General features: G+C 43.2%; 2 protein-coding genes across 4 annotated transcripts; both read left to right on the forward strand.

Moving 5' to 3' along the window:
* Window positions 1–505: 505 nt before the first annotated feature.
* On the forward strand, window positions 506–43017 carry LOC149450734 (nuclear body protein SP140-like protein). 3 transcript variants are annotated; one of them, XM_089691588.1, is made up of 13 exons: window positions 506–712; window positions 10530–10681; window positions 11483–11636; window positions 14418–14587; window positions 16924–17077; window positions 17276–17457; window positions 17777–17927; window positions 18452–18565; window positions 19214–19321; window positions 24131–24244; window positions 27815–27957; window positions 35664–35697; window positions 38616–43017. In XM_089691588.1, the coding sequence occupies exons 2-13, from the start codon at window positions 10568–10570 to the stop codon at window positions 38630–38632; spliced, it is 1455 nt and encodes a 484-aa protein (XP_089547714.1). In that variant the 5' UTR covers window positions 506–712; window positions 10530–10567; the 3' UTR covers window positions 38633–43017. The 3 variants fall into 3 exon arrangements, with proteins under 3 accessions (XP_089547714.1, XP_089547712.1, XP_089547713.1); XM_089691586.1 differs by lacking the exon at window positions 38616–43017 and having other exon boundaries at window positions 35664–38606; XM_089691587.1 differs by lacking the exon at window positions 38616–43017 and having other exon boundaries at window positions 506–677; window positions 35664–38606.
* Window positions 43018–50269: 7252 nt separating this feature from the next.
* Window positions 50270–69121, forward strand: GRPEL1 (GrpE like 1, mitochondrial). Its single transcript, XM_089691589.1, has 4 exons — window positions 50270–50428; window positions 56712–56862; window positions 64168–64249; window positions 68456–69121. The coding sequence occupies exons 1-4, from the start codon at window positions 50355–50357 to the stop codon at window positions 68800–68802; spliced, it is 654 nt and encodes a 217-aa protein (XP_089547715.1). The 5' UTR covers window positions 50270–50354; the 3' UTR covers window positions 68803–69121.
* The last annotated feature ends 2968 nt before the right edge of the window (window positions 69122–72089 follow it).

Genomic DNA, 72089 nt, shown 5'->3' on the forward strand with positions numbered 1-72089 from the left:
ACTGTATTAAAGGGTCGCAGCATTAGGAAGGATGAGAACCACTGATGTAAGGGTTAACACCACTTTAATTTCACACATTTGGGAGCATTTTTTATTTATGGATCTGAAGGAAGCTACAATAGTTTCAACTACTGGTGTGTAAACATACACTACATACAGATCTGTAACACAAAATCCAAAAATCTGCGTCTGAGGACATACATATATATTCTGGTATTTAAAAAAAAAACAGCAGGACACTTTGTTGCTTAAAAAAACCCAAATCTAAAAGCAGGTGTCATTTACATTTACGCAGAAACGTTTGCTCAGTAAACATCAGTCACATGTTTACGGCCAAGTGAATGCCTTATATAGACATTTGAGGAGGGGGGGAGGGGTTTGACTCCTGAAGACAGAGACCCCCTCCCATTGACAGCTGCATGTTCCCTATTGAAGTAGACAAAGTGAAAGCAACCATGAACATTCATTTCCGGAGGTCACAGAACTAAGTTATACTTCCTCTTAAAGGCACAGTCCATGCTGGAGGGCACAGCGACTAGGATTCTTGTTTCTTGCTGTCGTAGAATGAATCACCCACAGAAAACCTTGGGGATGTGAGCTTCCTGACATTCTTTCTAGGAATATTTCTATAGCCCATTTCTTCCTTCTTATTACAGACGCCAGGAACAAAACACGAGGTCGGTCTGAAGTCTGTACGTCTAACCAGAGACTGGTAAATATTTACTTACGCTGCAAAAATGTTCTAACCCATATGGGAAGCAGTACATTGACGCTCCTAGTAATCTTACAATAACAATCCATAACTCGCATTAATGTTTTGGATACATTGGAGAGGGTTTAGAACACCCATCAGGTTTTTATTACTGTCTGTGCCCCCCGTTAGGGTGCTTCCCCCTCTGGTGGCACTAGTTTTGCTGATGTCGGTGACAACCAGGGATTTCCTTGTTTAAACGAATTTCCTCTCACTTTCTGTTCTGGCTATGGGATAGAAAGTCAAGGGAAATCTCCCCGAAATCCAAAATTAAAAAAAAAGTTTTGCCTTTCATTCTACTTTAAAATTAAACTCCAGAAGAAACTGCTTTGTTCATTTAAATAGAGTGAAGAGGGTTTAGAACACCCATCAGGTTTTTACTGCTGTCTGTGCCCCTCGTTAGGGAGATTCCCCCTCTCTATTTGTCATGCTTACTGTTATCACCAAAAGTAAAAGAAAATTCCAAACATTACCTCCTACCTCCACTCCTAACTCAAACGCATTGACTCCTGCTGTTTTCCTCCTGGGTAAATGCACCTCTCCTACCTCCACTCCTAACTCAAAATCGCTTTCACTCCTGTTATATTCAGAACAAATGGTGTATTTATATTTGTGTGTATGCTGAGCAGTCCTCACCTTCAGTTGCACCCAGTTTACGACTGTAGCCTGGTTCCTATGAGACATCCCCCAACATTCATGTGAGCCTTATCAGCTTCTAATTGGGGTGGAGTTGAATGCTCATTTGAGCATCTCCCTATAAATTCAGATCAGCTCATGGGGGGAGATCTCTGATGGGGGGCACAGTCTCTGATGGGGGTGCTGCTTCTGACGGAGTGCGGCTTCGAAAGAGTGTGAAGCAGTTAAACACAGCAGTTCGAAAGAGTGTGAAGCAGTTAAACACAGCAGTTCGAAAGAGTGCGAAGCAGTTAAACACAGCAGTTCGAAAGAGTGCGAAGCAGTTAAACACAGCAGTTGAACTAAAGCAGGAGAAAGACACAACAACAGCAAGAAACTCTACTGCATGCTGGACAGACTGCAAGCAAACACCCTGAGAAACATCTCTTACATGCCTGACTCCCACTCTGTGTACCTTTATATAATACATTCCTCCTCTTCATACTACTATCTTCTGTTCCCAAATCTAATTTCTTTACCCCTCTGCTCCACCCCAAAACTTGCACATCTCCCCCTCATTGCTATCATCTCCCTACTACTGCTCTCATCACCCCCCACAATGCCTCTTCTACTCCTTCTCATTTTCCTCTCCTCCATTCCCAAAACCCATTCACTATATCCCTCTGCTCCTCCTAAACATTTGTATATTGTGTCCTCACTGCTTCCTTCGCCCCTCTATGGCACCCACCACCTCCTCCTATTATTCCACTCTCCCACTGACCCGAACACCTCCACTAGGAGTTTTTCACGCTCCTGCACATCCCGCTCCCATGCCACCTTTCTCACCCTTCTCCTCCTCCTAGCCGCGGGAGACATCTCCCCGAATCCTGGCCCTCCACCTCCTCCCTCACCCGCACAACACCCTCCCGCCTCCATGTCCTACCGCAACCTAGTATCTGTCCCCCTGCTCCCTAAAATCTCCCCCCCGTTTTCATGTGCACTCCTGAACGCCCGATCGGTGTGCAACAAGCTTACCGCCATCCACGACCTCTTTGTTTCCCGCTCCCTCAACCTCCTGGCGATCACGGAAACCTGGATCCAGCCCACTGACTCTACCTCCCCTGCTGCACTCTCCTATGGAGGTCTCACCTGGACCCACTCACCCAGACCTAACGGTCGTAAAGGTGGTGGGGTTGGTCTGCTCCTGTCACCGCAGAGCACCTTCCGAGTCCTCCCAAACCCCCCCTCCCTATCCTTCTCCTCCTTCGAGGCCCACTGTGTCCGACTATTCTCCCCAACCCCCCTGAAGATTGCTGTGATATACCGGCCTCCTGGATCCATACCCCGCTTCCTGGAAGACTTCTCCTCCTGGCTACCCTTCTTCCTCTCCTCTGAGCTACCCACCATCATTCTTGGGGATTTCAACATCCCTGTCAACCTTGACAACCCGGACACATCCCGTCTCCTCCACTTAACCTCCTCCTTTGCACTTGCACAGTGCATACAATCCACCACCCACTCCGACGGGAATATCCTTGATCTTGTCTTCTCCAACCGCTGCGCTCCCCACAACCTCACTAACACCCCCTTCCCTCTCTCTGACCACAACCTGATCACCTTCTCTATCTCCTCGTCCTCCAACGCCTACCCCTCCAAATGCCACACTACTACCAGCCGTAACCTCCGCAACCTTAACCCTGCCCCCCTCCACTCTGCAGCTGATCAACTCCACGACCGCATCCTCCCCCTGTCCTGCTCCGACTTGGCTATGACTGCCTACAACAACGCGCTGTCAGCAGCCCTTGACTCACTAGCGCCTTTAACCACACGCAACATCAGACTCCGACTGCTCCAGCCCTGGCAGACTGATCACACCAAAACCCTCAAACGACGCAGTCGTGCCCTGGAGCGACTATGGCGCAAAACAAAATCCCAACAAGCTTTCACCTGCTACAAATCTGCCTTCCGCACCTACACCTCCTCCCTCCACGCAGCCAAACAAGCCTACTTCCTGACCCTCATCAAGGCCCTCTCCTCCAATCCTCGCCGACTCTTCTCCACCTTCAACTCTCTACTCTCTCCACCCCCACCTCCACCCAGCACCTCACTCACCGCCCTTGAGATTGCCAATCACTTCAAAAACAAGATTGACACAATTCGCAAGGACATTGCCGCAACTCACACGCCCTCTCAACCCGTCCCCTCTCACACAGCTACCCCCTCATCCCCCCTCCCCCTCGACATTACCCGCAGGGACTTCGTCACTGCTCAAACTCCCTCCAACCCCGTTCCCCCTCACTCAGCTACCCCCTCATCACCCCTCTCCCACGGCCCCACCACTGCTCTGACCTCCACTCCCACCCCACCCTACATTCCTCATACTGAAGCTCCCCCAACACTCCACACCTTTGACCTTACTACCATCGAGGAAGTCTCCAAGATCCTCTCTGATGCCCGCCTCACCACCTGTCCCCTCGACCCTATCCCCTCACAATTCCTACGACCTCCCTCCCCCTCCATCCTACGCTCCCTCACCCACATCTTTAATCTCTCCCTCTCCTCCGGCACTTTCCCCTCCCCACTGAAGCATGCACACATCACCCCCATACTTAAAAAGCCCTCCCTGGACCCCATTGACCCGAACAACCTCAGACCCATCTCCCTGCTCCCACTTACATCTAAACTCCTCGAGCGTCTCGTCTACACCCGCCTATGCTCTCACCTCAACGACAACAACCTCCTCGATCCCCTACAGTCTGGCTTCCGCCCCCTACACTCCACCGAAACCGCCTTACTCAAACTCTCCAACGACCTTCTAACCGCCAAAGCTAATGGCCACTATTCAGTGCTCCTACTCCTTGACCTCTCTGCGGCCTTCGACACAGTTGACCACCCCCTCCTCCTCAAAATACTACACTCCCTCGGCCTCAGAGATTCTGCTCTCTCCTGGCTCTCATCCTACCTGTCACAACGCTCTTTCAGCGTTACCTATAATGCTACCACCTCCCCCTCACTCCCCCTCTCTGTTGGGGTCCCTCAAGGCTCTGTCCTTGGGCCCCTTCTCTTCTCCATCTACACCTCCTCCCTTGGCCAACTCATACACTCTCACGGCTTCAACTACCACCTCTATGCCGACGACACACAAATCTATCTCTCAACCCCCCCACCTCACCCCCTCGGTCTCTGCCCAAATCACACACCTACTGAGCGACATATCAGACTGGATGTCGCTCCACTTCCTTAAACTGAATCTCTCCAAAACCGAGCTCCTTGTCTTCCCCCCAGCCCGAACCCCACCCCCCACTGACTTCTACATCACATCCAACAACGCCAATATCAAACCCGCTCTGCAGGCCAGAGTACTTGGTGTCATTCTGGACTCCAACCTATCCTTCCAGCCCCAAGTCCAATCTTTAACAAACTCGTGCAGACTCCACCTCCGCAACATCGCCAAAATCCGCACGTTCCTAACCCCAGAAACCACTAAACAGCTCATCCACTCCCTCATCATATCACGACTCGACTACTGCAACTCCCTCCTCACTGGCCTGCCTCGCCGCTGGCTATCCCCGCTTCAGTCGATCCTGAATACGGCTGCCAGACTCATTCACCTTTCCAACCGCTCCATTTCCGCCACCCCCCTCTGCCAATCCCTCCACTGGCTTCCGATTGCGCAACGGATCAAATTTAAAATCCTAACACTGACGTACAAAGCTGTCCACCATACTGCCCCGAACTACATCACTGACCTAATATCCAAGTACCGCCCAGCACGCACACTCCGCTCCTCACAAGACCTCCTTCTCTCTAGTTCCCTGGTCTCCTCCTCCCATGCCCGCCTCCAGGACTTCTCCAGGGTGTCACCCATCCTCTGGAACTCCCTTCCCCAACCCATCAGATTATCACCTACTCTCCTCTCCTTTAGGCGCACCCTGAAAACCCATCTCTTCAGGGAAGCCTACCTCACCCCCTGCTAACTTGCTGACCTCCTCCACTCTTCCTACCACTCCATCCCCAACAGCTATCTCCTCCTGTACCACTGCCCCATCCCTTCTAGATTGTAAGCTCGAAAGAGCAGGGCCCTCGATCCCCTCATGTTTTGCATTGTATTGGTATTGTTCTGTCACATGTTCTGTCCCCCTTTGTAATGTACAGCGCTGAGTGAACTATTGGCGCTTTATAAATACTGTATAATAATAATAATTATGTTGTCACCAGAACTGAAATAGAAGGGAAAACTTTCAATGGTGACACTAGTTCTGCTGATGTGGGTGACAACCAGGTATTTCCTCATTTAAATGGATTTCCTCTCACTTCCTGTTCTGGCTATGGGACAGAAAGTCAAGGGAAATCTCCCCGAAATCCAAAATAAAAAAAAAAGTTTTGCCTTTCATTCTACTTTAAAATGAAACTCCAAAAGAAACTGTTTTGTTCATTTAAATAGAGTGAAGAGGGTTTAGAACACCCATCAGGTTTTTATTGCTGTCTGTGCCCCCCATTAGGGAGATTCCCCCTCTCTATTTGTCGTGCTTACTGTTATCAGCGAAAGTAAAAGAAAATTCCAAACATTATGTTGTCACCAGAACTGAAATAGAAGGGAAAACTTTCAATGGTGACACTAGTTCTGCTGAGGTGGGTGACAACCAGGTATTTCCTCATTTAAATGGATTTCCTCTCGCTTCCTGTTCTGGCTATGGGACAGAAAGTCAAGGGAAATCTCCCCGAAATCCAAAATGAGAAAAAAAAAGTTTTGCATTGCGCTCTACTTTAAAATGAAACTCCAGAAAAAACTGTTGTGTTCATTGAAATAGAGTGAAGAGGGTTTAGAACACCCATCAGGTTTTTATTGCTCTTTGTGTCCCCCATTAGGAAGATTCCCCCTCTCTATTTGTCCTGTTTACTGTTATACAAAGTGAAAGAAAATCCCACATTTTGAGTTGTCACCAGAACAAGAATAGAAGGGGAATCTTCCCATGGGGGCATAAGTTCTGGTGACCCAAGTGACTACCAGGGATTTCCTACCCTTCCTGTTTTGGCTATGAGACAACAAGTGAAAGAAAATCTCCCCAATGGGGTAATGATGGCAAGAGAAACTGAAACTGAAAAAAATGGTTTACCTCCAGATATACTTTAAACTGTGGAATTTATGAAGATTGTATAGACACTCATTAGAATTCCAGCACATGGCCTCATGACAAATGTTGGGTGCAACAGATACCAGGTACCTACCGCAAACAAATACATGAATGTGTTATTATTATTATACAGGATTTATATAGCGCCAACAGTTTGCTCAGCACTTTACAACATACAACAGTTGCTAAGACACTGTTGACCACCAATGGGCAATGTATCTCCAAACACATTCAGGTGCTAGTTTAGAGATTCTGTGGCTAACATCTGAATGTATACATGGGTATGGAGATGCTGGTAGTGTCATTGACTAAATATGTCCATGGCTATATCAGCTATGTCCTCTTCCTTTCGTTGACATTCAGATATCGTCCAGGGAACCTCCTGACTGGAACCTGAATGGGGTCATGTCAGAACACTGGTTGCTAGGATGCCCGCGGCTGCCAGCTTCTTAGCAACAATGAGTAAACATGTGTGAGTCGTTTCGTTACTAATCAAAATTCAGACAAAATTTGTTGTTATTCTGATGTATCCGCATCTCCGAATCACAACGGCAACGAATCTCAATGAATCCGAAGTAAATTATAGCGAAAAAAACAAATTGATTCATGCTCATTCATTTAATTCGAATGATATGCTGTGATAGTTTGGGCCCTTTGTTAATGTTTGCAGCATCCAAAATAATGTAATAACAACATAACAAATGATCCAAATTGATTTGGATCCTTTCATTTTATTCCAACCAGAGGGGTTCTGTAGTCTTTTGACTTTTGGATAACCAGTCAATTCTTTTTGCATTAACATTTTTCAATATTATAAAAACTGCCCTACATATGAAATGGAAACATATTGCAATAAATACAGTAAGGTATAAGTCTCCATGCACACTAGCATTTTATCAAGCTCCTAGAAGCATGTATGAGCATTGTTTTCTGCTTCTAGAAGCTAATAGTGTTGTCCTATGTGTCCATGCACACTATTTTATGCTAGAAGCATTTTTCAATCTGCAGGCTCAAAGAACACTGGAAAAAATGCTGGATAAAAAATTCTGGTAATAGCGCTTTTTAGTTGCCTTTAGAAGCAGTAGTGTTTTATTAATGCTTTTACAGCACATGTAGGGAAAAAAAAGCTAGAAAAAAGCTGTTAAGAGTGTTTTAGAAGCATTTTTTTTTCTGCTCCTAAACACTGAAGCATTGGCTTACAATAGTGTGCCTGGACACATAGATTAATACTAATTAGCTTCTAGGAGCAAAAAAAAATACCTATAATAGCTAGGAGCATCAAAAAACGTTAGTGTGCATGGAACCTCAGCATTTAGGGGCAGAAAAAAAGAGAGTTTTTGGGAGTGTCTTCCCAGCTGAACACTCCTAAACGCTTCGAAATGCTACTAAAACTCTCCAAACACTCCATTTTTTTTCTACGTTTTTTTTTCTTCATGTACTGTAAAAATGCTAATAAAACACTAATGCTCCTAAACGCTACTAAACTGCTACTACAAGCAGGCACAAAACAATATTATCAACATTTTTCATCCAGCGTTTTCTTCTAGCGTTTTTTGAACTTATAAAAAATGCAAATGCGAATGGAGCCTAATAGTGAAATAAGATGATTTCTACTTATTGTGTTTGGGTTGGATGGAGGTGGATCCATCAGAATCTCTGAATCATAACATAACGAATGAATCCGGAATGAATTTAGTAACATTTTCGGATGCACTCGACTCTAGTCAATATAGTCCAATCAGCTCATTTCATTTCTTTTTGTGGGTTAGGAGTGCATAAGTAATTTCCCAAAATGATGATTTAACATGTTAAAAAGGAATATCTTCCGAAAATAAAAATCGATTCGGAACAGCAAATATATGAAACATGCCATTGTACATACTCTTTGTGTTTCCTTTTCTCTTGCTTTTCTTATCTTTTTCACTTTCCTGGCTTTTCTGTTCTTGTTTCCTGCAGGGATTTGGGACTGGTTGTCCTCAGGAGTGGAAATTGTCGGCCGAGCTATGCCTTTTCTGCTGAGCGGATTACACTGATCCCGCCATGGCTTCACCCCTTTTGAAAATACACTCCCAAAATGTGCAAGGTTTCAATTCACCTCAGAAGTGGTCTAAAGTCTTTTATCACCTTACGTCGCAGCACATTGACAGGGTGTGCCTGCAGGAAACCAGGTTTTCCCAGTCCTTAGCCCCACGGTATCTTGCGCCTCATTATCCCACTTTTTACACGGCCTCGGCTCCTGAGAAACGACAGGGTGTTCTGATAGCTTTCAAACGCAATCTCCCCTTCACCTGTGTCTGGAATATAGTGGATCTTACGGGCAGGTATCTACTCTTGCAGGGCACCCTTTGGGACCAGGAGGTCACCTTTGTCCCCTATTATGCCCCTAATCGCTTTCAGCAAAAATGTTTCTCACATCCTTGTTCTATCATTTCCCGACATTCCAAGGGCCTTCTTCTCCTTTTGGGTTATTCAAATGTTACCTTGGATTCCGCTCTAGATAGGCGCTGTGCTTGGGGGACGAGCCCTTCCCACGACTTGGTGCAGGAGGAATGCATGCGCTTTCTCCTGCAGTCTGCGAGGCTGGTAGACATTTGGAGGGCACTTCACCCTACTGAGGTTGATTTCACATTCTACTCCAATCCTCATGACAGTTTCTGCAGAATTGACCATGTCTCCATGCAGGTGCAATAACTTCCTTTAGTTAGGTGGATATCTATCCCTTCCTCATCCTGGTCGGACCATGATCCCTTGGTCCTACTTCTCGCACTATCGGGTATGGCATGTCGTTCCTTTCATTGGAATATTACTGAGTCTTTATTGACCACTCAGGTCACCTGTCAATAAGCTGAATCTTTTATACGTACATATTTTATGGACAACTCAGGATCTGTTTCTTCGGCGGTGCCCCTGTGGGAGGCGCATAAAGCTATGGTGTCACATTATACAGCTGGCTCCGGCTCGGAAGTGGGAACGGGAGCGTCACCTTTCTGAACATCATTCCCTTCTAGCCTCGGCGAATGCTCGGTGGAAGGCGCAACCATCTGCGGCACATAAACGTACGCGAGACACCCTAGCTGCAGTACTGGACTTACTTGCTTCTTTGGAGGCTGAATGGGCCTTGTGTTGGACCAAACATAAGTATTTTACCTGTGCTAATAAACTGGGTCCGATGCTAGCTAAGAAACTCAATTCTGTGGGGAAACCCTATAAGCCGGTCCAGTTGCGGCTCCCTGCGGGGGGTTGTACTTCCAATCCCCAGCAGATCGTCTCACGCTTCACGGACTTCCTTTTGCATCTGTATGCCAAACTGGACCCTTCCCTGTAGCTCAGGCAGAAGTGTTCTGTCTAGATTGTCCGAAGTGGCGCAGGTGGCCCTAAATTCAGGTGTATCTGTATCGGAAGTACTTCAAGCTATCAAATCCTTACGGTCCTCCGAGGCCCAGGGTCCTGACGGTTTTTCTGGCCTCTATTACAAGAAGTATGCAACCCTGTTAGCGTCCTACTCTGCTCTGCCTACACAAATGCTACTGTGGACACAATGCCAATATAGGGGAAAAGACAAATTTGGGAGAGCTACCAGGTTTAGGTCAGGGTCAGTAACCAGACCTAAACCTGGTAGCTCTCCCCCACTTTGTCTTTTCCCCTATATTGGCACTGTGTCCACAGTAGCATTTGTGTAGGCAGAGCAGAGTAGGATTGGCCATAGAGGGATTACTTTGACGCAGTTGGCCAGCTTACACATGTATTGCAATATGTGGGAACCAAATATCCCTATTCTTTATTGCAAAGTCTGCTGGAAAGGGTATATACCAGTGTGCAGAGGGTCCTTCAGAATTTCTCATTTACTGCTTGTTCACAAAAAGTGGACTACTCCTTTAAAAAAGGTTTGATACACGTTAATGCGTTTGCAGCTTCAAATTGGCAAAACACAAGAAAAAAATCTCTACCTGAGTGTACTGTTTATATTGTATGTAATGTAAACATAATTTTTTTACTAAAGTCAGCATTCCTTATATTTTTGTGCACAGGATACACCAACCATCAGGATAAATTATAATTGGAAGATATGAACTGGTTTTATGCAAAGTCAAAAGTCCCCATTTGCCTAGCAATTACTGAATGCTGTCCTTTCCTGGACAGATTTACAACGTTGGCAATCCTATCTGATGAGGAGTCCCTGGTCAGTACTTTTATCCATTATTGCAGTATTAAAATTATTGCCTAAAAGTCTCTAAGATCTCTCAGCAGTCTGTACTCACAAAATGTCCAGGGGCATCTGGCTGTCTCCTTCCAACTTCCAAGTTTCCTCCAGTGATACCAGACTAGATCTTCAGCAGACAGCCCCTCTATCAGCTCTCAGTAGCTTCAGCATCCAGGCCCTCAGGTCACCCACCTGAGGTCTCTCGAACAGTGAGCACAGGGCAGTGTTGCCTTAGAGGGCAACCACCCACCAGGCTGGACTGATCCTACACAGGAAAAGAGCACAGGGCAGTGTTGCCTTAGAGGGCAACCACCCTCCAGGCTGGACTGATCCTACACAGGAAAAGAGCACAGGGCAGTGTTGCCTTAGAGGGCAACCACCCTCCAGGCTGGACTGATCCTACACAGGAAAAGATCCAGAGATCTCAGACAATATATACAGATACCCAGCATGCCATCAGGGTCCTGCTGCCTGGGAATGGTCAGGGTTGTATAAATATTCATGCTGCCATCTGCATAACTTCACACCTATAATCCTGAAAGTTCTACTGATTTCTGGGAGCTATCAGACTGGCAGCAGCTGAGAACACTGAACAGACTTAAACAATCAATTTCAGCCGCAGTGAATACAGTGAGGCAAGCTAAACTTACCTGACAAAAATACACACAGCTCCACTGAACTCAGTGAGCCAGCACTAAAATAACTAATCCTAGCCCCTATCTAGGAAGGTGCTACAGGTTTAATACTGCTTTAACACATATAAATGTATCTTTCTCACAGGAGTTACAAGCAGATACCAGGTCTGTCCACCGAGTCATCTATGAAGCTTTGTGTTCCATAGAAGAGAAGAACTTTCCTCTAGAGAAGTTCTTTGACAACTTGTTCCAGAAACCCTTCTTAAAGAAATATCCCAATCTAAAGCCTGTCGCTGAAGGTGTGTTAAATATTTTACCTAAAATACCAATACATATTGTTTTGTTCAATGTTTTAATCTTATTTTAAAAGTTAAATTTGACAAGAAAAGAAATTTGTTTTAGGTGTTGTGTGAGCAGACGTATTTTACAAGAACTTTTTCATTATTAAAGTAGAATTCCAGGCATGACTACATTATACATAGTTACTTTGGTCCAGCTTGGACCAATGAAACAATGTATATACCATACCTGGCTGATGCTCCTGGAAGCTGGAACTGAACTAAGTAGACACCGCTACCCCAGTGTTCTCCACTTGCTTCTTGGTCCTATGTTGAGCAGCCAGCCTGCTGCATTCTGAATAAAGGAGGTCAGCCACTCAGCACAGGCACCGTTCAAAGAATGCTTTGCATTTTCTGAATGAATGCAAAGCATTCTGTGATAGGACAAGTTGGAGAGCTTGATGTCACTGCCCTACCTCTTTGCCTTGTCCAATTAGAGAACACTTTGCATTCATTCAGAAAATGCAAAGCGTTTTCTGAATGGTACCCGTGTCAAGAAGCTAACCTCCTGTGTTCAGTAAGTAGCAGGGCAGCCTCTCGGTGCAGGACCCAGAAGCTAGTAGAGATGACTGGAATAGTGGTGTCTAATTCAGTGATTTCCAGTTTCCAGGGGGATCGGCCAGCTATGGTATATACATAGTTATACTGGTCCAAGCTGGACCAATGTAACTATGTATAATATAGCCATGCCTGGAATTCTTCTTTAATGTAGTAATAAGTAAGGGATGTGATGATCTTTACAAAGTAATATCTGGCATTTTGGCAAAATGTATGTGTAATATCACTAGCAGTGGAGTATGATTTGCAATGGCATGGTCAAGGTCGGCTTTCCTCAACATTCCTACCCCATAGGAACCCATGAAATAATTTTCAGGTCTCAGGGAACCCTTGCTAAGATTATTCAATCAGGAGTCATTGGCAAAATTCCCCTTACATTGGTGGTGGTCAGAGGGTAAAATGCCTGTCCTGCCATATGGCTATAGACCTGGAAATATGCAGGCACCATGGGATGCATAGTCAGTTAGCCAAAGCCATCTCTGGAAGAACCCCAGAGCTCCACAGAACCCTGGTTGATATTGGCTGGTCTAGATGTTTAAATGTAAACAAATGGCAAATATGGAAGATATTTTTGTACAATTAAAGGAACATTTTGAGAATGATATAGAAACAGCATAGCCTACCTCACTAACATCTTAAATATACAAAGCTGAGCTATATTCCTGGCAGGTCCTAACTTATCTCCTGCCATAGACTTGAATGGGATGTTCCAGCAATATGGGTATATCCCATTCCAAGTCTGTGGAACATTAGCACACAGGTGCTGGCACCCGGTACTGTAGACATTACGAAAAGACACCACCATTTAAGGAGGTAAGTAGGCATCTGCGGGTAGGATATCTCAGCTTAGTGTAATTAGGGGGCTAGGAAGAGGGGCTGGGCTTTTTATAGTATTCCTGAATGTGTCCTTTAATCTTTAATTTTATGCCCACCCTGAGATGTGTTTTGGTTTGAGTTAGGAAGGGTTGTGACCTCTGTCAGGTTTTTTTTATTTTTTTTGTTGGGGAGACAAATGGCAATCAAAACTGACAGAAGTATTTGCCCTTACCCATCCTACATAAAAATAAAAATGTTTGTTATTGTCTGTGCCCCTATTGGAGAGATTTTGCTGGGGAGTACGTGTTCCAGGGAGGTTTCCCTGCCTGGGCAAAGTACAAGTTTGTTTTAATAAGTGTTTATGGACATTGGAAATTATAGGAGTACCCCGACTCTGGCTGTGATATGCAGTGGACAATTGTAGATTGACCTCAGAGCCCTCTGATCTGAATGCACTTAGAAAGTGCACCATACCCACAAGATATAATAGAAGTCTATGGCAAAGCACAGCTAACCCACAGGAAAGCCGTGGGTGCAAAGTGCTGTACCCACTGTGCAATTAAACCATAGTACATCAGTGTGAAAGAAGCCTTATAGGGGGCTCAGGACAGTAAGAGCTCTTTTACATTTGCGGTTTGGGGGATAGTAAAACCCCATAGTTGAGACGTGTTTTTACCACACACCCCAACCACGGCTGTAGCATCAGGGGTCACAATAGTAACCCCTCCCCATGCTCCAGGTGGCCTGTGTGGTTTTCTTCTTTCATTCTGTTTTACACTTGGATAGAAGTGTCAGGGACGGCATATACAGGACCCAATCCTCTCCATTTTCCTCCTGCAACCGCTGAAGGCCAACTTCTCCCCCTCTCCGTCCCACCAGCATGCAGGAAGAAAATGTTCATTATGCTATTCAAAATAAAAAAAACCTTTAAATTATGATCCATTTTATTGTGGCTCACAACTGGTTACCAATTCACTTAAGTGGCTCTCGCTTTTCAGAGGGTTGAGCACCCCTGACATAAATGAATGGAACATGTAGGCCCACATCTGCTGCAAGGGCAGGGTTTTAATATTTCTTACTTGTGCATATTTTTGTATTGTATTGTGATATTTTCTGTCCTAGTGATCATTGCTTGGCAGCTGCATAGTCAATCTTTGTTTTTCTTTGGGGGTTATTTAAAGAAATAAAAATCATAATGTGAGAAGCGTTCCACTAATCAGGATGTCTCTTTCAGTATTATGACTTCATTAAACGGAGATTTGACTGATTGTTCTGGGGCACTGCGTTCCTCCTCGTTGTCTTTGCCTTAGGCAAGCCTGTGTATTTCGGGAATAACAGAGTGACAGTTATTTGCTGTTGTGTTACCAGAGTACCGACAAGGTAAATACAAGAATGGTATGCAGACCACTACAGAGAAGGATTATGACCAGATGATATTTGCTGAGGAAAAAGTAAAGATTTGTTTGGCAGTAACAGATCTTTTCCCATTTCTACATGGACTGCAAGATTTGACAATTTTATCTGAAACAGAATCCCTGGTGAGTTTATATATTTTGCTGAGGAAAAAAAATGATCATTTTGTTTTCTTTATTCATATACTTCTTATAACTTCTCGCAGTTAAAGAGACTGTCACTGTTCTGGATGACTACTGGCAGGGCAAACTGACAAAGTATCCTAAACCCAAGAACAAAAATTAATGCCTAATAAAATACCTAGTGAGCTGTATAGAAGAATATCTTCCTTCCTAGCTATCTTCTGTAAACTACCAGTTGCCCTGCCACCCCCATAAAATGGGTGAACAGATAAGGAGATGTTTGTAGACAATATCAGGTGAGCAGCCTAATGTGGCAACCATGGATTCCTCCATAGATACGTGGGAGGAGTAAGGTAGCCACCCAGGGACAGGAAGTGTGTTAAAGGATTAGAATGTTTTCTAAAGGTGTGAAAATAAAGCAAAAGAAGCTTGAAAAAGAAAATAAATGCAGCCACCACACCAAGGACATGTAAGCTGCAATATATGACATTATTTGGTTTTGGGTTTGATGCACTTTGACCTACCCATCAACCCACTAATTCTCCCTTTTTCCTGCACTCTCCCACTACTCCATTCATCTGGGAATCACACCCAGTTGGTGCTCCATGCAGATGCTGTCAGTACTTACCAGGGTTGATGATATTGAGGTGTTGAATGTGACAGTGTTCAGGTCAGGCAAGTGGCTACTTGGGCTTGAGCACTGCGTTTTGGGAGGAGATCACATACTCTCCCATACCCAGGACGTATCAGGGATTTACAACAAAGTTCACTGAAGCACAGGGTAAGTGAGTATAGGTGGGCCAGTGGGTGGGCTAGCAAGAGACTTATTTTAACTGATTAGAGTCTCTATAACGGAAACCTGAACAGAGCAAACATGTATAATGCTATTGCTGACCTTTGCTACCTTGAAATGCAAAATGAAGTAAAAGCAAGAAAAGTCTTGCACACCAGGTCCTCAGGTATAGCTTTCTCTCCAGCAGAGAGGACAGTGAGCAGCACAACAGTGGCATAACCAAATTTCATTCCAAAACTTATGGGCAGCTGGAGATAGCAATGTCTTAGACGATCTCACACTGCAGATATACAGCCATTGATTTCAAGGCACAGGGTGTGCACTACTATTTTTCAAGAAAAATTCAAGATATAAGGTACTGCTTTGGCAAAACTAATTATTTTGAATGTTCCCCATGTAGCCGTACCCCGGTAGGAGCCACAGTATTAAAAGTCCCTTAGGATTTTTCCCGTAGTTGCCCCACAGCCAAGCACACAGTCACTCTTTTGGCTCAAAGAACAGTCTAAGGGTATGCTTTTCTGATGCATAATTGTAGAACTTGAACCTGGATAGGAGCAGCATGAAGTTAGGATAATCCAGTAACGCTTCGTATCAATTTGAGGAAATCCTTGCACAAATATGTAGTGGACTGAGTTTGTTTGTAGCAGCTTGATGATATTAATCTTCATTCTACAGATATGAGCGGAGTCCTTGCACTGGGAATTAATGGACGGAGCTCTTCAGGACACTCAACACAATGTCCCCTTTGAATGCAGTTGACTCTATAGCACCAGAGGGATGTCAACAGCTCACAGTCTCAAGGATCTCACCACACCAGCTTGTACGCATTAATGTTTCTGGATAATTGGATACTTCCAATATCTTCCAGACACTTACTCCCAGTGATACCAGACTGGATCCTCAGACATAAAAGCCCCTCAGTCAGCTCCAGCAACTTTCAGAAAAATAAGCCCCCCCCAGCTAGCCCAGCTGGGACCTTGATGAACCCCAGGCACATGACTTGCTTGCCTAAGGGGCAAACAGCTCCTCAGGGACAAGACACTTCTGTTCCAGGTCTCAGAGTATTTATACATACTCCCAGCCACCATCTGAGCAGCTCTCCCAAGCGATTGGCCAGGGCTCCATAAATATTCAGCTGTTAATTTGCTCTCTATCTTCCAGAACATGTCCAGCCAGACAGAAGGAAACAGTCAGCTCTGCAGCCAGTGAAACACAGAAGAGACCTAACTAATCACTTGCAGCTGCACTGATTACAGTGAGCCAGATCTAAATTTACCTAACCTAGCATCTATTTAGGAGGTTATGCTTATGGTCAGGTACACTTTAAGTGTAGAATTTCAGATTCTTATAAATGCCTTCTCCTGACTGGTTCTCTTTAAGGTAAATTGAGTGATTGTTCTGGCAGTTGCAATATTTAGTACATTGCATTAGTGACTCACAGATTGTGTTAATTGTAACTTGTATAAAATGGATTTGTGCAATTCAGTAGAAAATAATATGCATGAGACTAGGTGTTATCAACTTGACAAGCTATGTAATTTTACAGAAACTTCAAGCAGATGGAAGGCCAGTTTCTCGAGTAATATATGAATGTCTTTCGCTGATTGAGAAAAAAGACTTGAAATTAAGTGTTGTCTTTGAGTACATATTCCAGGAGTGCTATCAGACCCTTTATCCAGACCTACAGGCCATTTTACAAGGTAATTTCTCTTTCCTTCTGTCAATGAGTTTCTTTAAGATAATTAAAAAGAATAAAGTAGCTTGGCAAAGTTATTGTAGATATAAAACTCATAATTGTACATTGTCGAAACATGCAATAAAACAGTTATATATTTGCTTTATCATCAAATGTTCTACTTCTAAACATGCTTACATATTCACCTGGGTTTGCTACACAGAGTCCAATGTGGAGCAAGATGGACTATTCAATGGGAAACAACACGTTGAGTTCAACAAACCAGGAGGTCTTCTGGAGTTTTATGAACACAACAAATCTGACATCTGTGCTGCTATTGATGAATGTTTCCCCTTTTTAAATGGACTACAGGATATGGGACTCTTGTCTAAGTTAGAGCTACTGGTAAGCTAAGGGTTAAGCATTTTAGGGAAAGAATATTTAATGAGACAATGATATTGGCAAAAATGATTTAGTACTTGTTCTCAAAAGCGTGTTCGGGTTATTTTGAAAGTTGAAGGCATTACTTGGAATGAATGAGGCCCACATTTACAGGGGACTGGCAATGGGTTTTCATACTTTGGGGGTGCTTGAATCAAAGTTAAACACAAAATGTGGGTCTTTGTAAATATGCATCGTTCCTATAAAACTGTAACCTAAAATAAAATGTTAAAACTAAAAGTCTGTTATGTTGAATTCTTTACATGATCCTTTTATTTGACAGAAGCTCCAGGCCGACAAGAGAATGGCTAAGGATGTGTTGTATGACGCTCTGAGCTTGATTCAGGAGAGAAGGCGAATAGAAGTCTTCTTTGATTATGTGTTTCGGGAATTCAACCTCAACCGCTTCCCTGCTCTCAAGACCATCTTATTCAGTAGGTCATAGTAAAGACATTGGGATCTAAAATAAATTGACAGGTGCCACTCAAGGCTCCACTGGGTCCCTTTATGTAGCAACCGCTTGGAGTGCATACAAGGACAGAGCTCATCCCAGCTCTAGACAGCTAATGGAAAAGGGAGAAGTCCTGGAAGTTGCACATCTCTGCAAAACCCCATAAGAAGGTGTATGACAGCCTTAGCCCAGGCTTTGACCAGGCCTCACCCCAACACATTTCACTCCTCCCATGGAGATTAGTTATAAGCTCCATAGGGGGAGTGAAATGTGTTGGGGGCATGGTCTGGTTGGAGCCTGGGTTGAGGGTGTCATACACCTTCTTATCGGGTTTTGCAGAGATGCGCGACTTCCAGGAGTTCTCCCTTTTCCATAAGATGGTAAAAACATTGCTGGGGATCACGCTAGAAGAGCTATGGACCCAATATACAGTAAAATATACTTCTTACATGGTAAAATAATTGATTACAAGAAAATAACACACAGTATTCTCTCTTCTTTCTACAGATATGGATGACATTATGATGCAGGAAACCAGAAAATGCAGGTTAAAGCCCATATGCTACACTGAACTGTCAGATCATGACTGGGAATTTATTGGTGATGGGAAAAAACATGCAGGTTTGTAAAATGTCATTATAATTATAATAGGAACAATAAGACTTAGATAACTCATTATCAGAAATGTAAAAAGCTACAACGTCCACTATCACAGTTCTTGATTTATTTTGTGTCACCCATGTCATATATAAATGACGAGGCTCCACTTTCTGTCTGCAGCTAATTCCCTGTGGAGTCTCAATCAACACATGCTTGTATTCTCCCTGAACTCTGAGGGTGCCTAAACGTTTCCCTTCCCCAGAGAATAAAAAAAGCTGACATTGACCTGCTGCTGACTTATTACTCCAGCCAGACATTTGCATTTTTAATAACATATCTCTATTTTGCAAGTGTAAGATGCTACAGATGATAATTCTAGTTTAAAGCCCAACTCTAGCCATAGCTTTCTATTATATTCTAGATACAGCAGGGTAAGGGTAGAACCTCTGTCAGGTACTATTGTTGTCTATGTGCCTGTTAAAGAGATTTCCCTTCAATTTCTGTTAGGACAGGAAACCTCTCTTATGACAAAAAAGATGAATTCATGGTACTGCTGACTACCAATATACTGTTTTCTTCACACGTACTTATTATGGCATGTTATTTACCTTGTAAATGTATATTTACATTCCGCATCATCCAAATCTGCTTCATCCTCTATTGGAAAAGGTGTAAAGTCCTCACTCCTGCAGAAACTGGAAAAAGTGCAACACCAGGAATACACAGTCCACATCTCTAAAGATGGCAACAGGAATATTACAAGGAAACATATCAAAGGTTTGTACATGTAATATGTAATGTCATGTAACCCTTGTTTCAGAAACAGTACAGTATAAGACAACAGAAAGTGCACTAACATCATGTAACAGCCTCACCTGGCTCTATGATAAAGAGGATCCACCCTTGAAATGTGTCTGTCAGGAACCTAAGGCCAGCCATACTCATTGTCATGTGCATAGATGTACTCATAGATGTATAATTGGACGAGGGAGAACACACGTGAACGCACAATCGACACATACTGTACGTGCAGGCACAGGTGTGCCTACTAATTCTGCTGCCCAATTCTGCTGCCCAGCAGCCTATATAAACCTGCCTAGTATCATTGCTGGATGATCTTCAGCTTTACATTATGACATATGTTCCTGAAAGCTTGTATGACCCTGTTACTTACCTGGCTCTGTCTGACTTTTCTTTGGATTCCCCTTGTCTGCTTATGCCTGCTCTGCTACTGATTTATGTTGCTGACCCTGGCCTGGATTTTGTGACTGCCTGCTGATTTTATACCTTGCTGCCAGCACGTTGCCACTTCTTCTGCACCTATCTACATGGCTGTTAGCGAACTCGGCTTGTGACCTGACTCCTTTCTTCTGCTCATCTCACCTTAGCATCTCCAAGTCCAAGTTTTCTGCATCAACATAACCATGTTAATTCCTCTCCTGCATCAATTACTAATGCTACCACACCCCAACCTGTAGCATGTTGACCACTGTCCATGTATCTTCCCTTGTCAACATCACACCGCCTACCCCTTCCTCCTAACACTATGGTTCACAGAGACGGTTTTGTCACTAGGTCACATATGCCTTGCCCTGGGGTGCCCATTGCTGTTGCGTTACTGTGGGGGTTACTGTTCAGTAAAACTGGAGAGTGCAAAATCTGGTGCAACTCTGCATAGAAACCAATCACTTTCCAGGTTTTATTGTTACAGCTTAAAGTGGTAGTAAAGTCTGAAGCTTGTTTTACCTTTATGCATTCTATGCATGAAGGTAAAAAATCTTCTATGTGGAGCTTTCCCCCACCAGCCCCCTCTAATACTCACCTGAGCTCCATCTTGGTCCAGCGATGTGCAGGAGAGCAGCGGCTCCTCCGAGTCTCTGCCTCCTCACTGGCTCAGGCTGGGCTAAGTCACGCTCTGTGTCTTATGGACACAGAGAGTGGGGCTCCAGAATAAGCATGTACCAGTGCCCCCATAGCAAGAGCCTTGCTATGGGAGCACTGCTCAAGGGGAGGATCCAGAAGCGTTGAATGGGAACACGCAAAGAAGAGAATTGCTGCTGCTCTGTGCAAAACCATTGCATAGAGCTGGTAAGTATAATAAGTTTGGTATTTAAAAAAAATAAAAAAACATCTGTGATACCACTTTGACGGAACAAGTTTAAGGTAGAAGCTGATAGCCTACTATGTACAGCTGCACAAGATTTTGAATGCTCCAGTTTTAGTAAATCAAACCTTAAGTGTCTTACAGCCTGACAGGGCTGTTCTGAGTGGTGCAGAGTGGCAAAGGATTTCTCCTTTTACAGCCCCTAGGCCCATGAAGAAACTTGCAGCTCCTTTTATTGCTTTCCCAGCCCAGCTCAGCCCTAGAGCTGCCCAACGCCCTGAGTATGTATATCAGGAGGGATAGGGGAAACACAAGGTATGTATAAATCTAGCACTGATTGTTCTACCACACCTAAGTTAGCATTGGAATACCTTCCAGAGGTCCTCATGTGTAGCACAGTGGCTAAATGGTTAGCACTTCCGCCTGGCAGTACAAGGGTCATTGGTTTGAATCCCAACCATGGCACCACCTACCTGGAGTTTGCCTGCTACCACGGCACCACCTTCCCTGTGCCTGAATGGGTTTCTTCTGGGTACTCCAGTGTCCTCCCACACTCCAAAGACATGCTGGTAGGTTAATTGGATCCTGTCTAAACTGGCCCTAGTATGTGTATGTATGAATGTGAGTTAGAGATCTTAGATTGTACGCCCCTTGAGGGTTAGGGACTGATGTGAATGTACAATATATGTATAGGGCTGCATAAATTGATGGCGCTATATAAGTACTTGAAATAAATAATGTGGAGGTTGCACAAGTCCTAGAGGAGGCCAGCATTTGAGAAGTAGTGTCATGTAACTTGAGCTAAGCATAGTCTAGCACAGCAATGGGCAAACTACGGCCCGCGGGCCGTATACGGCCCGGCGGACCTTTTAATCCAGCCCGCGGAGCTAGGCTCCCGCTAGGCTCCTCTCACAGTCCGCCCTGAAGACCGGTGTAGCATGAAAATCTGTCTCCTATGAGGATCTGTCTCCCTCGACGTATCTGCGCATGTGCCGGAGATCGCCGATCGGCTACTAATGCCTGAAACTGGCACATGCGCAGATACGTCGAGGGGGACAGATCCTCATAGGAGACAGATTTTCATGCTACACCGGAACGGCGCGGGAACACAGCGAGAGGAACGCGCGGAGCAAAGGTAAGTGAATTCACACAGGGGGGACTTGGGGACTTAATATGGGGGATGAATTAATATGGGGAATGAATTACTATAGGGGGGATGAATTACTATAGGGGGGATGAATTACTATGGGGGATGAATTACTATATGGGGGATGAATTACTATGGGGGATGAATTACTATGGGGGATGAATTACTATATGGGGGATTAATTACTATGGGGGATGAATTACTATGGGGGATGAATTACTATATGGGGGATGAATTACTATATGGGGGATGAATTACTAAGGGGGATGAATTACTATGGGGGGTGAATTACTATGGGGAATGAATTACTATATGGGGGATTAATTACTATATGGGGGATGAATTACTATGGGGGATGAATTACTATATGGGGGATGAATTACTATATGGGGGATGAATTACTATATGGGGAGGAATTACTATGGGGGATGAATTACTATATGGGGGATGAATTACTATGGGGGATGAATTACTATATGGGGGATGAATTACTATGGGGGATGAATTACTATGGGGGATGACTTACTATATGGGGGATTAATTACTATGCTTACTATGGGGGAATATTACTATACTTACTATGGATGACACATACACATCATTCATCTACTCTTGGTCCGGCCCCCGGGTCCAATATATGAACCCATTGCGGCCCTCAAGTCAAAAAGTTTGCCCACCCCTGGTCTAGCAGCTTACATGTAAGCATTTCCTGTTTCCCACAAAGTAACATGTCCTGGTATGATGGGCAGATATCATGCCTACCCCTTTTGTAGTAGCAAGAAAGAATGCTGTTGAAGACATCAAAGCATAGAATGCTGCAGGTATGGATGGTGGTGTGCAGTTCTGTGGCAGTCAAAGGTTCCATTCCCAGGAGAAGCAGGACATTTTCCTCCTGAGTTTCGGCCTAGCAACACCATGGAGCACAGAGCTATTATTTTAAGATGCATGTTTATCCATGCTAAAAGGATGGAGGAGAAGGGTTGAGGGATATTTAAAGCTTATATTAAAACAGAACCTATAATAATATTGTAGCACTACCCCCTTAGGAGTTGCTAGAAGTTTTGTGTCCCCCTATAGTCCTGGACAGCCAGGCATCATACATTTTCACAAAGAGCTTTTCAGAAATCAGTCCTTCAGCTTTTGTTTTGTTGTTTTATTTAGGGGATTTGAACTGGGATAGGGTTAGGGGTGTACAGGATGCCAAAGGATACTGACAAACTAAGGACAACTTCCTGGAACTATTTACATCTCCTTAGTGTACCACCGCAGACCCTAGATGAACTTCTCCTCTTTATCCAGAAATCTGGAGGTATCCCTAAGCAGGGTGTCCGTTTCCTGTCACCTTAAGAGGTAAACAGTCACTGATAGGTGACTAATCTGGTTTTAAACCAGAGTGCTCCTTCCCCTATCCACCCAGGGGGTGTAGGTATACTCACTCAGATCCTCTCCTGTACCGTTTGTGGGTTGGTGACCGCTACCAGGCCTATCAGTTGGGCTGCTCCTTCCCTACCATACAGGTGGTCCTCTCTCAGGGGGCGGTGAGCTCTGAGCTTTTCTCCTTTCCAGCTCCAGGCCTGCAGGTAGGCCTCATCCCACTGGGCCTCTTCGCAGCCTCCTTCCTTCAACCTCAGATCTTCCTCTCTCTATCTTCCACCTAAACTCTCTTCCAAGCTCTCCTCCAACTGAGCAGGCTCCAACACTTTTGAGGGCGTCTAGCCCCTTGCCAACCTCTTGTTGGGAATTGGCTAGGATCCCTCATAAGTGCAACCAGCCTCTCCTCAGATCCACCAACTCCCTCTAGAGCCTTCCTCCAAAAGCTCCAGAGCAGGGGGAAATTCCAGAGGGGCTGGCCTGCAGAGCCTCTCAGCCCTGACCACAATTTGACCTTCTGACTACACTCAGCCTTCCTCACTGACAATCAAGAGTCTAGCTCCCCCTAGCTTAACTAGGAGGGTGCTGAAATATGAATATAGATGTATTGTGTTGGAGGGACATAGACTTGCAGACACGTATTAACATTTGTAGACTTTGACACAGAATAGGACACATACCCAAGTAAAATTATGCTGTATTGATACTATGAAAATTAAGGCCTACATCAAAACCCCTTACAAGGACAATTTGATCAAAGTACCTGGGAGCAAAAGAAACAATGTGCATGGCCTACTTGTATAAGTGTAATGTAGAGAGGGGGGAGGGGAGTGTTATGAACATACCAATATATTTACTTGATTTTTTTAATTTCGTGTCCTTATATAGCACTATTAAAGCACTATATAGCATTATTTAAGCAATAAAAATGACCATTGTTATTCCATATCCTACTTTAATACAGATGCTAAGAATGTTAAAGTCAGACTGGAGTATCCCAAACAAATCTTCAATGATGAATTTCCTGTGAGATGTGGTGACAAGAAGGGGACCTTCATGAGAGAACACTGGGATGGAGGTAAATGTTTTAGAATGGTGTTCTCTCTGGTGTAATAACTACTCCTTTATATAGCACTTACAGGAGCCGCTGTTGATTAGGATCTTTGGTCCCAGATTCTCGACCTTCCCAGCAATGCCAAACCCTCTGACACACCAAGGCTGGGAAGGAATATTTATTGCAACAATAATTCAGAAAACAATGAATGGAAAATGGCAATAAACACTTCAAGTATGTGAAACCATTGTAAATGAATGTATAAAATTGCTATTAAACAAGCAGACCATTAAATGACCCCTAATCCCTATGGAAGGTCCTGTCTAGAGGGCAAAGCTATGACAATGGTCCAGCTATCTTTTTTAAATCCTTCCCTGCTGGCCAGCACATTGGGGCCCAAAGCTGTTGCTGGAGTCCCCAGATAAAGTTCCTTCATACCATAGCATAGGTACCTGGACTGTGTCCCAAGAAAACAATACTATTCCTCTTTAATAGGGTGTAGTGGGTTTTAGCTAGTGGCTTCTCACCCACTCTTGGGGATACAGGAACCAGTTTCCCTTGGGGGAGGAGGAGAAGCCAGTTGCACTTCAGGAGGAGACACATAAGGATCAGTTTCAACTATAAGCCCTCCTGTTCATCAGGTTCCTGGGCCTCCCTGAGAACTGATGGGGCTGTGCCACCATGCAGGCTTATCAATAGCCCTGATCAAGAGTAAATGTTCTGGAAACGCTTCATTATGTTTTTCTTTTCCAATCATTTTTATTAAGGACATAAAATATACAAGTATAAAGCAGTAAAGCAAAGTGCTGGTACATGATAGTGTTATTGACATACATCACTGATCACAAGGGTACTGCTGTAAAGGAATTTTGGGATGTGACTATATTCCCTGATAACAAAAAATTAAACATGATCCAAAGAGGAGCTGCATGACCAGGGATTGCTCTCAGCTAGGATGAGGGGTCGCCCCAGCCCTTGGTTGATCACAGTAGCTAGTTTTTGTGTTGGCATACACAGCCTTCAAATAGGGAGTAGGATCCATGACAACCAACCAGCGATCCAACATCTCTCCTCAAACTATCAAAAAGTTTATTAAGTTGAGAAAAGGGAAGAGGACAAAGTAGGAAAGAGGTAAGAGGTAAAAGAAGAAAAGAAAAAGAAACAGCGAGCCTCCCCTATAGCAATAAGAAGTTTGCCTCAAATTGGACGAGGCAGGCCCCATCAGGTAAGTGATCCAGGGGTCCCAGAATTTTTGAAATCGGGGCAGCTTGTCCTGCACATTGGCAACGAGGCATTTAGCATTATCCAGGACAATTTATTCTATAAGCGGTCACAAGTTAGCGCATGAGATTTCCAAAATCTTGCAATGGTTATTCTAGCTGCTGTAAAAATTAAAACTATGAGGTGTTGATGGGTCTCGGGGCTCCCACCACAGGGTGTAAGGGGGGGGAATGTCGTGTGGACTTAGTAAGATTAGTCCCTGTGAGGGAACAGATATAATTGTAGGTGTGGATCCAGAATCTGCGAACTTTTGGGCACACCCACTATACACGATACACAGTTCCCTCTTGGACGCACCCTCAAAAACACAGAGAGGAGGCTCCTGGAGCCAACTGGGCAATTCTAGCGGGGACCATGTACCATCTCATTAGTACTTTGCAATTGGCCTCTATTAGGGAAGTGTTTATAATAGATTTTGCAGCTCTTTGTGCCAGTCTATGCCACTCTGCAGGGTCTAAGACCTCCTGTGCCACTTCATTATGTTTTTAAATAACCTAAATACTTACCGATGCCCATTTTATTCATGATTTATTATTTGTTAAAACTCTAAATTGTTTTGATGATCTCACTGAAAGAAAAGCTAAATTTTCTCCCTTGAACTCATCAGAAGTATTAGCTGCACACATTCCCTGTGCATAGATCTGTTTATATCTGTAGAAAGACCTACAGGTCCAGAGAGATAAATAAGAATATATGTTGAAATGTGCACATTAAGGGGTCTAATCATTTTTTTTAAATACTATGCGAATGTCTTAAACTTTTGCACATCTGTCATGAATATTCTCTATAATTTGCCTAATGCATTTTTTTTCCCATGATCATCAGCTCCATCTAGTGTCCATAATGCAGAGTTTTCCTGATTGAGGTATTTCAGGAAAATACTTCATTATGGCCCTAGATAGAGCTTTCATAGGAAATAAGTCTATTAGGCAAATTATGAGGATTATTTGTGACAGCTGTATGAATGCTGGAGACTTTCTTTTATAAATAGATCCCTAAGTGACATGTAGCAGTGAATGGGTTTCTACTGGGTCTCAGCTAACACTGCCTAAAAATGTTCAGTACTATCCCAAATTCTACATTTTCTGGTACTTCCCAGTTATAGCATATCTATTTTTTTTTTAAATGACCGGAGTGTAGAGGTGTGCAATTAGTTTAGTTATGGATCAAAATTTGGACAACATTTTCATTATTCGGAGATTCGGATGTATCCGAATTTCCAAATCACAATAGTAACGAATTTCAATGCAGTAGAAATAAAGTATAAAAAAAAAAATTATCCGAATTTGAAAATGAATTTGAATTCAAAATGGAAACATATTGCAATAAATACAGTAAAGTATAAAAGTGAAATAAGATGATGATTCCTACTCAGGCTGTCTTATAAAATAGAATAAGAAAGATTAGAATAGAATATAATAGAATAGATTAGAATAGAATAAAACAGAACAGAATACAATAAAACAGAATAGATTAGAATACAAAAGAATATAAAGTAAAGGAATAGAAAAGAAAAGAATATAATGTAAAAGAATAAAATAGAGTAAAATAGACTAGAAAAGAATAGAGGATAAAAGAACAGAATAGAGTAGACAATAAAAAAATAGAACAAAAAATAGAGTGGAAGAAAATATGATAGAATAAAATATAATAAATATAGCCATCGTCCAAAATTCTAATTAGAATTTCGAATTCAAATTTAGTATTTGAATTTCAATTTTTGAATCAATTCGAAAATAACGAACATACAAAACGAATTTGAATATACAAAACAATATCAGGAAATGAATCAGTCTAACATAACGAATATGACTAAATGAATTTATTAACTTAACGAACGAATCTGAAACAAAACAAATTTTTCCATCCGTCATGCACATTTCTAGTGGGCTGGGTAGTATGCTGCCGCATTGCCTTTAATACCGAAAATGACACTATACAATATCCTTACTCTCCAAAAATAATCCATACACATCTTTACTTAGTGGCCCTGTAATCTATTTCCCCCTCACTTCTGTTTGTTTGAAACAAGCAATGCGTGTTAGTTGTGGTCAAGTAGACTGCTCTATGCTCACTACACATCCCACAGGTCATCAGGAGGGAGCAAGAGAAGGTATCTACATTCCTACATACAGTGGGAACGTGGAGAACAAACAAAGCCAGGAAGTCAGTTTTAAGCAGCAGGAACAGAGAGTTTCTCTGTGCTGGCACTGCCCAATCAGAATTGATCTGATCCATCTTGGAAGATAAGCAGAAAAAAAAGGGAGAAAAGCGTCATTGTTATCTGTGTGTCTTCCTGTTTCCAATATGTAGAACCCAGTATTGACAAATGCATCAAATGCGACGGAAAAATGTTTACTGTGATCAAGTTTGAAAAATATGGAGGAAAAGAGTGCACCAAGAACTGGAAGAAAAGCATTTTCTATGGCAGGATCCCAATGGAAAAGCTATTCCAGGTATGGTGATATGCTAATAGAAACTCTACAAAATCCCCAATTCAGTGAAAACTACATTATTTACTTCTGCCTTCCTTTATTGTTAAAAACTACTTATTAGAGGCATTGTTGTAAACGGCATTAAAGCAAGATCCAGCAATGCAAAGGAAACTACAAGTTACAAACTGAAAGAGCTCTTAATCATAACAAGAGAATGAGTCCTGGATCAGTGTTTGTGAACAATACACATCATTTCTATATAGTTCACGGCTTCAAATATCACCTCTACGCCGATGACACGTAAATTTACCTCTCCACCCCTCGCCTCACCCCTTCAGTCTCCGCCCGTATCACCCACCTACTGAACGACATATCAGACTGGATGTCGCTCCATTTCCTCAAATTGAACTTTTCCAAAACCGAGCTCCTGATTTTCCTCCCAGCCCGTGCCCCCCACCCTCTCCATCGCGACCAACAACGCCACCATCAGTCCCACCCCGCAAGCCAAAGTCCTAGGTGTCACTCTAGACTCAAACCTGTCCTTCCAACCCCATGTCCAATCATTGGCAAACTCATGCAGGCTCCACCTCCACAACATCTCCAAAATACGTTTGTTCCTAACCCCAGACACTACTAAACAACTCGTTCACTCCCTTATTATCTCACGTCTGGACTACTGCAGCTCCCTTCTCACCGGCCTACCTCATCACAGACTATCCCCGCTTCAGTCTATCCTGAACTCAGCAGCCAGACTCATCCACCTTACCAACCACTCCGCATCTACCATCCCCCTCTGTCATTCCCTCCATTGGCTCCCAATTGCCCAACGCATAAAATTCAAACTACTAACACAGACATACAAAGTCATTCATAACGCTGCTCCAAACTACCTCAACGGCCTGATACCCAAATACCACCCAACCCGTACTCTTCGCTCCTCACAAGACCTCCTACTTTCTAGCTCCATGGTCTCCTCCTCCCACGCCCAACTGCAGGACTTCCCCCATCCTCTGGAACTCACTACCCCAATCCATCAGACTGTCACCTACCCTCCTTACCTTTAGGTGCACCCTGAAAACCCATCTCTTCAGGGAAACCTACCCCGCCCTCACCTAACATCCGATCTCCTCCACTCCTCCTACCACTCCATCCCCCACAGCCACTTCCTCCTGTACCACTATCCTCTCCCTCCTTGATTGTAAGCTCGAAAGAGCAGGGCCCTTGAACACCTCATGTTTTGTTCTGTCACTGTATTGTCTCATGTTCTGTTACCCATTATAATGTACAGCGCTGAGCAAACCTTTTAGCGCTATATAAACACTGTATAATAAAAATAATATAACATCAGGACAACCTTTAGGGTGGGGGTTGACAACCCATCAACCACGAGCTACCTGTCGACCGCCAACAGGTGACAGATAGATTACAAAGTCATCCCCCTGTTGCCGACCTGGTCTTTTTCCCCGGAGCTCAAGAGCAGCCAATACGCATACTCACCCAATTCAATGCTGCAGAGGCAGTCCCTGCCCCTTACATGCGGCTCTTCCTCTGTTGTGTGCTCATATGCTCATAACCTCCGGCCCTCCTCCCCAATTCAAGTGATACCATGTAGGAGAGGTTTGGCGGCAGGGATCAGTGCCACTGCACCTTCCCTGCACCACTCTGCATTACAAAACAACGTCTGAGCCCTCCTAACACTCTAGCACTCCTGATGCCCCAGCACAATGCTCACCTGACCCCACAGTACCATTCCCTCCTGACCCCTAGCACCATGCCCTCCTGTCCCCCCAATGCCATGTCCTCTTGAAACCCCAGCCTTTTTGATACCCCCTGTATTGTTCCCTCCTAATCTCCCAGTACCGTGCTCTCCTAACCTCCAGTACTCTGCTCTGCTGACCCCCCAGTACCGTGCTCTCCTAACATCCAGTACTCTGCTCTGCTGACCCCCCAGTACCGTGCTCTCCTAACCTCCAGTACTCTGCTCTGCTGACTCCCCAGTACTGTGCTCTCCGGACCCCCTGCAGTGCCCTTCTGAACCTTCGAACCATGCTCTATGGATCCCCCTGCACCATGCTCTCCTGTCCTACAAACTACTGACCCCTGAACGCTGCCCTACATCATACTGACCTCTGTACCCTGCCCTACATATTACTGGCCTTTGAACACTGCTCTACATCCTACTGACCTCTGTACACTGCTCTACATCCTACTGACCTCTGTACACTGCACTACATATTACTGACCTCTGTATAATTTCCTACATCCTACTGACATCTGTACAATTTCCTACATCCTACTGACCTCTGTACGCTGCCCTACACCCTACTGACCTCTGTGCACTGCCCTACATCCTACTGACCTCTGTACACTACCCTACACCCTACTGACCTCTGTACACTGCCCTACATACTACTGACCTCTGTACACTGCCCTACACCCTACTGACTTCTGTGCACTGCCCTACACCCTACTGACCTCTGTACACCGCCCTACATATTACTGGCCTTTGTACACTGCTCTACATCCTACTGACCTCTGTACCCTGCCCTACATATTACTGGTCTTTGAACACTGCTCTACATCCTACTGACCTCTGTACACTGCCTTACATATTACTGACCTCTGTACAATTTCCTACATACTACTGAACTGTGTGCACTGCCTTACACCCTACTGACCTCTGTACACTGCCCTACAAACTACTGATCCCTGTACACTACCCTACATCATACTGACCTCTGTGCACTGCCCTACATCCTACTGACCTCTGTGCACTGCCCTACACCCTACTGTCCTCTGTACACTGCCCTACATCCTACTGACCTCTGTACACTGCCCTACATCCTACTGACCCCTGCACACTGCCCTACATATTACTGACCTCTGTAAAATTTCCTACATCCTAATGACCTCTGTACACTGCTCTTTATCCTATTGACCTCTGTATGCTGCCCTACATACTACGTGTACTGGCCAGAAATCAGTGCAGATAGCCAGGCCTGAAACTAGTCAAGAATATCATCCTGCAGAACCAGATGTTCTGATTTCATAAGAAACTTTGGCATTAGACTTGTGGGGGTGACCAATTACTCCCCAGACATGAAAAAAATTGTGAATGAAAGTGAACACCGAGTTTCTCACTGAAGCTAACTTTTACAATAGGCTAAGTTTTTATATTTTTACAGTGACATTAGTTTTAGTAGATTTTTTTTTAGGTTTTCTTCATGCTGTGTTAACTTTTTATGGGGGGCTTGCTAGATAATTTCTTTTTAAATAGATCTTTGATTTCTTCAATGTTGTCCATACTCAAAGGTTGCCTACCCCTGCTTTAGGAGAACTCCATGAAGCAGGGCAGAAAATAAGCACAGGGCATAAATTACACCACTTAAAGGATTACAAAAAATGTAATTTTTTTTTTTTCAAAAAATATTTTATTAATATAAGAATAGACAAGATAGCATATAGAGCAGTGGTTCTCAACCTTTCTAACACCGCGACCCCATAATACAGTTCCTCATGTTGTGGTGACCCCCAACCATAAAATTATTTTCGTTGCTACTTCATAACTGTAATTTTGCAGTAGGAGGAATAGTGCCCCATCATTGGTATCAGTGGGAGGAATAGTGCCCCGTCATTGGTGTCAGTGGGAGGAATAGTGCCCCATCATTGGTGTCAGTGGGAGGAATAGTGCCCCTTCATTGGTGTCAGTGGGAGGAATAGTGCCCCGTCATTGGTGTCGGTGGGAGGAATAGTGCCCCGTCATTGGTGTCGGTGGGAGGAATAGTGCCCCGTCATTGGTGTCGGTGGGAGGAATAGTGCCCCGTCATTGGTGTCGGTGGGAGGAATAGTGCCCCGTCATTGGTGTCGGTGGGAGGAATAGTGCCCCGTCATTGGTGTCGGTGGGAGGAATAGTGCCCCGTCATTGGTGTCAGTGGGAGGAATAGAGCCCCATCATTGGTGTCAGTGGGAGGAATAGAGCCCCATCATTGGTGTCAGTGGGAGGAATAGTGCCCCATCATTGGTGTCAGTGGGAGGAATAGTGCCCCATCATTGGTATCAGTGGGAGGAATAGTGCCCCATCATTGGTATCAGTGGGAGGAATAGTGCCCCATCATTGGTATCGGTGGGAGGAATAGTGCTCCATCATTGGTGTCGGTGGGAGGAATAGTGCTCCATCATTGGTGTCAGTGGGAGGAGGAATAGTGCTCCATCATTGGTATCAGTGGGAGGAGGAATAGTGCCCCATCATTGGTGTCAGTGGGGGGAGGAATAGTGCCCCATCATAGGTGTCAGTGGGGGGAGGAATAGTGCCCCATCATAGGTGTCAGTAGGGGGAATAGTGCCCCATCATTGGTATCAGTGGGGGGAGGAATAGTGCCCCATCATAGGTATCGGTGGGGGGAGGAATAGTGCCCCATCCTTGGTGTCAGTGGGGGGATGAATAGTGCCCCATCCTTGGTGTCAGTGGGGGGAGGAATAGTGCCCCATCCTTGGTGTCAGTGGGGGGAGGAATAGTGCCCCATCCTTGGTGTCATTTGGGGGAGGAATAGTGCCCCATCATTGGTATCGGTGGGAGGAATAGTGCTCCATCATTGGTGTCGGTGGGAGGAATAGTGCTCCATCATTGGTGTCAGTGGGAGGAGGAATAGTGCTCCATCATTGGTATCAGTGGGAGGAGGAATAGTGCCCCATCATTGGTGTCAGTGGGGGGAGGAATAGTGCCCCATCATAGGTGTCAGTGGGGGGAGGAATAGTGCCCCATCATAGGTGTCAGTAGGGGGAATAGTGCCCCATCATTGGTATCAGTGGGGGGAGGAATAGTGCCCCATCATAGGTGTCAGTAGGGGGAATAGTGCCCCATCATTGGTATCAGTGGGGGGAGGAATAGTGCCCCATCATAGGTGTCAGTAGGGGGAATAGTGCCCCATCATTGGTATCAGTGGGGGGAGGAATAGTGCCCCATCATAGGTGTCAGTGGGGGGAGGAATAGTGCCCCATCCTTGGTGTCAGTGGGGGGATGAATAGTGCCCCATCCTTGGTGTCAGTGGGGGGATGAATAGTGCCCCATCCTTGGTGTCAGTGGGGGGAGGAATAGTGCCCCATCCTTGGTGTCAGTGGGGGGAGGAATAGTGCCCCATCCTTGGTGTCATTTGGGGGAGGAATAGTGCCCCATCGTTGGTGTCATTTGGGGGAGGAATAGTGCCCCATCGTTGGTGTCAGTGGGAGGAATAGTGTCCCATCGTTGGTGTCAGTGGGAGGAATAGTGCCCCATTATTGGTATTAGTGACACCAATGATGGGGCACTATTCCCACTGACACCAATGATACTTACCTTGCAGACCCCTGCTCCAGCCTGGGCTCGCTCACTCCCTCCCTCTCCCATGGTACCGACACTTACCTGTCTGATGTCTTCCTTCTCCGGCCGCTCTCCTCCTCTTCACTCGCTCGATCTTCGCGGTGCCGCTCGGCTCCTCCTCTCCAAGCTCCACCTCCTTGCCAGTGATTGGCCGCCTGTGTGCCTCTCCTGAGCTACAGTGCCGGCGGCCAATCACAGGCGAGGATTGATCTCGAGGTGTGTCCAGATGACAGGGGCGGCATGTCATCCTGCCCACACCTGGAGACGGCGGTGGCGGCGGCGAGGAGCGGTGTCTCGGTTCCTAAGACCATCGGAAATATGTGTTTTCCGATGGTCTTAGGCGACCCCTGTGGAAGCGTCGTTCGACCCCCAAAGGGGTCGCGACCCCCAGGTTGAGAACCGCTGATATAGAGCATACACAGCTATAAAGCACAGTCAGAACACAGACATGAAACATTACTTTCCGTTTCGCAGACAGGATTTAGTGTAAACCATAATACAAAGCAATGTGGTGTAGAACAATACATCAAGCTTACAATTCAAACCATTGAATACTTAGAGGAAAGTAGGTACAACACTGAATGTGTATGTAGTCTTGTCTTGAGCATCAGCAATGCATAATGATGAGGTGATATGAAGATTAGAGCCTGGAAGGCATTAGATGTTGTTAAAGTCATGGTTTACATGTTTATAGTTTAAGTGTATAATATAGATGAAGTGAGTCCTATCTGTGTGAGGGTGAATGCACTATTTGGTTGGTGAAGGATGACTGATAAGGTGGTATACCAGGTGTGAAAAAGGAGAGAGGTCAGAAAGAAGAACAGCAAGAAAAAGAGATGTAGGCTGAGATAATAGGTGGGAGAAAAACCAGATAAAAAAAAAATGTGGGGGGGGGGGGAATGGGTTGAGTGACAGTGGCGTATATAGGCAATAAAAAGTTAAACTGGGTCACCTCCCCGAGTATTAGCCGAGCCGGAAAAATAATATAGCTTAGTATATGTTACGTGCAAGATCAGACAGTGGGGTAACACATAGATCAGAAACCCCATAAAACATATCATGATATAGCACTACAGCCTATCTTTACGTGCGATAAAAACGTCTTCGATGAACCGGGTATTTCCCAAGGAAACTCAATCCGGGGATCTAGATTGATCATTTACTATTCTGTGATAAGTAGAAGTGGATTTGAAATGACTCCAACATGTCCATGTTTTCCGAAATCTCTCGGGATGTTCCTTAGCTATAGAGACAAAAAATGTAATTTTTTTTATCGCAACTTACCTTTTTTCAGTAAACCAGTAATCACCACATCCCCCATGTAATGCAGATGAACAAAAGGAGATATGTTAAAAGGTCACGACTTAAGTGCCAAGTCAGAAGTTAATTGTCTGAATACAAATTTAATTGAATCAGGTTAATAAAATTGAAAATTAAATTATGGGTTTTATCATATTTATAAAGTATACAATACCTGCCTTTAGCTGGGTGTAAACCATGGCTGCCCCCTTCCACACAGTGGATTAGTGAGTATAGCCACACAGGGACAGAAAATGTGTTTTTTTCAGGATTACTGGGTGAAAATAAAAGGGAAATGAAACAAAAGAAACTAATGCTATAATTATATAACTATCATGTCTAAGCACTGTTAAGTTGCAATAAATTATATTTTTGTTTTGGGGTTTAGGGCTCATTTATACAGGCTTCCCGGGATGGGGCGTTAAAAGCAGGAAGTTGAGCCACTGTTTTACCACCCCCAGAACAATAGGGTGTCAGAGAATTACTGACTGGACCTGGCACCTAGTCAATGGAGGACAAAGGATCTCTGTGAAAGGCCAATTGTTGGGACCTTATTTCAAACTACTGACCATTTAACACTATTCATTGTGTATCAATTGATAGCTTGATACAATTCACTGTGTCCAGGTGAAGTGCTGGAATACTGATGGAGTTTTTTTGCATTTTTATATCCCTATCACTGCTAGAAAAATGTAGCCTCTCTATTTGTCCTGGTGACCATTGTCACTGGAACAGAAAGTGATAGATAAATTAATATTTTACCGTTTTCTCGTCAGAAGGAGGTGAGGGAAAATATTCCAGTGGGAACACCTGTTATATCAATAATCTAACGGTATTTCCTCTCCTGTTAGAGAGACTTGCTCTTAATTTATTTTGTTGAAGAGAGGGGAAATCTCCTCAATGGGACACAACCAACAAAACAACAGAGGCCTTAACCATTCCCTCCTCTATACAAAACTAAGTAAAAAGTTTGGACTTTAGATATACTTTAATAGAAGTGTTTGCTTTACATTAGGACACTTAACCATCTTTAAATGTGTATGTCCAATCACATTATTTTTTTTTTTTGCAGCTCAGTATCCTGAAATTTCCCAGCAACATTAGACGTAAGTGTCTCCCATCACCTGTGTAAAGGTTTTACTACTTCGCACTCCTATCTGGCAAAAGCATGGTGTAGGGGGGTGCTGCTGTAACAAACAGCTGGCTATCTGGAATCAACATAGAAGATAATATGAACCGCCAGCTCATCATGGATCCATCTAATTTAGTCCACATAAAAGTGGTGCATTATATGTATGAAGTAAAAAAACCTTCTGTGTCCTGCTCCCCCCCCCCCCCAATACTTACCTGAGTTCCCTTTCAACGCAGCTATGTGCATGGGAGCCTTGGCTGTCTGGGTCTTTCTCTCCTCATTGGCTGAGACAAAGCAGCAGGAGCCATTGACTCCCACTACTGCTAATCACAGCCAGTGAGGAGAGAGTGGGAAAAGCAGGTCCGAGCTCTATGTGTCTTATGGAGGGCCCCATAATAAATGCCTTGCTATTGGGGACACTGGTCAAGGGGGAGGAATCAGGAACGCTGGCAGGGAACCCGAGAAGAGGAGTCTAGAGCTACACTCATAGGAGCTGCAGGAATACAGTCCAGGTTTCCCCACAATCTTTGCCCCGCATCCAGGAGTCTAGAGCTACACTCATAGGAGCTGCAGGAATACTGTCCAGGTTTCCCCACAATCTTTGCCCCGCAGCCAGGAGTCTAGAGCTACGCTCATAGGAGCTGCAGGTATACTGTCCAGGTTTCCCCACAATCTTTGCCCCGTAGCCAGACACACAGGCTCATTCACATGTTTCTCTAATGCCCAGTCTAGGTGTGTTGTTTTTGTGTTTTTTTGTTTTTTTTTTGGAGAACTTGGATAGGGTTTAGGGAATTAGGTGGAATACTCCAAAGGCAAAGCCTATGTACACTTGAGGACTTGGGTATTCTTCAGGACAAGCTATAATAAAGTCTATGCTTGTAGCAAACAGTAGACATCAGCTTTAAAGTGATAGTAATAGTTAACTGTAACTTCCTTTCTTAGAGCCACGAGAGGAGAGTTTCTGTAAGTATAAGATTATCTGGACAAAGCTCTTCAGGACACCTGCTGGTGTCCCCTTTAACTAGGTCCACAGCTGACTCTCTAGCTCCAGAGGGGTGGCAAAAGCACAAAGGTCCCCAAGACCTTTCAGAAGCGTCTATACTCACTCAAGGCTCAATAACAGCTGGTTGCCTCCTTCCACTTTCCAAGCGACACCTTACTCTGGTGATACCAGACCAGATCTTCAGTACACAGTCCCCCTAAGTCAGCTCTATTTAATTCTAGGTCCTCAGCATCCGGGCCCACAGGTCGCCCACCTAAGGCCTTATGATAGCAGACTTAGCAGCACTGCCTGGTAGGGCAGCGTACCCCCTCTAGGCTGGACTGATCCTATCCAGGAAAGGCTCCTGAGCTTGTGTGCTCACCAAATATATACAGTTACCCAGCATGCCATCAGAGCCTACCTTTCTGGAATAGGCCAGGGCTGTATCAATATTCATGCTGCCATCTACATAGCCCCATATCATCCAGAAACTTCTCAAGCTCTCTGGATGCTCAAGCTCTCAGACTAGCGTCAGCTAAACACACTTAGCACACGTGCGTAGCAGAATGCAGCTTCACTGAGCTGAGTGAGCAAACAAATTGTTTTACAAACAATCACAGCCACACTGACTACAGCATGGCAACTAAATTTACCTATCAAAACACATACTAAATATATCTAAATCTAAGCCTAGAACCTAGAACCTATCTAGGAGCGTGCTACAGTAGGATAGGGGCTACTCTGGGCAAAACCACTGCACAGAGCAGGTAAGTATAATGTGTGTTATTTAAAAAAAAATGAACCTTTAATATCACTTTAAAGATATTCCATCACAACTAGTGTAGGTGCAATGTTTCAGAGCTATGGTGTTGGGGTCCTGTGTGGCCCTGAAACATTGTATTGGCACTAATTGTGATGTGATTGGTTAATGTGTCTGGACTTTATGGTGCGAATCCATGGTGTGCTGGTGACATATATTCACCTCTTAAGATATGACACAAGCTTACGAATTTTGATCGCTTTTCCAGACTCTCCCAGACTCAGGTTCTAGTGAAAGGGCTGTGGTTTTCTATGTCTGTACACTGGCGAGCAGACTTGTGGTAGCTCAAGATGAGTCTTTTTTTTCATGACATCCATCCACATACTATGAGTGTGACAGCGTGACAGACATATTGTTCTTGCTTCTCCATTCGTACCTTGATCGGAACAGGGTCTACAGTCAATGGCAGCTAACTGCCCCCCCCCCCCCCATTCAGACCTGTGTTTTTAACATCTGGCAAAGGGAAGGCTTCTAGCATTGAGGTTGATATACTAAAGGCATATAGGCTGTGCATTTTGCAAGTGCAGTTGCTCCAGAGCTTAGTAAATGAGGTAAAGATTAATTTTGCAAAGAATACTCAATCACGTTAAAAGAAAATAAAAAACAGCATTTTTGTTTGCGCATGACTAAATGATGGAAGTCACCAGAACGTTTGCTCCTTTAGTAAGGTCTGGAGCAACTGCTCTTGCATAGTGCACAGCCTATTTGCCTTTAGTAAATCAACCCAATTACTTTGTTTGCAGCCCTCTACATTAGTTACATCTCTGCATTTATTTACATCTCATAGTCACAAAAGAAAGTCAGTGCTAGAAGACTTTCCTTTAACTGGCACTATGATCACATGTCCAAATAGGAAGCTGGTTGCTTTATGGTGCCTGGAAGCTGCCACTGATCTTACTTTGGTTAAGATCTGAATGGGCCACCAATCCAACAAATCTTTATTGTTTTGTCTGAGGTAGGGGGGCAAATAACCCCATTCCCCCCTGCCTTTATCAGCTGAGTTCTCTACAACTACAGTACTATACAACTGCATGAATTTTTATTTTCATATTTTCAGCTTCAGTATATTTTGTCTTCTTCTTTTATTCAGGGAGACCACTACTATAAAGTTGTTCTGATGTGTACATATACTGAATCTATCTAAATTTACCAGCAGAATTTGTATTACTTGACTTATGATGAAAAGAGGAGTGGAGAACCTGCAGCTTATCTTCTAAGAAACCTGCGGGCAATATTTTATACAATTATTCGGGAAGATCCATATGACCTGATTGGATGTCAGAATTGAAACTAGAGGACATGGTCTTCATATCAGACACCCTCTTTGTCACAGCTATCAAGTAGCAAAGGCATATGCACATGAAATCTTTTATTATTTGGCACACTAAAGTCCACATTACCGGCAAGTATTAGAATATGTGGGACAGTTCCCATGGAACTCTTTGGTAAAGCCCATTGTAAAGTCTAAAACCTTTTATACATTATATTGCCAAAAGTATTGGGACGTCTGCCTTTACACACACATGAACTATAATGGCATCCCAGTCTTCGTCCATAGGGTTCAATATTGAGTTGGCCCACCCTTTGCAGCTATAACAGTTTCTGGGAAGACTGTCCACAAGGTTTAGGTGTGAGTCTATGGGAATGTTTGACCATTCTTCCAGAAGTGCATTTGTGAGGTCAGGCACTGATATCAGATGAGAAGGCCTGGCTCGCAGTCTCCACTCTAATTCATCCCAAATGAGGTCTGGACTCTGTGCAGGCCAGTCAAATTCCTCCACCCAAAACTCACTCATCAATGTATTTATGGACCTTGCTTTGTGCACTGGTACAGTCATGTTGGAACAGGAAGGGACCATCCCCAAACTGTTCCCACAAAGTTGGGAGCATGAAATTGTCCAAAATGTCTTGATATGCTGAGGCCTGCAACTAAGGGGCCAATCCCAACCCCTGAAAAACCCCCCCACACCATAATCTCCCCTCCACCAAACTTTACACTTGGCACAATGCAGTCAGGCAAGTACACTTCTGGCAACCGCCAAACCCAGACACATCCATCAGATTGCCAGACAGAGAAGCGTGGTTTGTCTCTCCATAGAACATGTCTTTACTGCTTTAGAGTCCAGTGGCGGCGTGCTTTACACCACTGCATCCAACGCTTTGCATTGCACTTGGTTATGTAAGGCTTGGATGCAGCTGCTCGGCCATGGAAACCCATTCCATGAAGCTCTCTACATACTCTCTCTACATACTGTTGTTGTGCTAATCTGAATGCCACATGAAGTCTGGAGGTATTTTAGCTATTGACTCTGCAGACAGTTGGTGACTTCTGTGCGCTTGTACTGACCCCGCTCTGTCATTTTACGTGGCCTACCATTTTGTGGCTGAGTTACTGTTGTTCCCAGTTGGTTCCACTTTGTTATAATACCACTAACAGTTGACCGTGGAATATTTAGTAGCAAAGAAATTTCATGCTTGAATTCACTGAGCCCCAGAGAGCGACCCATTCTTTCACAAATGTTTGTAGAAGCAGTCTGCATGCTTAGGTGCTTGATTTTATACACCTGTGAATGGAGGTGATTGGAACACCTGAATCCAATGATTTGGAGGGATATCCCAATACTTTTGGCAATATAATGTATCTATGTGGTCCTCTACGCACACACGTCATGATATGTGACTGATTTAGGCTTATAAATGCCTTAAAGCATATTTTTATTTCAGTGAAAATCCTGCCTACAGCAGCACCCTTCAGCACAAGTGTTCTTACAGGAGAATTCAGCTCTGAATATCCAGGTGGTTTATGACATTATGACAAACTTAGCAGTCCAACAATGCCCTCCAGAGCTTCCATCTTTTCCCAGTCGTCTTTCCATGTTCCATTTGTTTGGCCTCCTAATTGTCCAAGCTGCAATGATGTCACTCCCACACATGTGCATGGGAGTCATATCATTATGGCACACAGCAATGCTGTAAATGTACGACTGGCTTTTGTTGAAGGGACATACTGGAAAACCAGTATATGATCAGTACTTGCAGCTGGTTGCTGTCAGAATACAATAGCTGAGCGGGGAAGATCACCACACTAACATTGCTTGTGTTGGTACGGTGATCTGTCTGGTATATTTTTTTTTTTTCGTTCAACCCCCAGTATGTACCTGGCTTAACTCTGGACATCCTGCTGTAACAGGAAATTGGAGGTAAGCCTTTAAAAATGGATTTTACATTGCAAAAAATCAACACTCAGACATATTACTGTGCAAACGATACAACCCTGAGCTGTTCTTTATGTGAATTACAGAGAATTAATTCCATTAATGGAGAATGTCAAGACTAGGACTTCTGCAGTTTGCTAAGGTAGATGTGAGAGAATATAGTTCTATAGGTTTATGTAGCAGAGGCATTGGGGCAGTGTAGGGTGTTACATGCTTGGTTAGCATGGTATACAGCTAATTTGTATATGCTTCAAGTAAGCATCAGTCATTTAGAAGATTAGCCAGATTGTAAAAAAAAATACTTGCTATTCTCTTATTCTGCATTCAGATGTCACTCTCTTCTTTGAAAGCAACCAATCACTTATGAGAACTAAAGTAGCCTACCTTTTATTTACTATAGCAATCTGTGAAATTGGATGATGTACAAATTTTTCTTCCACCATGCTGTCAATGGAGATTTATTGCTTCATTCTACTGGAAGCCAGGGCCAGAAAATCTAGGACTACTGTCCTCATCTTCATCAAAACACATGACAGTACCTCTGTCTAAGGTCAGCAAAACCACATTCAACAACCCCACCACATACAACTCCACACTATCCCAAAGCCTCCATTGTATATGCTCATAAAACTGCTTCTCCACCCCCAGTCTTAGCAGACCACATTTTTCCAAGTCTGACCAGCATCCATGGTATATGTGCATCACATCAAAGCAAGATATCAAAGTCCATGTATGTGGTCAAAACCAATTGTATTACTTTCCACAAAAGAGATAAAATGCTAAACATATAGATCAGTCAAATTAGGTCAAATGTTATCAATACTAAATAATGGGCTTCAGAAAGGGTGGAACGTTATCACAAATATTGTTGGCTTTATACATATCTTGTTATTTGGGTTTCTGGTTGGTATAATAATGTTTTAGTTAGGATTTTTTAGAAATAAGTTTTTCATTCATCTGTAAAACGTAAATACAATGCAAATACATGAGAAGATGTATATAGAGTATATTACAAGGTATATTTAATACCCCCCTGTTCCCCAAAGGTGCCAATCCTTAACGGGGAGCGGGGGACTAGGCCTTAAAGCAGAACTTCCCCTTTTAGGTGGAGCTCTGCTTTAATTTGCCTGCAGTTTCACGTAAACTTTATCTTTTATGGAGTTGTTGTAGATCCCAGTTTATAAATGTGTAGGAACAAGAAAGTAGTTTCCAATAGACTTTGCTCAATTTTTAAAAAATATTTTACAAAAGCTTACCAGTTTATAAGCAGGGATTTTCTATCTTTTTTATGTTTACTTGTATAAAAGCAGGCTGGACCTTTTTATGAACCTCCTCTGAATCATGAATAATAGATGTAAAGGGGAGCCTGCAGGTCTGACAAGGCCATCTCCTTATTCACTCTGCTGCTCTCATATGCACTGCAACACATCTGACTGGCTTCTATTGCAAGTTAAATTCCTGTACTTATAGTAGTTGCAATTGAAAAATGCCTTTTAATTGCGCTTAATGAACTAATAACTGCATTCATTATTTTTATATCTGTCTGGAGTTCAACTTTGGGTTTACATGTATGTTAATATAATTTGTATTGCTGTTTCGGTACTGTTCACAATAATTTTCCATCCGTATTTATCCAACTTTGATCAGTTTTTTCTGGCTTGCTTATTTCCAGTGCAGGCCACTGAATCACTGATACATTGTGATTTGGTAAGTTCCTATGGACCCCTTACCTATTTACCAGTCACTTCATTTCTAGCCAGTAATCTGCAACAAATAACAAAAGGAACAAATCCTAACAATCATTCATTCTTCCCTCATTGCACCACCAAAAATGGAGTTATTTTTATTAGTTTGTGAGCTGATCACAAAAACAATGGAGTACTACCTGTGATACTTTTTATTTTGTTTGCAGTAAGTTCACTAATACGGATACAATCTCTTTGAGTTGGTCACTGAGATTTTTTCATTAAATCTCTAAAACTAGACAGTACTTTTTGTATGGACCTCAACATTGATTTTCATCATTTTCTTTAAAGTATTCTAGACACAGTAACGTGAATCTATGGTATTCCCATGTAGGGCAAAGCAACAAGTTCAGTTAGCTTCCCCCTTTTCCAACAGTTCATATTGAAGTGATTTTGCTCACGGAGTTGCTTAGCCAATATTTGCTTAATAACAAAAACTAAAAAAAACTTTATATATATATATATATATATATATATACAGTCATGGCCAAAAATATTGCCACTCCTGCATTTGTATCAGATAATGCACCATTTCAGTCCGAAAATTGTTGCAATTACAAATGTTTAGGCATTCTCATGTTTATTTCTTTTGTTTGTATTGGTATGACACAAAAAAGTGGAGAAACAAAAAGCCAAATCTGATACATTCCACGCAAAACCCAAAAAATGGAGTGGACAAATTTATTGCCACCCTCAATTTAATATTTGGTAGTACACCCCTTGGAAAAAATAACTGAAATCAATCGCTTCCTGTAACCATCAATGAGTATTTTACACCTCTCTACTGGAATTTTGGACCACTCTTCTTTCGCCAACTGCTCCAGGTCTCTCAGATTGGAAGGGTTCTTTTACCCAACTGCTGTTTTGAGATCTTTCCACAGGTGCTCTATGGGATGGAGATCTGGACTCATTATTGGCCAGTTCAGTACTCTCCAGCGCTTTGTCTGAAACCACTTCTGGGTGCTTTCTGAAGTGTGTTTTGGGTCATTGTCCTGCTGTAAGATCCATGACCTCTGACGGAGACCCAACTTTCTGACACTGGGCCCTACATTGCACCCCAGGATTCTTTGGCAGTCTTCAGATTTCATAACTTCATGCACACGGTCAAGACATCCAGTGCCTGGAGCAGCAAAGCAACCCCAAAACATCAGTAAACCTCCACCATGTTTGACTGTAGGGATTGTATTCTTCTCCTTTAAGGCCTCATTTATTTTTCTGAAAACAGTAGAATGATGGGGTCTACCAAAAAGCTGTAATTTTTTTTCGGCTATCCACAGCACATTCTCCCAAAATGATTTTGTCTTCCTCAGGTAAGTTTGGCAAACTCCAATCTGGCTTTTTTATGTTTCTGTGTCAGCAGTGGGGTTCTCCTGGGTCTCCTACCATAGCATCCCTTTTCATTCAGATGGCGACGTATAGTGCGAGTTGACACAGTTGTACTTTGTGCCTGAAGGTCAGCTTTAATTTTTCTGAAAGTTGATCGAGGTTCTTTAGTCAATATTCCAACAATCCTTCATTGCAATCTTTAATCAAGTTTTTCTCTTTCATCCACGTCCAGGGAGATTAGCTACAGTGCCCTGGGCTGGGAACGTCTTGACAATGTTGCGCACAGTGGACACAGGAACATTAAGATCTGTTAATTGATACAGGTGAGTTTAATTAGCAATTACAAGAGCATCACAAACTTGGAATGCTATTTCTTACAATTTGAGAAGGTGCCAATAATTTTGGCCAGTCCATTTTTTCATGGAATTTGTCAGATTTGGCTTTTTGTTTCTCCGCTTTTTTGTGTCATACCAATACAAACAAAAGAAATAAACATGAGAATGCCTAAACATTTGTAATTGCAACAATTTTCCGGGTGAAGTCGTACCTTATCTGACAGAAATGGAGGGGTGCCAATATTTTTGGCCATGACAGTATATTTAGACTATTTTACTTGATTTCAGTTAGTGTTATTTGAACCTGTTGCCTTTTTTATGTGCATTTTATAGTTTTTTTGTATGCTGTTACTATAAATGACGTTTTACTTCTGTTCACAGTCTCGTTTTTCTTTCTATAAAAAAAATCTAGGATAATGAGGGTCCATTTTTTGCCACAAGAACAGGTGTAGGATAGTTGAAAGGGGCTCTTGTATTTATTAACAGTCATTTTCATACTATATCTTAGATTGTAAGCTCCAAGGAGCAGGGCCCTCCTAACCCTCTTGTATTGAACTGTATTGCTGCTGTATTGTCTCCCATTACATTGTAAAGCGCTGAGCAGACTGTTGGCGCTATATAAATCCTGTATAATAATATAATAATAATATTGAACAGACAAAATAATGTATCTTTCGTGTTATTTCACCAAAACACCAAATTTTCTCTGAAAACTGATTATTGCCAACATTCAGACTTAATGAAATTGTTTGATTTCACTCATCCTTAGTCAATAAGTCTTTGGTAGGAAAAGTTATGAAAGTTCAAATTTATATTATTATAATTATGCATTCAGACATCCAGTATTGCTATTTGTATTTGTGCTCGATTGCCATTTGTCCATTTAAAAATGTGTTAACATTTTCTTGTTAATTGGACATTTTTCAGTGGTTGTGCTTTAAAACCATGAAGTAATAAATTTATATTTCTATGACTGTGTGTTTTATTTTGTGTTGCAATCCATATGCATTTGATTTTTCAATCTGTTTAACTTGTAATAAGATTGGCTGAAAAAGGTGTCAAGAACACACCTTAGAGATGGTCATTACTCACAATCACAGAGGATTGTAGCTGGACTAACTACGTATATATCTGTCACAAGGCACTGACATGGATGTACAGTAAGGGGTGTATTTACCACAAGGCAAACAAGGCACTTGCCTAGGGTGGCATTTTTCAGGGGGGCAGCGCCTCCCCCCAGAAGAAGGAATGAAAGAAGGAAAACGCACCATGGGAACCAGGTGGGATCCAAGAGTAGTGGAAGGCTCTCCTGGGTGGGGGGCAGGGATGTTGTTGGTCAATGTCAGGCTCTCTCCGTGGGAGGAGGAAGGGGGGGGTTGTGTTGGTGTCCATGGGGTCAGACAATTTTTATTTTGCCTAGGGCAGCACAAAAACTAAATACACCACTGTGTACAGTAGCTGCTTTGTTGCTCGCTTGGCCCAACATCTTGCAAAGCTATGAAGCTGTAGAAGGAGAGAAGCAAAGTATTAGGCTGATTCTAAATAATAACTTATTTGGGAACAATACAGCAGTGCTTCCACTAATACCCACCCCCGCCCCCCAGCGACAGAGAGAAAGACACTAAACTTCACAGCTCTGGACACCCTCAGGAACAACATTCACACTCTGCATACACCATCAAGCAGCCCGCAGCCTCTCTCAGATCTCACCTGGTCTGCATGCAGCATATGTCCCTTCTTCCAGGGGGCAATGCTGCCCCCTAATAATTGCCTTGCTTGCCTTGTGGTAAATACGCCCCTTTCCCTAACACCTAGCTATTCACAATGAATCTGCATGACACAAATGAAAGAAGTGCATTCATTAATTTCATTATTACTTTTTTAGGATTTGTTTACTATGTCCATATACTGTACATCCAAATTTCCGAAAATTAAATTTTCATCTGAAAAATAAATCTTAACAAAATGCACAAGTCTATGCGAGAACACAATGTTCAAATAGAACATGGGGTCACCCAAAATGTCTGCTGGATTCCACAACTTCAGCAAAAGAGAGGAGCCTGTCAACTGGGCAAAATGGAAGGCAATACTGCAGTTCCATTTTTAACATAATGGATGAAAAATTGATAGTCAGCATCTTTCAAGTTTTCCACAATCCAGGTGTGCAGTGAACTCTTTATACTCAAACATCATGGATAGTTTATTGGCCTAGATAATGGTGGACTGTCAGGCCATCAGTCAGAGGAACAAGTGGATCTGCCACAGGATGACAGGAAGCCCCTACCATTATGTACCCCTTAGGAGTTGCTAGAAGATTTGGGTCCCCCTATAGTCCTGCACAGCCAGCCATCACACATCTTCACAAATGCTTTCGTCCAGAGTCAGAATTCAGTCCTTGAGCTTTGGTTGTTTTATTTAGGGAATTTTGAACTTAGATAGGGTCAGGGGTGTACAGGATGTCCAAGAGCACTGATAAACTGACTTCCTGGAGCTATTTACAAGCCTTCTCTGCAACACAGTCTCTGTTGGGGAGCTAGCCAGCGTCTCTTTAGTGTACCACCCCAGACCCTAGATGAGCGTCTCCTCTTCTCCCAGCAATCTGGAGGTCTCCCTGAACAGGGGATCCTATTCCTGCCACTTTAAAAGATGAACAGTCACTGGTATGTAAGCCATGTACCGGGGTGGGCTCCCCAGGATACAGTGAAGCAACAAACGAGGAAAGCAACCCCAACACCAGCTTTTGCCACAAAAGAATTTTTCTTAGATGTGGCAAATAAACACAACCACAAATGCTGGAAACATACAATAAATTTACATACACCCAGCCCAAAGGCTGAGACCCTTGTGCTGCACAGCACGGCGCCTTCTGATGGATGCGGTGCAGCACAACAGTTTACAATCTTACACAAATCTACAGTATTCCCCCTCCCATAACTGGTCCTGTAGCACGTGCCTGAGTATTCCTTCTGAGCAAAACGTCAGTCTGGCTTGAGTTTGTGGGATTTTATCAGCTCTCCAATGTGAAATGTCACTTTAAGTTGTGGAGTCCTTCCAATAATCAGTAACAACACTTGTGGCCTGACACAAACAGAGACCCTAACTAACTAACTATAGGCCTGAACTCAGTCTCAAGGTGCCAACACTGAAATGAGGTGCGTGCACAATCTTACCGACCCGGGTCTGCTTTGCATACGCTGGTGACTCTGAACAGAACAAATGTCTCTCCAACAAGCATGCAGTCTTGACGTATATGTTGCTTAGTTCCTCTGCTCTCATCAGCTTCCTGGCAGCAAACTCATCAGCTTCACTCAGCTGCAGGTCTGGTTACTGAGGGACGCATTCACCCCTGGATGTCATCGGATTCTCAGCTCACACGGCCCCTTCATTCAGCATCGTCCAAAACATGGCTGCAGTCTCCTCTTCCTGTTCACTAAACTCCAAACTCTGAGTGCAAAACCCCACCTCTTCATGAATATACAAATATCTATGCAGTCTGAGGCTGTGTTAGAAAAACACAAATTTGTTCAAAAGTAGTTCCAAACCTTTTCTGAACATCAGGCATTTGGTTTCAGGTTGGAGTGTAGATATGAACCATCGCCATAGAGTGTAACTGATTTTTTTCCCTGAGCATTTCAAAGGTTCGAGCTTCGTGCTACAAAACGCTCAGGTATGAATGGGACCTAGGGCTGCAGTCACACTTTTGCATAACGGGAACAACCTTCCTGTCTTGCGATTTTGTTGAGCAATTTGCAAGTGATTTTGCACTTCACACATAGGGCAGCCCATTCACTTAATGACAGCATTAAAAACTGACAGATGTTCTAATCCCTCTCCACTCTACAACTTTTATTACTGTCTGTGTCCCCATTAGGGAGATTCACCTCTCTCTATTTGTCCTATCTACCGTTATCATCAAAACTGAAAGTAAAAGAAAATCCCACATTTTAGGTTGTCCTCAGAACAGTAATAGTGGGGAAATCTTCCAATGGGGACACTAGTTCTGGTGACAACCAGGGATTCCCTCACTTTCCAAGGATTTCATCTCACTTCCCGCTTTGGCTATGGAACAGGAAGCGAATGGAAATTTCCCAAAAAAAGGATGGAGTTATAACCCTCCCAAAATGAAAAAAAAAGTTTTTCCTTTAGTTTTACTTTAAAATGGCCATACATAATGCAATCTGATTCTATAATCTCCCTTACCCTAGGTTCACACCTAAGCGTTTTCCGCAGCGTTTTGCAGAAATGCACTGCAGTCCATTTAACATGATTTCCTATGAGACACGTTCGCATCTCCACGTTTTCACCCAGTGCGGTTTTCTGGAAAAGGTCTGGAATTTTTTTTACCGCAAAAGTTGAGTTTTGGTTCTATAGACTTCAATGGAAACACTGCAGAAAAGCATGTACTCAATTTTTGCGCCGTTATTGATGCATTTTTTTGCTACGTTTTTGATGCATTTTAAATCTGCCTAGCAACAAGAAAAATGCAAAACGCATCAAAAACGCAAGTGCAAAAACTCAAAATGCAACACGGAACACAATGCAGAAAATGGGTCAAACATAAACTGCATAGGTGTGAACCTAGCCTAAGGCTGGCCATAGACGGGCCGTTTATCGGCCGAATTGTCGGCTGATAAACAAAAAATCGGTCGGCCCTCACCTCTGTTTTTCGTGGATTTTCCAGCACGACCGATAAAAATAAACAAGAAGATCCACGAAAAACGACCGACGGGCTGGCCCCACTAACGACGTGAATATCGGCTGATTTTTCGTGTGGACCCGTCTATGGCCTGCATTAGGCTGGCCATACATTATACAATTTTCTGTCCAATTTCTGCCCAATTTCCTTTAGATTTACCTTCAACTATGCAGTGCAAAAGCTGTCCTAATTGGATACAATTGAAAGTGTTGTTACTTTTGACCTCCTATTTAATGGTTTTTGGTAAATCTAAACCAAAAATCTCAGGAAAATTGCATATCGATGGCCAGCCTTAGATCTACTAACAATCATGTAGAGCAAGGACCTGCCCAATTGGATACAAATTAAAGCGATTGTTTAGATTTGTCTTTATATTACAATTATTTGATAAATAATGGTGTCTGTACACGCTTCTATGAATGTTTGATTCCTTTTCTGATCAGTCTCTTCTGATAACAACTGATCTGTAGTCGACAACCCACTTCATCAATATGCCTTTGCCACACGTGGGGAAGTGGATTTTGATTGACAGTTTAGATAGAATTGTATTTTAACATTGAAAGTTATCATTTGCATCTGTTTCCACCATGTGATCTCATACTCTGATCATTCCAAAAGCAGTCATATTCATGAACGTGTGTCAGTGCTACCGATCGATGCAGAATGATCATTACATTTCAGTCTTGGCTCATTAACCCAATTTGATCTAATCCGATCTAAATGGAAACTAAATGGATTGGAAGGGGAAGTCATGGCTATTTGATTATCCATAGGTTTGATCATTTTGATTGGATAATAAAATTGAACCGTGTATGGCCACCTTTAAAGAGATTGTACAATCAGATTGCATTGTGTATGGACATGTTTTCCTGATTCTGTTATATTGACAATTGCAGCATTTAGGATTTCCCATTACCCAATCAGGGTGAAACCCCCAACATGGAAACAGCAATAAACACTGGACACAACTTCTCACCTTTCCCTACTTCATCCAAAACTAAAAGAAAAGTAACCAGATACACTTCGATAAGATATATAATAAATATAAAATCACTATATTGTGTGTATATATATTTATGTATAATGTTTGTATCATCTTCCTATGCTCTTTCCTATAGGCTGAGCAGATTGCCTGCTCTCATTGGATGACATTACATTCTATAAGGAAAACTATTACTTACAACTGATATTGTTACAGAAGTAACTCTTAGAGGCCCCGCCCAGTTGCTGCAAATGTCATTCACACGCCCCGCCTAGTCTCACCTCCTCTTCGCCTCCCCGGCTCCGCCCACAACCTATCACATTGCAGGGTCTTTCTGCATTCACGTGTTTGACATTTCAACTCCCGTACAACCTACCTTGACTAGGCTGGCAAGCCGGAGCGTGTCCTGCATGCGCAGGCGCGACAGGAGCTCGGCAGCTGATGATTGGGTGGTGCTGGAAGGAGCCGTGTAGGTTGTGACGGCCGGCTGTCCTCTGCGTGCTGTGCGTGTGTGCTGCTTGGAGGCTGACATGGCGGCCAGGAGTGTGCGGATGCTGGGACCCGGCCTGGGGGCGCTGCTGAGGGTGCAGAGGTCACCACTGGGGTGAGTCATGGCAAGCTGACGGGTATATTCAATCATAAAATAGACTGCAGCTCAGGGCTGAGGGAGGTTTCAAGGCTCGGGGTATGCTGGGACCTGTAGTAGTTGTAGGTCATGGGAGATCCCAATACACTGCGGCTCTGATCGTGTAAAGGCCATGCTGCTACTTGTAGTTCTGTGGGAGCTGGAAGCATCATGTGACCTCCGCAAGGACGTTTGACCCATAGCACCTCCTCTACAGGTAGTCCCAGTCCAGGAACTGGTTGTACCTTTCTTATTTTAGAATATAGGAGCACAGGGACATAGTAAACAGTATTATTCTTCCTGGTTGGGGCTCTCACTTTGGTAGAGTGGTCATCTTTTGGGTTACTGTTTGAAAGGGCACCCTGCCATAGGAGTCATGGGAGAGCAGAAGCTTCTGGGTGCATCCCCAGAGTCATAGGAGATGGTATGGTCCATGAGGACCAGAGAGGAAAAAGGTTCTAGGTGCACCTGAGTCATAGGAGATGGTATGGTCCATGAGGACCAGAGAGGAAAAAGGTTCTAGGTGCACCTGAGTCATAGGAGATGGTATGGTCCATGAGGACCAGAGAGGAAAAAGGTTCTAGGTGCACCTGAGTCATAGGAGATGGTATGGTCCATGAGGACCAGAGAGGAAAAAGGTTCTAGGTGCACCTGAGTCATAGGAGATGGTATGGTCCATAAGGACCAGAGAGAAGAAGCTTCTAGGTGCACCTGAGTCATAGGAGATGATGCGGTTCATGAGGACCAGAGGGAAGAGACTTCTGGGTGAACCCGAGTCATAGATGGTATGGTCCATGAGGACCAGCGAGAAGAAGGTTCTAGGTGCACCTGAGTCATAGGAGATGATACAGTTTATGAGGACCAGAGAGAAGAGACTTCTGGGTAAACCCCAGAGTCATAGGAGATAGTATGGTCTATGAGGACCAGACAGAAGAAGCTTTTTGGTGCACTTGGCTTATTGAAGATGGTGCAGCCCAGGGAGATAGAACCTCTTGGTACATCCCAGAGTCATAGGAGATGGTGCAGTCCATTGGGACCAGAGAGAAGAGGCTTCTTGGTGCACCCAGATTATTGGAGATGGTGCAGTCCATGGGGACCAGAGAGAAGAGACTTCTAGATACACCCCAGAGTCATAGGAGATGGTGCAGTCCATTGGGACCAGAATGAGAGGCTACTGGGTGCACCCAGGTTATTAGAGAAGGCATGGCCTATGGTGACCAGAGAAAAGAGCCATCAGAGTGCACCCTAGTGTCACGGGAGATGATATAGTCCATGGGGACCAGAGAAGAGGCTTCTGGATGTATCCCAGAGTCATTGGGGATGGGGCAGTCCAAAGGGGCTGCAGAGCATAGGCTTCTGGGTGGACCTGAGTCATAGGAGATGGTATGGTCCATGGAGATCAGAGAGGAAGCGGTTCTGGGTACACCACAAAAAGGTTCTTATCTGCGTCCCCATGGACTTCTCATGGGAAGCATCTACAAGCCTTTACCAGTCAAGAATATCCCATTTAGTCCCCATTGACTCCTGTCTGCTATGACTCAAATGCTCCCCAGAAGCCTCTTCACCCAGGACCACATGGACCGCATCATTTCTTATGACTCTGGGACACATCCAGAAGCCTATTCTCTCTGGGGCAATCCATGAGGTCCTGAGAGAAGCTCCTGGGTACACCCTAGAATCATAAGAGATGGGACAATCCATGAGGTCCTGAGAGAAGCTCCTGGGTACACCCTAGAATCATAAGAGATGGGGTAGTCCATGAGGTCCTGAGTGAAGAAGCTTCAGGGTGCACCAGAGTCACAGCAGACAATGCAGTCCATAGGGATTGGAGAGATGAGGCTTCTAGGTGCACTCCAAAGACATAACACATAATGGTGTCCATGGGGACTGCAGAGAAGAGGTTTCCTGGTGGAGCAGTCCATGAGGACCTAAAAGAAAAGATTTCTGGGTTCATCCAAGTCATTGGAGACAGGTACAGTCCTTGGGGGCTGGAGAGAAGAGGCTTCTGGGTGCACCCCACAGTCTTAAGAGAGAAGGTGCGGTCCATGGGGGTCCACATTGTCATTGTGGATAATTCCTTTCATGTACTGTATCCACTCTCTGATTCATCGACCTTTGCGTAGCAGGCAGTAAGCAAGATGTGATTGTTTGAACTGGCAGACCTATACATGTATTTTAATGGAAAGTAGATGATCTTTACCAGTCAAGAATATCCCATTTATTTATTTTTTTCATTGATTTATTGGGGATTTTATTTCAAACAAATAAGTAACGGTAAGAAGAACCTCACATTGCAGAAGACAAGTAATACAGCACCTGTCTTATTGATTGTACATTGTTGAATGACAGGTGTAGGGAGAAGATGTATAAGGGTTCCCAGTGGGAGTTGAACCAATGGCTCCAGTGCTGCTTACACAGTATTGTTCATAGAAGACAGTGCATTGGTGGGCCCCATATTCTGCATTGTGACTCATTTGTCCTTGATGTCTGTAACTAGTGAATGATTGTACAGCAGTTGCATCATTCGCAGACACAGCATCCACCAAAGTACTGAGTTACCCAATAATACTGCTTTCATACAGATGTTCTGAAGGTAAAAGCGTAGCAGCTGTATTTCTGATATTGAATACGATCTCTGAAGAATCTTTCTGTTTTTGTACTTTTTACAAATAGGGCTTTGAGAAATAGCTTGTGGAAGAAGCCTTCAAAGCCTGCCAAACCCTATTATTAGGATATGTAACATGGTATTCTCACCTCTTGTTGGTAAGGAAACCAGTTCCATGAATGTCCAACATGTACAGTATATGGTGGGATGTCCTGTGTGCCACCCAGAGACAGAACGGCAATAAATGCACCGAAATGAAACTCCCATAACTGAAAGTTCAGGTTGCACTTGGCCGGACACTGAAACGGATGGTTTTTACATTTTTCAAAAATGTAGTTCATGTGGCTGGCGGTTTTTGCACTGAAGTTAGCGGGACGCAGTTTTTTTTGCACTGAAGTCAGCGGGACGCAGTTTTTTTTGCACTGAAGTCAGCGGGACGCAGTTTTTTTTGCACTGAAGTCAGCGGGACGCAGTTTTTTTTGCACTGAAGTCAGCGGGACGCAGTTTTTTTTGCACTGAAGTCAGCGGGACGCAGTTTTTTTTGCACTGAAGTCAGCGGGACGCAGTTTTTTTTGCACTGAAGTCAGCGGGACGCAGTTTTTTTTGCACTGAAGTCAGCGGGACGCAGTTTTTTTTGCACTGAAGTCAGCGGGACGCAGTTTTTTTTGCACTGAAGTCAGCGGGACGCAGTTTTTTTTGCACTGAAGTCAGCGGGACGCAGTTTTTTTTTGCACTGAAGTCAGCGGGACGCAGTTTTTTTTGCACTGAAGTCAGCGGGACGCAGTTTTTTTTGCACTGAAGTCAGCGGGACGCAGTTTTTTTTGCACTGAAGTCAGCGGGACGCAGTTTTTTTTGCACTGAAGTCAGCGGGACGCAGTTTTTTTTTGCACTGAAGTCAGCGGGACGCAGTTTTTTTTTGCACTGAAGTCAGCGGGACGCAGTTTTTTTTGCACTGAAGTCAGCGGGACGCAGTTTTTTTTTGCACTGAAGTCAGCGGGACGCAGTTTTTTTTGCACTGAAGTCAGCGGGACGCAGTTTTTTTTGCACTGAAGTCAGCGGGACGCAGTTTTTTTTGCACTGAAGTCAGCGGGACGCAGTTTTTTTTGCACTGAAGTCAGCGGGACGCAGTTTTTTTTTGCACTGAAGTCAGCGGGACGCAGTTTTTTTTTGCACTGAAGTCAGCGGGACGCAGTTTTTTTTTGCACTGAAGTCAGCGGGACGCAGTTTTTTTTTGCACTGAAGTCAGCGGGACGCAGTTTTTTTTTGCACTGAAGTCAGCGGGACGCAGTTTTTTTTTGCACTGAAGTCAGCGGGACGCAGTTTTTTTTTGCACTGAAGTCAGCGGGACGCAGTTTTTTTTTGCACTGAAGTCAGCGGGACGCAGTTTTTTTTTGCACTGAAGTCAGCGGGACGCAGTTTTTTTTTGCACTGAAGTCAGCGGGACGCAGTTTTTTTTTGCACTGAAGTCAGCGGGACGCAGTTTTTTTTTGCACTGAAGTCAGCGGGACGCAGTTTTTTTTTGCACTGAAGTCAGCGGGACGCAGTTTTTTTTTGCACTGAAGTCAGCGGGACGCAGTTTTTTTTTGCACTGAAGTCAGCGGGACGCAGTTTTTTTTTGCACTGAAGTCAGCGGGACGCAGTTTTTTTTTGCACTGAAGTCAGCGGGACGCAGTTTTTTTTTTTTTTGCACTGAAGTCAGCGGGACGCAGTTTATTTGCATGAAAGTCTATGGGGACAAGACTTTGCATGAATGTCTATGGGACTTTGTATGTGTTTCCTTGACCCATTTCTATTATAAAAACAGAGAAGCCATTATTGGCACCTTTTTTTTCTTATTGGCAAAATGCTGATAACTCTATTTTTTGCCGATACACCGGTATATCCCTAGTAATAAATAGAGTAAAACGTGTGCATAAAGAGAAGGAAAACATCTATGTAGTCTTGGAGTAAGATGTATGCCATAAAGAGACGGAAGAATTCTATGGAGAATAGGGTGTGTTCCCTACACAAAAGGAACAGTTCTACGTAGAGTAAGGTGTGTGCCTTACAGCTCCACAGTGGCTAAGTGCACTCGGGTCATTGGTTCAAATCTCAACCATAGCACTACCTGCCTGGAGTTTGCATGTTCTCCCTGTGCCTGTGTGGGTTCCCTCCGGATACTCTAGTTTCCTCCCACACTCCAAAGACATGATGGTAGCTTAATTAGTTCCTGTCTAAATTGTCTCAAGTATGTATGAACGTGAGTTACGGAATTTAGATCGCAAGCTTCTTGAGGGCAGGAACTGAATGTAAATGTACAAATACTAATATATATAGATATATAGATATATAGATATAGAGATATAGAGATAGAGATAGAGATATAGATAGATAGATAATGTGTGTGTAAAGTGTTGCTTAAATTGTAAATTGACAGCACTATATAAGTACTTGTAATAAATGAATAAATGGAAGGAACAGCTCTACGTAGAGAGAGGTGTGTGCCAAAAAGAGAAGGAACAGTTCTACGTAGAGAAAGGTGTGTGCCAAAAAGAGAAGAACAGTTCTATATAGAGTCAACATGTTGCATGTTAAAGTTCCTTCTGTTATGAATCCATTATAAGTGAGGTTTGTAGATTGTGTATGATAGCTGTCGGTCAGCTGGGCTAAGAATCTGAGTAGACCAATCCTAAGAGCGGCAATACATCACAGTGAATGTGGTTTGTGAAAACAAAGCTGTACATGTTGAACTGTCTAAAATTACACAAATAGAATGTAAAAGACATAAAGTTTTGATGGTTGTGGTTAGTGGTAAATATTACTATCCAGTACTGTATATACTATCAGTAAAAAAAAAAAAAAAGTATTCGGATCATACTGCCTTTCAAGTATTTTAAATGCTCTGCTGCAATGTCCTTAGAGGGAAGAGGCAAACAGAGAAGTAATAGAACAAAACATAACGTAAAGGACCGTTGCATCAGTACCTGTAAAAACACAATATATAGGTAGTAGCAAAAGTATAAAAGTGTGACTCACTCAGTAAACTAAGGGGGTGAGGAGAGGATAGTTGTCACAAACAGACCATCCATCCAAACTGTTTTGCTGTGACCTTGATCTGCTTGTGGCCAGCAGAAGGGGGTTCTTGTTGGTGGAAGTATCTTTAGTTGCGGATGGTTCATTTGATGGTTAACCCTCCACTGCCTACAGCTGCCTGTCATGTACAGTAAGGGGGACTTCTAGGTAAATTGTTCCTTGCCATTGTCTCCCATTTCCTGAGCTGGTTGTGCCAAGTATCATTTGCTCCTCGCCACTTGAATTTGTCATTCGACTGGTCAATAAATTAGAAATTTGGTGTGTTAAAACATTGACTTGTATGGTTTTAGATGAGACTTGCCTTTCTCCAGGTGGGTTTTAGCACCACTTATGAAGCATCACTATATACTGTAAAATCTGGTAGTTTGAATATCTGCCTCTCGGGGGATCAGGAAGGAATTTTTTCCCTGCAGGAGCAAATTGGATCATGCTTTGCTGGGTTTTTGTTTCCTTCCTCTGGATCAATCAATGGTGGGTATAGGATTTTTTTTTTTTTTTTTTTGAACTGGATGGTCTTTTTCCTTTTTTTTTTTTTTTTTTCAGCCAAACTAACTATGTAACCTGTGTGCTTGTTACTTTCTATAGGAGGTGTTCACGAATGATGTGCACAACGTCTCAGCAGCCCACTAACCCCTCAGCAGAGGAGGAGGAGAAGAATAAGAGCCCAGCAGAGAACGACACCGAGCAGCTGGCTGCAGAGAAGGCTAAACTGGAGGATCAGATCAAAGACGTAACAGTAAGTTATGGAACAAAGCAGAGAGCCAAGTTTCCTAATAAATGAGCGTGATTTTGGTTCAAGTAGATCCTTATCAAGTGTGCAATGGTGGCATTTTTACCTTTTTTAAAGGACAAATAAAGGTCGTTTCTGAGAAAAAAGTATGGAAAGGAAAATTTTTATTAGCTATGCAGGGATGTGCAATTCATGTTGCCTTTTACCGTTAGCCCTGCAGCGGGCAAGCAGCAGGGCTCATCTGTCAGGTGGAAGCATTCGGGTGGCAGTGCTGCCGCCCGATTGCTTCCACACAGCCTCCGCCAGCCTCCGCCCCCTCCCTGCCCTCTGTCTCCTGGGCTCTGCTTGCCCATCTGTGGGCCCAGGACCAGTCAGTGGCTGACCCAGAAGTGATGTGACGTTACTTCTTGGTCCCCATTGACAGATTCTCAGCCATTGAGGCCGGGAAAGAATGTAATGCAGTGCGATGTGTACTGCATTGCATTCAGTGAAGCATCGGGGAGACATGCAGGGTCTTTTGGACCCTGGATGTCTGAATAAAGAGAACTTGTCACCAAAAAGCATCACAAAAGGGACTTTTTGTCCCCTATGTGATAAAAGAAAAATGCTAAGTAAAAAAAAAAAATGTTTTTTCATTTGAAAGAAATTAGTTACACCCATGCATATAATCCCCCCCCAAATTTTTCAAGCCTCCCCACATATGTACGCACGTACAAACATAAAAGCATGCACTGGGGTACCTGCGCATGAAAATGTTTGTGATACACGTTACATAACACCTCGCACGCCAGAATGAGAGCAATAATTCTAGCACCAGAGCTCCTCTGTAATACTAAACTGATGACTTATAAGGGGCTTTAAAAGCATCACCTATAGAAAATATAGGGTTACTAAAGTTTGTTGCCATTTCTTGAGCGTTACGCAAATTTAAGGTTTGACATGTTGGATATCTGTTTACTCAATGCAACCTCATCAGTTATATTTTACAAAAAAATTCAATAATTTATTGCTTTTTGTAACCGAAAATTAAGTGTATTTTTTACTGAAATTTTGCATTTCCTAGACATTTGTGATAATATCGAGTGACATAAAAAATTGGAACTACCGCTATTTTATTCTCTAGGATTTCTGATTTCAGAAAATATATCATGTTTCGGAGTTTTGTGTAATCTGCAGACCTAAAATTATTTTTTTAAACTTGTGCAAAAAACACAAAAACATCTCTGGCAGCGAAAGGGATAAAGGATAAGCCTGACACTCCCCTTTCCTGACAAGCACCCAATCAGTGCTCATTACACTACAAGGTCTCTCTCCTCCCTGCTAGTCCCTGGGTGCGCTGCTGGAGATAGGGAGGTGAGGAGGAGATACACAGAGTAATGTTAAAAATATTAAACATTTAAGTCGCCTAAAAGCCCCAGACATTATGTAAAGCAAAATGAATTATCGTTTTGGTTAAAAAAAAAAAATTTCTATCAGGACAAGTAGATTGTCATGAGGGACAAGTAAATCAGGACACCAAGTTAGTCCCTGAACAAGTAGTTTTTTAAAAAAATTCCACACCCCTTGTATGGTTCTTGCTGCCTAGTAACATGGAAGGTAACCTTCCTCTCACTGTCTTTTTATAAACTTCTGCAGAGCATTATTTTTCCATGTTACAGGTAAAATACTTGAATTCCTATAGAGAACTATTGTTTTTTTTTTATTACCAGAATTCACAGATATACACTGCTCAAAAAAATTACAAGAACGCTTTTTAATCAGAGTACAGCATCAAGTCAATTAAACTCCTGGGATATTGATGTGGTTATGTAAGTATCGGGGGGGTTGTTAATCAGTGACCTTACATCACATCCAGCTTGCCCGCATTTATAAATGACGCCATTTTAGAAAAAAAAAAGCGTTTGATTACACTGGTCTTGGTGTGATTAAATGCTTTTAAGGGCAGAGGAGTGATCTGTGGTCTTAGTGACCCCAGATCTCTCCATAAAGAGTACCTGTCACATACATTTTGCTGTCACAAGGGGTGTTTACATTTCAAGTGACAGGAATAGAAGTGATCAGAAAATTAAATAAATAAAAGAAAATGTTAAAGTGCCTCCTGTTTTCCCCCCCCCCCCCCCCAAAGGTGAATGTATGCGCTGGTTCCGCAAGCAGCAATTGTCCCACATGTGAGGTATCACTGTGATTGTCAGATCATGGGCAGTAATTCTAGTACCGGACCTCCTCTGTATATCTAAAGTGGTAACCTGTGAAGGCTTTTAAAATCTCGTCTATGGATAGTAAAATATTTATGTGTATGTGTTGCATGGATGTGTATAATTTTAAACCGCGATATGATTGGTATTTATTTACTCGGCGTAACATTTTGTATTTTACAAAAAAATTGAGTTTTATTCCCCTCAGTCAGTTTTGCTTCACTGCGTTTCCTGGGGTCAGAAGGCTGGTATCCTCTCACATCAAAAGAGGGCCACATAGTGTAATTCCACTTTATTAAAAACTCTCTCAGGTTAGGTTCACACCTATGCAATTTGCGTTTGTCCTGTTTCTGCATTGTTGCGTTTTTGTGCCTGCGTTTTTGATGCTTTTTGCGGGTGTTTTTTTTTTTTTTTAATTCTTATTGCTAGCAGATTTAAAACGCATAAAAAACGCTGCAAGAACGCACTACATGCTTTTCTGCAGCATTTCTACTAAAGTTTATAGAACCAAAAACTCAACTTTTCCCATTCAAAAAAGTCCCTGACCCTTTCCAAAACTTTTCCACTTGGTGAAACCGCGGAGATGAGAACGTGTCTCGTAGGAAATCATGTTAATCCAGAAAATGCTTAGGTGTGAACGTAGGGTTAAAATTAGTTGCACTTACATAGGTACAATACCAAAAGCATTCAAACCAGCCAGATCTGGAAATGACGTCACGTCTGCTCTCCATGTAACGCATTTTGCCCCTTCCACTGGGTGCCTTCGGGGGGTGACACAAGTCCTTGAGACCCTTTTACAATTTATGTAAGAGTCCACAATTGTTAATACAATAATACAGGGCAGCTCTTTGAATTGTTTTGGATTTTTGCAATATTAGAGGGAGTTAACCTTATCTTAGAAGCAGCCCTACATATTTATAATTTGGGTAAATACTATTTGTGGAGATTTATGTTCTGTTTAGCACTTTTTTACATTTTTGTTTGGCAACATGCTTGTTGATTATACTCAATGTTGATTATGCTCAAAAAAATTAAAGGAACACTTTTTTTTAATCGGAGTATAGCATCAAGTCAATGAAACTCCTGGGATATTGATCTGGTCATTTAAGTATCGGGGGTGGTTAATCATTTTCAGCTGCTTTTGGTGTTAATGAAATTAACAGGTGCACTAGATGGGCAACAGTGAGACTACCCCCAAAACAGGAATGGTTTTACAGATGTCCACTGACATTTTTTTCCCCTACTTTTCTGACTGGTTTTCACGAGTTTTGCATTTGGCCAGGGTCAGTGTCACTACTGGTAGTGTGAGGCGATACCTGGACCCTACAGAGGTTTCACAAGTAGTCCAACTCCTCAAGGATTGCACTTCAATACGTTCCTTTGCCAGAAGCTTTGCTGTGTCTTCCAGCACAGGCTCAAGAGCATGGAGGAGATTCCAGGCGACAGGCAGTTACTCTAGAAGAGCTGGACAGGGTCATAAAAAGTCCTTAACCCATCAGCAGGACCGGTATCTGCTCCTTTGTGCAAGGAGGAACAGGATGAGCCCTGCCAGATCCCTAGAAAATGACCTCCAGCAGGCCACTGGTGTGAATGTCTCTGAACAAGCAATCAGAAACCGACTTCATGAGGGTGTCCTGAGGGCCCCATGACCTTTAGTGGGCCCTGTGTTCACTGCCCGGCACCATAGAGCAAGATTGGCATTTGCTATTGAAAAGCACATGGCACTAGTGGTGTATCTGCCAGAATTGGCAGATACACCACTAGTGCCATGTGCTTTTCACAGATGACAGCAGCTTCACCCTGAGCACATGTGACAGATGTGAAAGGGTCTGGAGAAGCCGTGGAGCACATTATGCTGCCTGTAACATCATTCATGACCGTTTTGGTGGTGGGTCAGTGATGGTCTGGGGAGGCATATCCATGGAGGGAAATCCTTGGACCCATTTTCAGACCCTATGCTGGTGCAGTGGGTCCTGGGTTCCTCCTGGTGCATGACAATGCCTGGCCTCATGTGGAGAGAGTATGCAGGCAGTTCCTGGAGGATGAAGGAATTGATACCATTTAATGGCCCCCACGCTTGCCTGACCTAAATCCAATAGAACACCTCTGGGATATCATGTTTTGGTCCATCCGCCGCTGCCAGGTTGCACCTCAGACTGTCCAGGAGCTCAGTGATGACCTGGTCCAGATCTGGGAGGAAATACTCCAGGACACCATCCGTCGTATCATTAGGAGCATGCCCCGACGTCAGGCATGCATACAAGCATGTGGGGGCCATACAAACTACTGAGGACCGTTCTGAGTTGCTGCAATGAAAGTTCAGCAAAATAGATTAGCCTGCTGCATAATTTTTTCACTTTGATTTTGGGGGTGTCTTTGAATTCAGTCCTATGTAGGTTGATAACACTGTTCAACAAATTTTTATTTTTTGCCAGTTTTGGAAACAAAAGGATCCATTTCTTAATGAATTTCACATTCTGAGTTCAAATATAACAATGAAATTTGTCAATTGGCTCTAGTTTTTCTGTAAACGGAAAGTTTTCTACTATAGGCGTAATGACTACATAATGCACAATAATTATATAGATAGATGTCTTTCCACAAATATAAAGCAAGTGATATTGACTACATAACAAAGCCTAAATGGCATAATATATTGCATAGGATTACCAAGAAAAATTATAGCCATAAGCTAAGTTGAATCATTTTAATACTTAGGATTCTCACTAGTTTTGTCTTCAGTTTGTGTCGGTTTTGCTTCTCTTGGCTTTTCTCTTGTATTCGAGGAAAGGGCTATCTCTTACAACTGCACGTGACTACACGCTTCAGGTTCTTCCTCACTTGACTCAACCACGAAGGATTCTGGTGCTTTAGGAATTGGTAGCCCCTCTCCATGAGGAACTGGACGTATTGCCGATGGAATATTTGGATAGTGCACAGATAACTTTTTCTTCTTATTTAGCCCTTTTACAATTGGAGGCACCATACAAAAGTAACAATTACTAACATGATCTGTTGGCTCTCTCCAAATCATTGGCACAGCGAAAGGCATAGATGCCTTTTTTCCATTCAACCATTGCTCCAGTGCCGTCCCACAAGAATTGCAGCATATATGTGGTGCCCAGCTCTTGTTCTGGTCTCCTATCTTGCAGCCAAAATACAAGTTGTAGGCTTTCTTAATCATTCCTGTTATCCTCCTTTTTTGTGAGATAAAAGTTATTTCACCGCAGATATAGCAGAAATTATCTGCTTTATTCACACAAGTTCGAGGCATTACTGAGTAGCCTATATAAGCATAAAACGAAATGTAAAGACGCTGTCGAACTACAATCAGCTACAGATACTGCAGCTTTTATGCAGTGAAGTGATGCAATTAAAGGCTAATATTGCATCATCTCAGTATACATGCAATTTTCTATTGGTCACCAGTATCAATTGCGCAATATGCAGCTGAAGTTGCATCATAATTTTGAATGGCTTACGTCATTAGATGGGTGAATATATCATGGAAACTAGAGCCAATCAACATTTTTTAGGGTCATTTTCGTTTTCAGCACCCCAAAATTATGTAAGATTAGCTAATTTTATGCCCAAAACTTTTTACCTGTTGAACAGTGTAATTTTCATTTCCATCAAACGATGGGGCATGCTTATGTTCCTAACACATTACCCAGTCCATATCAGTATAGATATCCAGCATGATATCTTTCCCCATTGAGATCTGATGTGTTTTAAAGTGTTCCTTTTAATTTTTTTGAGCAGTGTGTGTGTGTGTGTGTGTGTGTGTGTGTGTGTGTGTGTGTGTGTGTGTGTGTGTGTGTGTGTGTGTGTGTGTGTGTGTGTGTGTGTGTGTGTGTGTGTGTGTGTGTGTGTGTGTATGTATGTATGTATGTATGTATGTATATATATGGAAATTTGCCACAAAGTGTGGAGATTAGAGGGATTGGAATGGAAGTACCTGTCTTTGGACATGTATAATAGAGAATAGTCAGAGAAGGCAGTCTTGTTTACAGGTCTAATAGCCAATATTTCTCATTACATTAATACTTATGCATTATTCTTATTCTCTTGTCAAATGTGTTCTCTTGTGATTTTGAAATTTTTTGATCTGCTTTTATTTTTCCTTATGTTGTACTGCTCAGCATTTTTGTGATCACCAAAAGAGTCAGTTTGCTTGTGTTCAGAGACCCCAAAAGACATATTGACCCCAACAGAATCCAAATGAACAAATTCCATATCAAAAGCTGGCCATAGAGTGAAATTTGGTAGTTTCAGCTGGGACTGGCCAAATTTTAATCCATGTGTAGCTGTTCCTGTTTAACAGAAGTTGATTGTTTCATCAACTTCTGTTGAATGGGCTTGTTAAAAACATTTTGTCGATCAGCAACTGCAGCCCCTGATCCGTGTATTCTGGCAGTGCAATTTCCCACGATCAGAATACAATTTCCTGGCAGGGGAATTTCCTCCATACACCTCATTTGTGTGGCTAGAGGAATCTGTTCAATTTTTTTTTTTCTGTTTAGTCTGCTGGCTGAACCAAAAAATAAAGTGAACCATCTTCAGCCAGTTTAAAGTGGTTCTAAAGGCTCAAGGTTTTTTACCTTCATGCATTTCATGCATGTAGGTAAATAACTTTCTGTGTGTAGCAGCCCCCATAATACTCACCTGAGCCCCATCCTGATCCAGCAATGTCCACAAGAGCCTTGGTTCTCTGGGGACTCTCACTCCTGATTGGCTGAGGGAGCCATTGGCTCGCTCTGATGTCACTCACAGCCAGTGAGCCAATCAGGGAAGGAAGGGGCGGGTCTGAGCCCTGGCTCTGCATGTGAATGGACATGCAGAGCCATGGCTCAGGAGTGTGCCTGCTTGGTTGCCCCCATAGCAAGCTGCTTGCTGTGGGTGCACCTGTCAGGAGGGAAGGTTCAGAAGCACCGACAGGGAATCCGAGAAGAGGAGAATCGGGCTGCTCTGTGCAAAACAACTGCATACAGCGGGTAAGTATAACATATTTGTTGTTTTAAAAAAAAAAGACTTTAGTATCACTTTAAGAGTTTGGATGCAACATTTGAACCAAGACTCAGGCTGTGCACCTCTAAACTATGTATTATTTTTCCAGGACAAGTACAAACGAGCCCTAGCAGACACAGAGAATTTGCGGCTCCGAAGTCAGAAGCTGGTGGAAGAGGCAAAGCTGTATGGTAAGTTTTTAGGAGAATGAAGGCTGATTGGTGGAGCTGGGCAGGAAAAGGCTGGTGGATCTTACAACATGTCATACTATAGGACCCCAATATACAGTATTTTAAGATGCTTATCGACTTTACAAGACTGCTGCTACTGATGCACACTAACATCCTTGTAATTTAAAAGCAAGTATGAGACGCACATATATTATCTATCAGCGTTCAATCCAAGCAGTAAGTCGCTCTTTCGTGGATCTGCTACCTAAGCTTATTGGCGATTTTTATTTTGGGGCCATTGCAGGTAATAGCCATCCAATATCTAAAATCTAATAAAATACAGTAATTTATACTAATCTATAAATACTACATTTACCTATCCATCACGAACACGTTAAATGAACAAGCTGTGCACATGGGATAAAATGAAAATCGCTATGTAAAAGGACTAGGACTCATCAGCAATTGTCTTCATCCACTGGACATGGAAAGATAATTCAGATATAAAATGTAAATTCAATGAAAACTAAAATCCAGAAAAACTTGCCTAGTGATAATTGAAGTTGAAAACATAGTGCGTTTCTTTTCCCTGTCAGATGGTGAGCCAGATTGGGTCTTTCAGCTTTTTAATCTAGCGGCTGCCGGGATAATGCAACCCAACTAACTCACACATCCTGTGCTGATATAAAGCAGAGTAGACACGGAAATATTACTCCCTTCTCTGCCAATTCTTTGTTTGAAGTGCCCAAGACAGAAACCTAGTGCTGCTATTTTCACCTATGAGATGGTCTACTAGATTTGGCCTCTCTCCTGCTCAGCCATTTTTCAGTATGCCCAACTGTCCTCTCCCTCTTGTTTACTGGTATAAAGCCACTTAGTTTGGTCACACATCTTGTGGTAGTGGTGAGAAGAGCTAAGCACCTCCTGGCTGTCTCACCCTAAATGATTGGCACAAAGGGGTTGATATTCTAAAACTGGAGAGTGCCAAATCTGGTGCGGCTGTGCATGGTAACCAATCAGCTTCTAGCTTTAGCTTTTTCAATTAAGCTTTGACAGTAAAACCTGGAAGCTGATTAGTTTCTGTGCTGAGCTGCACCAGGTTTTGCACTCCAATTTTAGTAAATCAATCCCAAAGGGTTTGGCCAGTTGCATAGACAGTACTGTTGTAGGAATTTAGGTGGAAACCATGAACAACAAGACTTGCATGCCCACATGATTGGTTGTCTGGAGGAGTTGGAATGCAGGCAGGAGCTGTTTCCCTGCTAGTAATAAACTTTTTAAGTTTCAACATTTATTTGAAGTTGAGAGTTACTGCACTGCTCCATGTGATCCAGACTTGTAAAAAGGCCACCAAACCGAAATTGTTTCTACACCTTTTTTTGTCTGTTTAGCTCCAAACATCCTTCTATAATTTCAAATGTTTGTACTTGCAGTGTTACCTTTTGTATGTTCATTACCAGTTTAAAGGGACACTATTTAAATGTAAATGTGACTGTGCTCTCTTCCTACTATGTTGTGCAGAGAATATCCCCAAGTAGGGTTGCACTGATTCTGATACTGGTATCTGTGCCCATACTAGGCATTGTATGAGTATCGGTACTTGTACAAATGCACTGATACCTTCAGGCTCATTTTTTTTCAGCTGTCAGCAGAATTCCACCATTGACAGCTGAAATGTAAACAAAAGAATGCCAGCAATTATTGGCCAAGGACTGGGCCACCTCAACAACCGATAACGTTTTAGCTGTCACCAGGATTCCCCTTCTCCTCCCCGCATCCTCCTCTTCTCCCACCAGCTGTCTCTTCTGCTGGGTAGCTTCTCCTCCTCTTTCCCTCCGGCCAGCTGTCACCTCTGTTGGGTGACTTCCCCGCCTCCTCCTCTCTTACCAGCTGCAGACTGGTTGTTAGTTGTGGCTGTGGGCAGCTCTCCTCTAGCTGCTCCCCCAGTTGCTGAGGGTTCTCCTAGCTGTTCTGCCATCTTGCATGGTACCGCAGCTTCCTGGTTGTCAGCAGCGGCTGCGGGCGGCTCTCCTCTAGCTGCTCCTGTGGTGTGTTTTTTTTTTTTTTTTTTTTTCTCCCTGGCTGTTACATCTGCTCCCTTTCTTCTTGGCCAGGAGCTTCTTGTTGAGCCATCCATCCGGGATCCTCTCCACACATAGCAGTATGGAAATGTGTGGACAATCTTAATGCCATGTGAAAATAAAGAGAACTACTTCTATTGGCTGGAACTTATTTTTAGCTTTTTCCTTAGCCCAGTGTTTCCCATGTTTGTGTGATACATACAAGCTTGGCATGGTATATACAGTACAGTGGTATTTTGGGCTTTTTTTTTTTATGCATAGACTGTATTGGTGTCAATCTGTACTTTATGGACTTTGCATTAAAAAGACTGGTTATTGTATATAATTTTTGCATTTATTAATTAATTAATTTATACTCCCCCCCCCCCCCCCCCCCCCCCCCCCCAGGCTTACCCACCTCCCAAACCACCCCTCTACCTACTCTTCCTAGGCAATAGGTATCGGCGAGTACTTTAAAAAAAAAAAAAAAAAGTATCAGTACTCCGTGTTAACAAAAAATAAAAAAATGGTATCAGTGCATCCCTATCCTGAAGTACCACACTACCCAGTGCATTTATTGAATAGAACATACAATGCAAGTGCAGTGTGGAATATTTAATAAAGTGTCCTCGCTATTATGAATCGGCACCCTACTGTTGGCTTGACCAACAGTTGTGTGTACAACCTGGGCCTAGGATCCAAAGATCAGAATTTAAGTTGATGAATAACTCAGGCACTTAAACAGAATAGCAAACTGAAGCTGCATAGGTTGTATATATATATATATATATATATATATATATATATATATGTGTGTGTGTGTGTGTGTGTGTGTGTGTGTGTGTGTATATATATATATATATATATATATATATATATATATGTGTATATATATATATATATGTATATACACACACACACACACACACACACACACACACACACACACACACACACACACACACACACACTAACCCTCCCACAAAAGAAATATATAAAAATACATAATTTTTTTTTTTTTCGTGGGGAAGGGTTAGTGTCTATCAGTCTTTCATGTTTGTGGCTCCCTGTGGGAAACTGGAGCGAAGAGAAACATTCCCAAGTGTAGGGACTTATTTCTAAAGGAGTGGTTAGGAGCGCATAGTACAAGCTTTTGTCTCAATTACAATTTGTTTCAAATCTCTAAGGCTTTGCTACATACACGCTCGCCAGAGCTGACCAAGACCCAGTTCCAGCTATTGCTTCAAATAATCGCATCTTCCAAACAAACGTTAGCCAGAACTCGGAGGGTGCTTTTGCTTTTGTCTCCTTGCTACTAAGAACGGAGTTACATAAGCCATGGTCCATGCCAAAAGGGAGGCAACTGTGCAAGATAGAGTATGTAAGTACATACATACAAATTGGGTGGACCTTTTGTCTCCCTCCAAATTTTGACTCCTCGTTGTTTGAACCTTGACACTTTTAAGTCATTTTAAGTGAGGTTCTTCAAAAAGTTTCTGCACTTTTTTAAACTAATATATATTAAAGTGCGGAAACCTTTTAAAGACCCCTCGTATTATACTATTTTAGTTCATATTACATTTCATTTTTATTGTTCTGTACATGTTAGCCCTCAAAGAGTCATTTTCCTCTTGGTTGACTGTATCTATCTGTTCCTATCGAGAAGAGATTTTAAACAAATTTCAAGTGAGATGGAAGTATGAAGCTGGCACTCCTAACCACACACTGCGAAGCTGTTAATCTGTTGAGTGATTGGATCATTGTGATCAGAAAGGTGGCAGCCTAGGCCCAGATTCGGGTCCTTACCTCTACCATAAATTGAGCTCCGGTTAGGAATACACATTCTATCTCTGATGCATATGATTTAAGCTCTACCCACGTTGGTCCATCACACACCACCACAGGTGGTAATGTAGAAAGAAATCAGACTTGAAATGGGTTTTAATCCTACCGTACTGTAAACAACTTAAACAAAATACATTTTAAATGTTTTACTGTTGTAAGGCAAATGCAGTGGTTCTGTTCAAACTGCAATAAACTGCACAAACCCATCAAAGTGGTTTACTGTCTTCAGATCAGGGAAAAATAAATTATGACAAGCTGCTATGTATTACTGCACTTCACCCTACCCTATTTAATTAGAAACATTCTTGCTGATTTTTCTCAGGTATCCAGGGGTTCTGCAAGGACCTGCTTGAAGTAGCAGATATTCTGGAAAAGGCAACCCAGAGTGTCCCTGAAGAGGAAGTCAAGGCTGACAACCCCCATTTGAAGAACCTCTATGAAGGCCTGCTCATGACTGAAGTTCAGATGCAGAAAGTTTTCAAAAAGCACGGAGTGCAGAAACTCAATCCTTTGGGTGCCAAGTTTGATCCCTATGAACATGAAGCCTTATTCCATACTCCCATGGATGGGAAGGAGCCTGGCACTGTAGCTATAGTCACTAAAGTGGGCTACAAGCTCTGTAAACGTACCTTAAGGCCTGCATTGGTGGGAGTTGTTAAAGAAACTTAATATATTTTAAATAAATGTTTAGTTAATTAAATGGCTACTTATGGCATTTCATTCCAGGGAACTTTTTTTAATAAAAAAGCCATTCAACTTTGGCTTGTTATACAAATCGGAGATTAGAATTGGACTACCGAATATCACTGAGACTTTCATTCCAGTGTTGTATAAGGAGGAGACATGGTGATGAACTTTATAATCGACCTGTGCTGAACGTACAACATGATTGCTATGTTGTGTTGCGTTTATGCTGTACAGTTACCAGCTGAGGTTCCCACATTATTGAGATATTACTCTGAATAAATCTTTCTTTTTTTTTTTTTTCTTCACGACTCTCAGGCTTTGTCTTTTATGTGCAAAAGTTCCAATTTCCATTTATTTATCAGAGGTACTTGTATAGCACGGTCAGTTTACACGGCACTTTACATATATATTCTACATTTAACGGCCCCTGCCCTCAGGGAGCTTATAATCTAAGTTCCTTAACTCACATTCATACATACACATACTAGGGCCAATTTAGACACAATCCAGTGCACCTACCAGCACGTCTTTGGAGTGTGGGAGGAAACCAATGTACCCAGGGCAAACCCACACAGACACGGAGAACATGCAAACTCCAGGCCGGTAGTGTCAGGATTAGGTTTTGAAACATCAACTCTAGTGCTGCTAGGTAGAAATTTGTTACCACTCATTGCTCCTAGCTTTGCCCTAAACTCTGAAGAGAGGTTTTCCTGATGGGGAAATCCAGTACAACCCTAAAATGATTTTGTAGGCAAACGTCAGAACAACTTCTCACAACCTAATGGGGTTCCTGGTATTTATAGAGGGGTTGTATTACTAGACAGAGGAACCCAAGATGGCTGAAGATTTATTTTTCTTCGAGATTGGCATTCATGTTGGGGTTTTTCTTAAAATGCTACTTTGTGTCACATGTATGTACTAACTGTGCTGCCAAATGCTTTTCTGAACACCAAGTGTGGAAGTGTGAGCGAAGCACTTTCGAAGGCACAAATTGCATGTGTTTGGGCAATACTGGTAATATGAACGCTTTAAGGGGTACTTGGTGAAGAGTACATAGCAACAATGCAAACAAAATGTGCTTTCCGGGTCTAACTCATGGCTCTGTACTGTGGCAATGGCCACAATGAGGTGCTGGATAAACAAAATGTTTTTTTTTTTTTTCTTCAATTAACAGTTTAAAGAACTCCACCTTTTGCAAACAAATAAATGCACCCATTTTGCAAAAATTTGGTATTTACTTTTTTTTTTTCCATTTGATGCTCAGTAGAATGCAGGTGCAGTGCTCTGGCTCATGCAGAGTCTTCCTCCAGCAGTCCCTGGCCTGTACAGAGGAACTGATGATTAGCTATGGAGCAGGAGAAAGCATTATTGGACTAGAAGTCACCACACTTGAGCTCCATTGAGAGCTGTAGTCAATGGATGACATGACTGTGTGTGGGCTGCACCAATCTGAAATATGACAGAAGCTGAGAGGAAGAATCCTACAATCTTCTACGTATGTAGCTATGTTATGTATGTAGCTATGACCATGTTTTATGCTACTCCATAAATATGTAACAAAACATGGTCTGTAAAGTGGAGCCAGCTTTTAAAGTGGTCCTAAAGGCAGGTTTTTTTTTTTAACTGCGTGCATTAACCCTTTTGCACCAGCGCCTCCTGGCCCTTTAAGAGTTTCAGGAGGCAGGGTGGGGTTTTAGGGTCATGTGACCGCCATGAATAGCTGTCACTGTGGTCACATGATCAGAAAAGGTCCCGATCGTAAGGGGAGATTGGGACCTTTCCGTGAGCTGCGGACATATGTGCTGGGAGCGCGCACATATGTATTTTCAAATGGTACGCAAATATGCGGCCGCTCGGAGTCGAGGCCCAGACGCCAAGAGGCTGCATATTTGTGTGCGCTCAGCGTCTAGGGGCTAAAGGATAAGTTCACATTTGGAACATGTTACATGTTCCACCTGTTTTTAGGGTGGAACATGTAACCTGTTCCCATCGCTGCAGCTGCGCCCCCTCCTTGTGACAGTATGGGGAAAAGTTTCCTCATAGTATCTGTCAAATTTGAGTCCGCCCACACGGCCATGTCATTCATTCACGAACTTCTGTGAATGGATGAACTGCAAGTCCCAACAGCCTTAGCGGCTGTTGGCTTGTAGTTTTCAATGATCTACCATGGCCCCGTGGAGCATTGTATTTAAGTTCATTGAAGCTTCCTGGCAGAATATCTGCTTGATTGTAAATCCTGTACGCCAAGCAGATATTCTGACAGGTCTACAGGAGGCCTGTATGGCATCAATGATCTACTGATCGCTGGTTCATTCTTTCCATGCTCCTTTGGACAAAAATAATAAATGCACATTTTTTTTTTTTTTTACCTGCAAAAAAATGTGCGGTTTATTATTTTTGTCCAAAAGGTGAACTTCTCCTTTAAGGTAAAAGAAACCTTCTGGGTGCAGCTCCCCCTCAGCCCCCCTTACACTTACCTTAGCCTCTTCTCGCTCTAGCGATGTGTATGAGAGCCAAGGCGCTCCCAGGTGTCTCTCCTCATTGGCTCCTGTTGCCGTTAATTACAGCCAGTGAGCCAATGGGGAGAGAGCAGGGGGTGGGCTGAGCCATGCTCTGTATGTGAATACACAATGCCTATTCACAGGAGCACATCTCAAGAGCCTGTTTGAGTGCCCCTATAGCAAGAGGCTTGCAATTGGGGGCACTTGGCTGGGGTGAAGAGCCAGGACTGCCGGCGGGGGACCCAAAAAGAAGAGGATTGGGGCTGCTCTGTGCAAAACCATTCCAAAGAGCAGGAAAGTTTGTTGTGTTTTATGTTTAATTACTGTACAACCTTTAGAACCACTTTAAAGCAAGGTTCACACTGTTGCAGGAGCGTGTATACCACATGCATTCCTGCACCTACAGCCAAAACATGCTGCTCTTTTGTAGATGCGTAGGGTACGCATTGTAAAATGCGGTGTGTCCCAAGCACCATGTGGTTCCATACAGTCGTGTTTAAAAAAAAAAAAAGGACCTTTTCCCTGTGGAAAATGCAGATACAGTAGCCCACACAAATGAATGGGCTGCAGTGCCCGCATAAACATGAGCAGCACCACCTGCACAGATTTGAACCTACACTTATAGTACACTTTTTGTTGTTTTAAGTAGGTATCAGTGTAGTTATATTCCCTTTGTCGTTTGCATGCCTTATCTTGTAACGATGAGCTCTCATGGTTTATCTGCAGTTTGTGGTTTCATGACTGATTGATTGATTTCCCCTATGTCCA

This window comes from Staurois parvus, unplaced genomic scaffold (genome assembly GCF_062004578.1).
Source record: "Staurois parvus isolate SC_StPar_1 unplaced genomic scaffold, SC_StPar_1.0 ptg000564l, whole genome shotgun sequence".
NCBI lineage: Eukaryota > Metazoa > Chordata > Amphibia > Anura > Ranidae > Staurois > Staurois parvus.

Bases quoted from the DNA above. Each gene is read 5' to 3' on its own strand.
- LOC149450734 (XM_089691586.1), top strand. From the start codon at position 10,568: ATGAACTGGTTTTATGCAAAGTCAAAAGTCCCCATTTGCCTAGCAATT. The intron at 19,322-24,130 runs GTTTGTACATGT...ACTTTAATACAG, and splicing joins TACAAGGAAACATATCAAAG to ATGCTAAGAATGTTAAAGTC. The intron at 24,245-27,814 runs GTAAATGTTTTA...TCCAATATGTAG, and splicing joins GAGAGAACACTGGGATGGAG to AACCCAGTATTGACAAATGC.
- GRPEL1 (XM_089691589.1), top strand. From the start codon at position 50,355: ATGGCGGCCAGGAGTGTGCGGATGCTGGGACCCGGCCTGGGGGCGCTG. The intron at 50,429-56,711 runs GTGAGTCATGGC...TACTTTCTATAG, and splicing joins GTGCAGAGGTCACCACTGGG to GAGGTGTTCACGAATGATGT. The intron at 64,250-68,455 runs GTAAGTTTTTAG...GATTTTTCTCAG, and splicing joins GGAAGAGGCAAAGCTGTATG to GTATCCAGGGGTTCTGCAAG.